The sequence below is a fragment of the Atractosteus spatula genome, chromosome 14 (assembly GCF_055471065.1).
Source record: "Atractosteus spatula isolate fAtrSpa1 chromosome 14, fAtrSpa1.hap1, whole genome shotgun sequence".
NCBI lineage: Eukaryota > Metazoa > Chordata > Actinopteri > Semionotiformes > Lepisosteidae > Atractosteus > Atractosteus spatula.
The window spans coordinates 34,397,554-34,450,566 of NC_142719.1; the positions used below are offsets into that span (position 1 = coordinate 34,397,554).

Sequence of the window (53,013 nt, forward strand, 5' to 3'; positions counted from 1 at the left end):
TGTAATCTATTACAACACAAGTGGGAACATTTTCTCCTACTTCAGGATCTCTGAATTTCAATATATCCTGCTAAACAATTATTAAACACTATGGTGGTGAATGAAGAAAATTATTATTTATTGATCATTTAGTACTGTATAATATTCTGGTGATGTAACATTTATTTACAGTTACGGATGTGAATGTACGCACCAGGCTAGGCTATTGCATCATTTCCCTGCATGTCCTGTAGCTTTGACTCCTGACTATTTCAATACGAAGAAGAGCTGGTGGAACTGCTCCTCACTATCAGCTCCCTGGCATTAAGGTTGGCACCGCTGCCTTTCAGCTAATGTGGTGCGAGTTCAGTTCTGGGTCTGATTCAGTGTTGGACTTGCATTTTCTGCTGCAGCTGCTGTTTCCTCACCTTGCCCTAAGATATCCAGGTGGAGGGCAGTTCTGCCTTGTGCCCTATTCTTCCAGAATAGACTCACTAGGCTATGCAGCTTATGGATAATGGTTGTGTATTCTGTAGGATTCTGGAATGATGTTTCTGAGGTTCCATGTTTTTCTGAAGCTGGTATTCAATAGCCTTTTGAAAAGTAGCTGCACAAAATCACTTTGGGTGATTGGGTCACTTAGATGCTACAGTAGCAACCAACTAAGCCACATGCCCCAAATGGCCTTCACTTGTTTTTGTAACATGCTTAAATTGTTGTTGCTGTTTTCTACTTTTAGAGTACATTTGCTCTCTTGTGTTCATCAAAATAAATTTGCACAGGTCATTTTAAAAATGAAGATGAGCGCATGTTGAAAAAGAATGACTTTTACTTTCCTCTTTTTAGTCAAAGTGCAATCAAAAAAAAAAGAAGAGATTTCTCAGAACAATATCACATGCACAACATATGACCTGGTAGACGAGATATGTAATTAAAGGCTCGTGAATAATACAGTTAGCACCCATTCTAAGACATGCAAAGAGAGTGACACAGCTCAAGGGAGGCTAAGATTCCTTTAAGAAGGGAAGATGTCATTAATAGAACGCGTAGATTCAAGCTTCGAGTTTTTCTAAGACAAAAATACACAAAAGCTACTGCTCTTTCTAATTTGGTCACCATGTGCAACAAATTTCTCAACTTTTTGGAGAAAAAAAGCACATGAACAATATGCCTGACATGTAAGCTACTGTCTCCCCTTCATTTGCATGATGTCAATTGAACAGAATTGAGTAAAATAAGCAGAGCCTGAGTAAAAGTGGCTGATTTTATATAGAAACCCAAACAGGTACTGAGACAAGCCTCATAAAATTAGAATACGGAAACTTCCATGTTGAAATTCTCAGCACACTGAATTCTATATTCATTCCCTCATTTTGGCATTGACAGACTGTAAATGAGAACATGACTTTCCACTGCAGTCTTCTGGTCATGCTTTTTTGCTTCAGCTTTTTGTCTGGTGAGTTCTTTTCACAAATGGTACATTTGTATTTTTGCTTTAATTTAAATTTGTTAGCATGACTTTCATATTCTGTCTTACTTTATTAATTCATTATCAGGTGAATTATTCCTGATTCCCTATAGTGAAGTAAAGTATTTTATTATCTTGTCCAGTGGTAGAAATCCAAACGGGTTTTCAAAGGGCTTACACCTACAGTGCTGGAACCCCACATTAATTTTACTTTAGTCATTGCTTTTTATATTTTAAAAAGTCAGCAGCCATATTGTGCTTTGGCGAAGAGGTGTTTTTACACTCATGACCCAATGCCAAATTAAACTGGTAAAAAAGATGATTTTTGATACAGTTAGTAAGTGGCAAAATGTATAACTTTGCAAAAATATTTAGGAATAAACTAGTTTTTCTTTCTTGTCTCTTGTCTCAATGTAGTCTTGGGAAGCCCAGGATTTCCTCATGTCCGATTCAATATGTCAGAGTTTTCCTCCATTTCCCGGAAAAACGGAAACAATTCTGTGGCTATGCTTGATGATAATACTAGGGCACAATCCTATGGTGATTATGAAAACAAAACAAACCTTTTCCCGAATGAGACATATATGTTGCATTTGTGCTTGAAGAGTGATGTTGGACACTGTAGTGTGGATATTGTTCTCAAAAATGGAACACGATTAGAATGTGAGCAATCTAGTATGGATGTCATTCTCAAAAATGGAACACACTTGGAATGTAGACCTGTCTATGAACTACCACAAGGTGAGATGTGATTTTTAGAGTACAACATGATTATGAATGAGAGATCTTAAATTTGAAAAACTATAGAACACAGATGCACTCTTTAATGCAAATGTCCAAAGCATTTTCAGCAAAATGTTTAATTGCTTTTCTAGTTCAGTGATCAGGAATATGTCTTTAAATGAGTAAGAACGATTTTCTGCATCGTTGCAATTTTCACATATTCCTTGAGCAATACAAGGACCCTTGGAAAGTCCAAAGAAAGTATTTAGAAAATAAATACTGTGAAGACAGCATAGACATCTTACTTTGACATTACCAGTAATATACTGTATATAGTAATACGTCTTTAGAGGGTAGCTCCAATAACAAATAAACAACAATACAATCACAGTAATATTTAATATTTATCTATCTTCCCAATTATAAACTACATTTTCTAGGCATTTTGTAGTTTACAGTAAATGTAAATTGTAAATTTTTAGTTACAAATCACTTGTTCTCATCATTACAAATAAAACTTACAACAGAAGTCTGGAGTTGGAGTAATCTTGAGTTGCATTTTTTCTCTTTTTTGTTTTTAGACCCAGCATTGCCTAAGCCTGTGGTGACTTACAATTTTCTGAAAAGCAAGACAGTGTTCTTTAAGTGCTCAGTGAAGACTGAAGTGGATTTAATATCTGAGTGTAGGCTCAATGGAACACTTTTAGAGGATGAAAGTGTATCTCAAAGCATTAAAAAGGATGAACTGGTATTGAAAGCTGTGGTGTCTGGAAAATTATCCTGTGAGGTGAAGAACAATGCTGAAAACCAAGAGCATGCCCATGTCTGCTTCGACTGTGGAACTCAAAGTAAGTAGAGTAATATAAAAAGCTGATACTTTACAGGCCCTAGAAAGTGTATATCTCAGTTTTTAAGGTGAAGGGGTGTGTCAAGATGACAAAAAATACCACACTTAAATAAAGTATGAATTACTTATAATTTAAATTTTATGTATTTATGTTTGTAGTATGGCTGAATTAATTAATGGTTCAATTGAAGACACATGAATTAGTACAACTGAGGTATCCCGTGTATATATTATATTTTATTTAGAATAATCAGTGATGCTTTTCTAAAGTGAGAATATTATGAATAGGGAGAAATAATACAGCATAAGGCAACGTCCTAAAATCTTTATGGCAATGGGGGATACATCAAACACCTAATTTCATTTAACTGTGGAGTAAATTGCTAACATTTGTGTGAAAGCCATGATGGAATGGAGAATTAAAATACTATCCTATGATTTTCCAGACAGAATGAGAGGATTTATTTTGTACATGGTGATAACCGTTGCAGCTGCTGGGACAGTGGTCATCATTGCTCTTGCTGTTATTTTCTTTTGTGTAAAGAAACATGGCCACAAGCAATCAGGTAGGTATCGTTGCTTTTTGGCCTTATCTTTTCAACCTACTTTAGTATCACACAGAGATTGAGGTCCTAGAAAACAAGTGTAGCTCTGAGTATAATTTGCAGGTTTTGATATGCAGTACTTTGGAACAGTCATTGATATACTGATTTCAGGTAGTTATCACTGAATCACAAACACTGTTTCATGCTTTGTGCATCAACCATGTTCTAGAAAATACCAGTGCAGAAGTTTCACTTCAAAAATGGTTTCCTGAGTTCTTTTTTGTACAGAAAACCTTTGTGACAAAATAGCTGGTTGTCTTTAAATGATCTTGTCGAATTCTTGATATCTGGTTTTTACTTGTTTTGTAGACGAGAGGGACCCATACACGAGACCATTCAAGCTGGAACAAAGCAAGACGGATACAGTAGTCTATGCTACAATACGGATCGCTAAGACAACAAAGTGACAGGACTGTAAACAACGTTTGTTGATTTCTAGGGCAATAGCTGATTGCCCACACCTGTTATCAAGTGTCACATTGCTATTTTCAGAAACACAAAAGCATTTCGTCTCTAGAACTAAGTTTGCTGACTAATCTTACCTAATACAGTATGTATGTAAAGATTCCACAGTGCAATTGCACTCATCACAATCAGTAAAGAAACATGTTTTTTATTTATTTTTTTGTTTCCAGTTATTTTTAACCCACTCGGTTTGGAATCTTCAGTCATTTTTAGTTTGCAACTCAGCAACAGCAATAACCCCGGTATTTCAAAATGAGAATGAGGATGGGCAGATACTGCACCCCCTCCACTCCTTCAGAGCGGTTCATTTATTAACACAGTTACTCTGAGTTGGGTTAGCACCTAGAGGAGGAGTGGATCAAAAAAAGTTTCCCTAATTCCCTAGCTTTATCAAACTGTTTGTGAATTTAAAAATGCTTTAAATGTTAAAGCCTGATGACTGATATAAGCTGTGCAAAATATTCAATTTGATGTTTTTTAAATATTGCTATATTTCTAAGCTCTTTAAAACAATATCATATTATCCACATTCCTTCAAAGCACATTTACTATACGTCTACTCTAAAGTTTTAGAATGGGGAGCAGAGGGGGGGTCAGCTTGCATTTTCAATTTAACTTTTGCAAACCTAATGCCACATCAGTATGTTTAACTGATCACAACTAAATATCTTCTTATAAATGAAATGTCTTATATCAGTTGTGACCTACTGTAGCTTCTTCCAAAAAGCTGTACTCCTGATTTTAAGATGCAGAAAACAAAACCAAATAAAAATAACTAAACTAAAGATTTTTCTTTTCAAATTCTCTTTTAGAATCTGTTTTAAAGAATATTTTAGCAGCTGACCTCTTACTATAGCTCATCCTTTTCTGAACAGTTCCTCCTTCTTATATACTGAAACCATATCCCATAAGGCCAATTTCACTTAAAGGTACATCTGTCATGTTTTAGAAAAAAAAACATTGCTGTAACATATTAATAAAATTAATAATCATGGTTTATTAACTCTCATACCAATTTTCAAGGGCACAAATAAAATGTATTATAATTTGGAAGAGTTTAAGTAAAGTAATGATTTCTGCATCTTTTAATTATTACCTCTCAATTAGGCCTTACCATTAGATTCAGCTGCTACCTTAAAACTGTTATCTTGCTTGTGGAAATCTTTGAAGTACCTCTGTCCCTCAGATTTATGACATTATCCTGGAAAATGAAACAGCTCTCAAAATAAAACAGAAACCTGAAGATAGGGGTACAGCAGAGTGATTTTAGGAAATAAGAAGTTTTTTTTACAGTGATAATAAAAAAGAAAGCTGCAAGAGAAAGATTCTTGGAGTAAAACAAAAAGCTGTTTAGCATCAAAATAACAAAAATAACAAAGAATTAGACACTCTAGAATGCCACACAGTAAAAACATATTGTTATAATATGTGGTGTAATTTATCATAATTCATCAATTTAATATACATTTTGAGTATTAAGTGTTAAAGCAACCCTTATAAAATTTAGAAGTTATTCATAAATGGGAAAAATATGTTGAAATCTGGGATTCAGAAGGAATGTATCTAAAGTATTTGGTGTTGCATACATGGTTTAAAATATCTATAGTAACATATAGCAAAACTGATTTACTGTTGATCTTCTGATCAATAACCAACATTAAAAACCAGGTTGGTAAATTAATATAACTTCAAAAAGGAATAAATTATATTTTGATAAGCATCAATGCCTTCTGTGCTTTCTACCTGCCCTTTTTAAAGATTTGCAATAGTTTTTAAATACTTCTAAATACTTATTGAGTAACAGGTAAGGGAAGTTAAGTGTTTTTGATGTTTTGCTTTGTATTTGGTCAGTCTAAGAAGAGAATTAACTTGGTGAGAAGAAGCCTTGTTTCTTGTCAGATTAAAAATAAAAACAGGATGTGAGATGCAGTTTCCTGTCCACAATTATGTGACTATGGGGGTGTTTTTGCACACGTTGACATGGCCTGACTTTCAAATGTTCAAGCTACTGACTCATGAAGCCATAGTCCTTATATAAAAGTGCTGCTTCCTTTGTGCTTACTGTATGTATTTCACAAAAGCTTTGGGGTTCTGAAAGCATTTCAGGTCTTTTCGGCAAAATATGAGTTGTGAAGTTATGGATGTTTGTGTTTTTCAGAGGATGTTGAATCTGTCTAGTTGTCTTCAAAACATATACAGCAGTCATATCTACATAAACATACTGCAGCTACAATAGAAATAGCTGTACATGTGTAAAGTAAGGTAAGGTGCAACCCTAGTCTCTTTAGTGAGGATAAAACCAAGAAGTATCAGTTAAGAGCAACACTGATGCACAATAATAGCTTTTCTGATGCTGTTCAAAAACATCTTCCTGCTCTCAAAGCTGTGGAGTAGAGTCATTTTCCTACAGTACATGTACTTTTGCAATAATGCTAGATTCTTCTGTTGGTTGTGTTTACATCTTTAATGTGTCATATATTTTAGAACAGAGAAAAATCCCAGCACATTCTCAACATTTTCTTTTTTCTTACATAGTTATGATAAACAGTAAAGGGGAGTGACATCAGACTCAGCTTACAAATATACACAACTCAATTGATAAAATTAAGATATACTACACAAAATACCCAGATATGTTTTATTAATGTCTGATATTTTATAAGCAACATGTCTTATTCCTTAACAATACTGATATACCTAGAATGTTAACTCTTTATATACCTACAATTTTGTTTGGACTCTGGCATTCTTTCATTTGCAAGTAACAGATAAAATATTTGAAGTTGATTTTGATACAATGGAATCTCTAAACTTTATTCATTCAGTAAATGCAAAGGTAATTGCTTAAAAAACAGATTTTCACATTAAATACAAATTTGAATTTAAGCCATACAGTATGTGGTGATTGAAAAGTAAGGTGAAGGTAATGATACTCTTCCTGTATACCATTTTAGTGCAGAGGATGGAAAAAAGCAACACATCACAAACTTTTGAAACCACAAAGCCCCTGCCCTCTTTCTGCGGCTTTGCATTATACATGTAAGAAAATGTCAGTAAAAATGAGTCTGCATAAAGTATAATTTTAAGTATATAAATTGTAGAATGAATATATCAATCCATCAATCCATCCCTTCATTCTCAATAATCTCTTTAGCCTTAGAGGGCTGCAGTAAACGGCGGTGTAACCTGAAGGCACAGGGCACAAGGCTGGACTACACCCTGAGTGGGATGTTAGTCCATCACACTTCAAGACATTATCTTGGGCTCCATTTATCTTAGAGAAATGTCATTCAACTGTAGGAGTAAACTGTAGGAGGAAACCAGTCCACCCATAGGAAACTCATGTTCTATATAATTTATTTTCCAGAGAGCTACAGTATGAGGCAGCAGTATTAACTGCTATTAACAGTATTAATTTACATTCCTATAATACAATTAAATTGTCTTAATTCTAAAGAAGTATGCAGATTAATATGTCTTATCAGAAGGGGGTTTACTGTGAGTTACAGGGTAGTAGCATGTGTGACCAGTATTGGAAGCAATACAAGCTGTGCCATGGTTTGTATTTTTATTTTTTTTGCCATGGTATGCATAAATGCCATTGTATCAGATTCATCTGAATTTATCTTGTCCAAGGGCTTGATCAATGAGGCATCATTCATTCAGGCTGCCATCAATACAACAGGCCAGTTCATTTAATATACAAAACAGCAACATGTTAAAGCAATACAATCAAGATGTGGCCACACTTAAGGGTAAGGGTGTTAAAGGTAGTTAATGCTTGTTTACATATGAGACTACTGAAAATGATAATATTATAATCTTTTGTAATTGAATTTTTCTTTTTATTAACATTGTACCTTGTAATTTAGTCTAACTCAAATATGCATGGCTTGTCTGTAATACTTCTACGGCTATACATTACCTTATATTATTAAGATGTAATTCATGCTGAAACCTGTGGAATATGATAAAAATACCTCGTCAAATTCTCTGAGGTATATTCATACCTCACCAATTATAATTCAATGTACTTCCAATATAAAATTATGGCATATATGTTGGTATATATACTAACACAATGGTGTTGCACCACAAGATATAGAGTCATTCAGCACAGCACTGAATTACACATTGAGATGTGCAGGCCAGCTGTGGCAGCACCCCCCAGTACTGATTCCACCTTTGACACTGTGGTTTAGAAATTTCCACTCATCATAAATTCTTGCATATGAGAATCTGATTAATATCCCCTCTAACCCTTCTAACAATGGACAGAGCATGGCCTCTTCTCACCTTCTCCTTTCTCTTTTTACCAGGTACATGGATTCCTTCATTTTCTTCACTATGGACGAATATTTGCTGAGTTAATTTTAATTTTGGAAGTGGCATAGGCAATACATAAAATAATTTCACTGGCATTCTCTTTGCTTCAGTTGATGGTTAAATTCAAATATTTATAATAGTAATATTTCAATGTAGCGAGGATCTTTGAATTATATTATACACATTTAAATTCAAAATATAACCGGGTCTAAGATATACAGTACAGTATATTGTGTATATATACTGTATATATATTACTTCATAATTGTGTATGACTGAAGTTATTTTTGCAGTTCCAAATTCACTTTAAAATGAACAATGTAATTTTAAATTACAGATTGATAGTGTTTAGCGTAGACATACTGTACAGTATAATCCGTATTTATAATACTATTTTGTTTTAGCCAGATAACTTGAAATTAGCCTATATCACATCACTGGCATACTAGAAGTGGTTGTATAAAGAATCTATGACATAGCTACAACCTTTACAACATTTGCCCAGATTAAATTAATTTTTGGTAATCCCAAATCCTGTGCTTTATGGCAGGTTTTTGTTGTTCAGAGGCAGTTTTCTTCCATTTAATAATAACCTCTCATCAAGCATTGGGTATTTATTTTGAATTTGTATTTAAGTTACTGTTTAATTTATGCCTGAATTATTATTATTAAAAGGGTTCTCTATAATGTTATATATTGAAGAAATCAATTAACTATTGCTTCTTTTTTCTGTGCTGCAGGCAGCAGAGCCTTCCCAAATCTGTATGTGGCGACAGGCAGTACAGTCTACCTGACTGCGGACAATGGAACACAATTAAACTTCCATGAACTTGAATGGTCTACGAAAACTTTCAGAATGGCCAAGTTGAGAAATTCTACTCAACTTCACTATTATGGGAGGCAAGGTGAAATCTTTTTGAATGGGACTCTCAGACTGGACAATGTCAGCAAAAATGATACTGGAGAGATTAAAGCTAAATTGTTTGACACAAATGGAAAAAATATTCTCCAAATTACATATAATCTGAATGTTCTGGGTAAGATATTGTCACATATTTTTATGAAGACTGGTTTTATTAATTTATAATCAATGCTTTGTGTGGAAAAAAAACACATCCAGCATCATACTGACCAACTTTAGCAAGGCATAGTTTGTTACAGTCTAAATAAAATGGTATAACCATGTGAACAGCACAAGATAGTGTCTTAATAATATTAATTGACATTTAATTATTAATAAGCACATAGTAGGACTAGTAGGTCTAGCTTTCAAACAAAATGCCTTTTAAATTCCCTTTTGTTTTTCATGAAAGATCCAGTGTCCCAGCCTGTAGTAGAATATATGAAGGCTTTTAATGGACAATCAGAGTTTCACTGCTTGGTTAAGAGTGGAGATGACCCCTTGTACTCCTGGAGTTTCGATGTTAAACCTCTGGATAGTACAGTTTTTTTTCACATTATTGAAAACCACAAACTTCGTTTAAGTTGCTATTCTGGAAGAGTAACCTGCACCGTTTCAAATAATGTCAGCCGACGTCACAGTGAACCTCTTCCATTTACCTGTGCAGGTAAGATAATTCCAATTTGCACCTGATAGATAATTACTACTAATGTAGTAGTAACCCATGTTGCGATATCATAAAAACAAAAAAAAATATTTAAAATATTTTTGTGATTGGCTGAATCACTGCTATTTGTCTTTACAAATCTAAATGATCACAACTACAAAAATAAAGTAAAATTTCAATATTTAAAAAAAGAAATCTAAATTAATCACATAATCATACAATCATATAATATAACAATTAAATCATTTATTTCCTGTAATAGAACTCAGTTAAAGGTTTCTGTAACTGTTGAACAATTATAACTATGGGAAATCAATACTGTATCTAAATTTAAAATGTCTGAAAAGTTACTTTGTGCACTTAGTAACTTTTATAATCAACTCATTGCCTTAAGTTTGGGGCAGCAAATAATGTGTTTAATGTTAACGTGTTCATGCTCATGTTAAAACACATATTTTTTATGGTGACAGATAGGTAACCTCTACTCATGATAATAATGATACAGACTTTTTAGTTATCTCCCTTTTTGGCAATGTAGAACTTTAATTATTGAGTGTTGAGGAAAAAAAATAAAATAGTTTTGTTTCTGGTTATCTTCAAGATATATTTGCTTGTAAATAGCTTATGATAAGGTCATATGTATGCATAAATTAGATGATCCTTGGACTGAAGTAATTTATGTTGCAATTAATATACAGTATAATGTATATCAATTCATTAATTAATACATCTCTTCAAAATATGAAGAATCAATGCAGGTGACTGGACTTGGATGGTGCATTGGAATTGGGATTATGTTTTTTGTTTGCTCGTCAGTATTTATGTTTCTCCTCTACTCTCGAAAACAGAAAACTCCAAGTAAGCATATTTGTTTTTTAAGGTCTTTAGTCTCTCTGAAAGGGTATCCACATGCCACAACTGCAATTCTATATAATCTTTTTAACAGAATGATTTCAGAAATGATTTTAACAAGATTGTACTTCACCTTCTACTAGTATACAGTATGTACAGTATAGTATATAATATATATTTCTGTAAACAACAGGAAAAACATATATACATTCACACTAATGTTGCTTAGTAAAATTACAGATTAATGTTACTTTATATTGAAAAATTAACTGAATAAAATCAATTATAAAAGCATAATTTGCCTGAAATTATCTGACATGTGTGCTGGATTGATTTTTTGTTCAATTCAAACCGTACCATAGGTATGTTAATTTAACCGTAACCAATTGGTAATGTACCCAGATGGTAGAAACAATGTGGAAAAATAATGTTGTGCATAAAATATCATTATTAACAATTAATTTTAATTTCATTTTGTACAAAATACATCCATGGCAAATTCTCATTAAAATTAAATCTTGATGATCTGCCCCCAAACCTAACAAATCAAAGACAAATCACTTTAAAAATTCTTCATACTAAACACATTTTCTTTTTTTTCTTTAGCTGTTAGATTCAGACAGAAAAACATCCCAAATCAGGAAAACCAGAATGAAGCAGATGTAACCTATTCTGAACTCAAGATCATTGAACAGCAAAAATGAATAGTCGCCTGGTTTATTCACTTTGTACGATTGTTTTCACATACTGTATGTATTCTGAATATTATAGCTACATGTACGTTTACTTTCAATTCATTTGAATTTTAACATTGGAAAATTAGACACATGTCCAGTTGTCTTGTTTTATAGTACTTACAATTACTTATTTTAATCAATATGACAATCATATTTTGATCAAGCATCTTTGTTACCTGAGATTATAATTTGATCAATAAAAAATATGTAAATAGAAATCAATACATGAGGTACAGTATCGTGGAACTGCCAAATGAGGTGTTAAAGAAAATGTTTAAACCACCAAATGTTCTAGCTGTCTTAGACTCTTTTGGTGCAACAGTAATGAGTGAGAGGGAGGAATATAAAACAAAGAAAAGAAGAAAAAAGAATGGGAGGCAGACACCTCATCACGCCTGTTTGCTGTTTTATTGTTGGTGCAACAATTTAGGCCTCCCATATCTTCAGTGCACAAACTGTTTATATATTTGTCTGTGCATTATTTTGATAAAAATCAAGTCTATGCTTTCTTTTTCAGTTTTTATGCTTATGTATATGATTGTATAATTGATGATGTATAATCAAAACTTCATGGGAATATGGAATTATTGCTGTCTTACTAAGCCCCCCTGTGCTTTTACCTTTGATGAAACCCAGAGTAGCAGCTACGTATGTCCCATACCTGCTTTGGACCCTCGAAGATTATCCTTCATCATAATGATGTACTGTTCACAATTTTCACCCTTTAAACCATCAGCCAGCCTCTTTCCATGGCATTTAAAACCACATGCTGCATGAATTACCCTTTTCTTTCTGTTTCTTTCTGTATGATTGTTTGTTATCCTTAATAAATGTGTTATTTTGCTTTTCTTGGTACTTGTGTATGTGTTATTTATATACAGTAATAATAATAATAATAATAATAATAATTCCTTACACTAATATAGCATTTTTCTGGAAGTTCCACTCAAAATGCTTTACAGGTAATGGGGACTCCCCACACCTGGATCATGTAACACCAGCCTGACGTCAGTACTCTCATGACACACCAGCAATCAGTGGGGAGGAGAACAGAGTAACGAAGCCAATTCACAGAGGAAGATTATTAGGAGACCAAGATCGGTAAAGGCCATGGGGAACATTAGGCGTAACACATTTAGGATTACACCCCTACTCTTTCTGATAACTGCCTTGGGATTTTTAATAATCACAGAGAGTCAGGACCTCGGTTTTACCTTTCAGCAGAAGGACTGCACCTTTTTACAGAATAGTGTCCCCGTCACTATACTGTGGCATTAAGACCCACACAGACCACAAATTGAGTGTCTCCTACTGGTCCCACTACCTCTTCCAACAGCAGTCTTAGCTTTACCAGGAAGTCCCTCAGCCAGCAGCAGGCCAGGCTCCCAACTGCTGAGCTTCAGTGGGTTGCCAGTTGTCAGCTGCAAAGTGATATAGCTGCTGGCTATGTATTTATTTTTACAAATCTGTACTGATTATAATAATTTTAGTTAGGAAAGTAATAATTCTAAATTAAAATTCCTTTCTACCCTAAATACTACTGCTCTAAATGATCTGAGCCTGAGGCAGGGCCGGCCCTAAGCACAGGCGAACTAGGTGACTGCCTAGGCCCCAGGGCTGCCAAGGGTCTCCCTCAAGGTGCAACACAGCATATTTTTAATTCACATGTTCAAATGTGAGCAAAAAATTCCCTAGAGCACCTCTTTCTGTTGCTGCTTTGGATTATCCTAATAGAAGCCCATGTCACAAGATGACCAATCATATTCGAGTACGTAATGTTTCTGAAGCGCAAAAAAGAAGAGCGGGCTAAGTTATCTCAAACTAGAGGGAAGCAAAATTGAGTCATTGTAATGTAATGCTCTCGGGTTCACGTCGGTATACGCCCCCGCCGCTCCCGCCTCAGGTCGGCCCCCCACCGTTGGGGTCTCGAACCTGGGTCTCCAGCGTCACTCAACAGGGACCCAGCCAGTTGAGCTAAAGGGAAATCTCCCCCCAGCCTGATGACTGCGGTCCTGGTAAACCGGTTTGCACAACCTGCAATGTCCGCCGTATGCGTTACATTAATAATGCATAATATGCGTAATGATGTAATAATTAATATTTCTTTTGGTTTTGAGTTTGTCGGATCCATGTAACTAGCAAATAGGTAGACATGGCATGTTTTTGAGCTAGACATGTACACTGCTGGAGGTGTTTTTTACTAGAAATTAACAGATTAACGTTTTCCGCAATTGTACCCATGCCGTGCAGCTAAATAAATGCTGTCTGGCTAAAAGTCGGTGCTTCCCAGCCAAAAATAAGTGTGAAATCTACTGTACAAAAGACTGTTCAGCGAATTATACATAATCGTCATTAAAACGTATTGCTTTCCTTGCAGTTTCTCCTGCGGTACATTAAATGGGGGTATTGAGAAAACAACCTGTAGCTCTTCGGATTGCAGTCACTCTCCCAGTAACAGCAACAGGAGAAGAGAGAAGCTTTTCAGAGCTCAGGTTGATTAAAACATACCTGAGGACATAAATATAGACAAATTGATTTTTTTTTGTCAAATGTTCCTGTCTGCTCAGCCTTGCTGATCTCACATCCTGGTTATTAAGTGCAGTTGTTTTTTTTTATTTCTTACTTAATTTCATTTAAACTCTTTTCTAGAAAGGTTTCAGTGCAGTACTTTTTTGAGTTATGATTTGCTATGAATTTGAAGTAACAGATCCTGTTTATCATTATTTTTTGTTATTGCTCCTTTTTATTACTTTCAATGTTCAATGTTGCAAAATGTGTACCTTGTGTTCTTGTTTATACGTTATTTATTAAGTGTTCTTCAAAGCTGGTTTAATAAGAAATTTCTAGTTATATAATTCATTTATTTTGTTGTGCTAAACAGTAAAATAAGGTTGTGGTGGGAGTTGATAATAGCAGTGTATGTACAGATTGTGATCTGGAGAGGCCCCTTTCCAAAGTCTTGCGTAAGGCCCTTGAATGCTGCGTTGGTGTATCCATCCACCCAGTGGAGTGTAGTCCTGCCTGTCTTGCCACAACCTCTCCCTCCAAGTGGTTTTCTTACAATAGATAGAGGATCTTTGTGCTGTGAAATACTCCATGGGTAATGTAGTCTTTTAACGATCAACACAATTTTATTTTCAGAAAGTGTGAATCAACTCTGAACTAGTTAGATTATAAATACACTTAGACTGGAGATGCATGTTTAAGTTGCTGTTCTTAAAATTATATTTAATCTCTTCATCCATGCATCCTTCCATCCATTCTGGTGGGTAGCTGCATCAGCATGCATAGTTTGCAAAGGAACAAAAGAAATAGGTCTATTCCATGCTGAAAAGAGAAGAGAGAAAACACAATGCTTCGTCTGTGAAGCCTTTTTCACCTGAAGAAGGTTTCACGGTCGAAACGTTGTTTTCTCTCTTTCTCTCTGGTTTGCCAGCTTCTTCTTTCTTCTCTTCATTTCTGTGCTCAGGTCTTTCTGAGTTGCAGGTGTAATTTATACAACCCTCATGTAATTGGATTGCAAAGGAAATTCAGATGGTTCTCAATTCACGTAGTTAGATTGTAACTATTGTATAATTTATATACTGTATAGTCAAATACTACTTAAATAGAATTCATGTCCATATTGGTATCTGTAAATTAGACATGCCATTAGGTCTTTACAGGTTCATTGAATAAAAAAGAGTTTTAAAAAGGTGTTAGGAGTTTCTACAAAACAAATCCATCAATTTGAGTTTTCTGTGTTACAGAAGGTTTAGCGTTCGTGATTGCACAGTAATGCATTGTACAACAAAGTGTAAACAAGGAAGAAAAATGGCTAAAGATGATCCCATAGCTGGATTGGCAGTTCAGAAACAAACCCTAAAATGATAACACCGTTTAACATATTGTTGATAAATTAGAGATCAAGTCAAGTACTGTTGTGTGTAGCTTCTTAATGGGTTTTACCCATTTCAAATACTGCGCAAGGCCTTTTAAGCTATTAATACGTAGGAACCGAATGAGCCTACAGTATACTGTACATTGAAGATGCCAATTCTCTTTCACTGTTTCTTCCGGTTTCAAATCCACCTTTGAAAAAGTAGCTTTCAATTTTCTACTCGGTCTAAAAAAACTTGAGTGTATTTAACTTCCCCACAAAGACTGTAGCAATGGAGAGGAATGCATGGTTATGTCTGATCTACTCTCTTGCATTGTTATTACGAGGTAATCTTTAATTTTATTTTCATTTTAATGGGAGTGGTCTTGCTGGTATGATAAAAGCAATGGCAATATCTTGCAGGCAGAATGATTAGAGTGATTTTTGTAGTATTAGTATTATTTTGCAATGTACTATATGTAAAATAATACAAAAAATAGATATTGAATAATAAAATACTGGCTATATACATAACAATATTTTAACAGGTACAGTATTTTTTATTATTTCCATTCCAGGTATTCTTGTTAAATTTAAAAGTAGTGCAGTAACACACTGTTGTAAAAATTCAGTAAATTGTAAATGTTGGCAGTAAATAGTAATTCTTGTCATAATCAAATTCAATGTGAAATCAATCACAAATAATCAACCTTTAACATTATACAAATATAACCCATTCCTGAGGTACAGTTTCAATAGAATAAAATCTGATTCCTTTATTCTTTTTGATAACTTCATCAGATCTAAAAGTTATAAAATAATAATGCTCAATTAATTAAAGAAATTCCTATTGTGCATACGAATATAAGTTGTAGGTCAGGAAAATGGATGCTTTGGTATTATTAATTTGATTAATTAATTGGAGTATTAAGTCCAGGACAATCAAATTATTAGATTATTAGATATTTAATAAAATATTACATAGCAGTCTTTGTTTTATGATTATTGAAATGGAATTAAATCAATTTACAATAAATCCATATTGCTTAAACATCATAATTTTAAAGAATCCATCACCAGGTCTTATTAATTACTTAAACTATAAACCTAGGTTTTATGTTTTTAGGAAGACATTCATGCCACTGATAAATTGAATATCTAATGTTATCTTTTAAAAAATAATGATAATAAAGCTGCTGCTGCTGATGACAATTCAGAGATGGGGATTATTAGGAGGTAATGACTGGTAAGAGCCAGAGGGAGTTTTGGTCAGGACACACGGGTAACACCCCTACTATTTTTGAAAAATGTCCTGGGATTTTTATGACCATGGAGAGCCTCAGTTTTACGTTTCGTCCAACATTTATTTTTACAGTGTAGTGTGTCCATCACTATTCTGGGCCATTAGGACCCACACAACGCAGAGTGAGCACTTCATACTGATCCTACTTGAAGTTCTGATAGGCGGGTGGGTCAATATTATTCTTTTTTTATGTTATCCACATATTTGTCTCAGTCATCATTAATTAATAATAATTTCAATGGTTAATTTTTGGACTTGTCATCCATACAGTATCCATCTTGGAAGTGGCTTTGGGTGTAGATTTAATTTTTTTATTGTATCGTCTTGTAAACTATTAAATAACCTAACAAGGAATAAGATTTAATCCTTTTGTGTGCTGCAGACAGCAGAGCCTTCCCAAATCTGTATTTGGCGACGGGCAGTACAGTCTACCTGACTGTGGACAATGGAACCCAATTAAACTTCCATGAACTCGACTGGTATATGAAAACTTTCAGAGTGGCCAAGTTGAGAAATTCTACTGTTCACTATTATGGGAGGCAAGGTGAAATCTTTTTGAATGGGACTCTCAGACTGGACAATGTTCGCAAAAATGATACTGGAGAGATTACAGCTCAATTGTTTGACAAAAATGGAAAAAATATCCTCCAAATCAAATATCATCTCATTGTTACAGGTAAGCTGTTACAACTCAGGCCTGCATTTATGGTGAATTAATCAAGCAACATTAATGAAAGTAAATTAAACGGATAGTTATTTTTCTATCAGTAACCATTTTGGCATTAAATTCTACCTTAGAATAATAGCAAGGATGTGTGAGTAAGTAACTACTGTACACCCTTTTCACACTAAAGTAGTAATTTCATATGGATTACCATGTAGAGTATATGCAGTTTCCTAAATTTAAATGTTATTAAGAATACAATTGTATGACCTTTTTAATAGCATTGGACAGTATTGTAAAATGATTTTCAACCTGAAAAGATAATATTCATTTAAATGTAAACTGTATTAACCATACAAAAAAGAGTAAAATAAATAATGATTTCCCTCTCATTTTCCAGATCCAGTGTCTCAGCCTGTCATAGAATATACCTGTTCACAAGGACAATCGGAGTTTCACTGCTCTGTAGAGAGTGGCAATCTCTTGTATTCATGGAGTTTTAATAACAAGCCATTGCTTGGTGTTGGCATTTCTCATAATGTTGAAAACCATAAACTCAGTTTAAGGAATTCTTCTGGCAGAGTTACCTGCACTGTTTCAAATAATGTCACCCAACGTAAGAGTGACACCCTTGTTTTTTCTTGTACAGGTAAGCCACTTTCCACTCATTCAGATTTTTTTTAGTGAAATAGAATAATCACATTGAACATCTCAGTATAATTTAGAAAAGAGTAAATTTGTCCTAAATAAAGAACTACTAAGATGCGTTCACAATCCATTGCCATGTCAACACTGGAGCAGATATTTTATTAACCTGGTTTTGTAAAGCCTGTGGTTTAAATAGAGTTACTTTGGATAGTATTATTTGTTCTTCTGTTCATCTGTTTTAATAAATGTGAATTAATTCTTAATCATATTTAATCTTAATCATGTTTAATTTTAAACATGTGAAGATTCAATGCAGGTGACCAGAGGTGGCTGGTGTATTGGAATTAAATTTTCAGCCATTGTGCTTATTTGCATGATAGCATCTGCATTTCACATCTATACTCGAAAACAGAGTAAGCAGAATATTTGAAGTAAGTATTATATTTTTCTGAAAAAATCGTAACTCCTTCAGTTCTGTCCTTTGTTTCCAGTATTTGCATCCAAACCAAAACTGTTCTATTTTTCTTGTTCAAAACTTTATATTTAGATTGTATTCCATTATTATAAGTCTGTGATAGATATTTAATTTGAAAATGTGAGTTGAACAAATACAATCCTTTGAAAAAGATAAAAAAGACTTAATTGAAGCGCTATTTCATTAACTTTATTCTGAGGGGAAAAGTTAACAGAGTCTACCTGTAACACATGTAGAAGGTGGTTGATTTATTACATAATTTATATCACAAGCAAGGATTAAGTGCAATTTCACCTTTTTGTAAGAAGTATATCCTCAAATACATCTTTAAAAAATAAACATGTCAAAAATAAAACCATTAAACAATTTTGAATTTCTGGTAACAGAATATATACCGTAATATATACTAATATATAATATATACTTTTCCATAAAATTCAATAAGTTGTTATATTTGTTTCTGATGTTTTAAAGTTGGAAAAAAAACAAAATTTTCACATTTTCATTGCTATATGTTTGTGCACTGACGGTTTAATTATGTTTTATTAAAAGTAGATATTTTGCATATGGCTGACCACAACATCATCAGTTTTATTTTACAATGTTAAAAATTTTGTTCTAGGTGCAAACTACAGTGACATTACCAGGATCAGAAAACTCCACTTCAGGATGATGTAATGTCCTTTAGGTTATTTAATAGTTTTATCAACCTCAGACAATTCTTTTACATATTATGGACATATCTGTGGTTATGAAATAATAAAAATCTTTAAATAATATAATGTTGCCTTATGTGAAAATGAAAACACTCTTCGATTTCTGAAACAGACTGGAGTTTTACTTAAAAGGAAAATGAAACCTTTTCTGTGTCTGGGATGTAGTAAACAACAAAGAATATGCACTTACTGTACATGCCAAAAATATATAGTGTATGTTGACAAAAAGTTACTTGAGTTAAACCTACTGTAAGTGAACTTGGTACACAATATCTCAGCCAGTGTGGGTGTTTGCTACAACTTCAACCTTAACGTTTTATCAAACATGGACAAAACCAATGTTTCCCATTGGAACATTTTGCCTTTTTTCTTGTGGATATTTGCTTTATGAGTACAGCAATGTACTGTAAATCATCACCCCTTTGATGCACAACACAAGATCTGTCTAAAGCCATCTGGGTTTGGTGGAAGGCCTTTAGCCTAAAAGAACACATCATTTTAGTTCAGTCTGTAAGACTAAAAATCATAATGTACGTATTGGTTTTATCATAAATAGTCAAGGTAAAATAGCTACAGCTGGGGAAGCTCCATATGAATGTACTCTGAAGGTACAGTATTTCTGTTTCTCACATCCTTTAAACACTTTCATTTTCGGTCCTCATCCACTCTGTCATTGATCCCAAAGCAGGGGGAGCCTTGCACTTGTATTCGATCTAGGAGAAATAGAGATTGGAAAAGATCACGTTCATTAATTATTAAGATCTTGTTATGAGATAATGAATCCAATGAAATGCATTGAAAGTGGGTAAAGAGCAAGACTGTACAGCTCTTAGAAAGAACTGGGCTACGCTGTCATGAGAGAATTACACCCTACACCTTTTCAGAAGGGTACTTTTCTGAGGGGTAAAAGCAAATTGGACTTAAAGTGCTAAGGTTATGTTAGTCATATGAAAATAACCAATTATTAAACTTTTCAGATGGAAAAGTATACAAATCACGAAGGTGTGCACATTTTTTTTTACATTACCGTTGTTGACATTTTGGTAAAAGATTGTTACTGAAGTACACCCAAAATGAGTAGCTCACGGTTATTCATTTCTACAGAATAATAAACCCATAAAACAGATGATGAACTTGATTTTCTCACCTTGCTTTCTTTTCATTCTGAACTGATGAATGATGAAAAGGATGAGAAGGACTGAGACGATTGCTTGGAAAACACTGTGTGTTACCACATAAGCAAAGACAAACACAGGTGCTTCTCCTGTTAAATAAACAGCTTTGGAAAAAATATTAAATTTGATCATTCTGAGACAAGTGCCTTGTTTGAACAATTCACAACAATTTCACAACTAATAGAACAAATATTATGAATACAAACTCATTCATGGTTATTTATTACAATGCTTGTGAGTTAATGAGGTAGTTGATTCATGGTTATGTAATGTGTATTATGTACTGTATAGTGCACAGATAAAGCTAAGAAAATTAGGAGGTTCTTAGCTCAAAAGGCCAACAGTAGAAAGTAGTGTGGAAATTAAATATTTTGAAATTCTGAATAACTGAATTTGACCGAGTGAATGTATGTCCTTCAGCTGTGGGTCCCTTAGCAGTATTGTTCAGAATCAAAACCCAAATATATATCAAACGCATCTTCCTGTTGTACAAAAAGTTCATCCAACTCCAGGATGGCCACTTAGACTGTATAACATTTACACACTAAAAAAAGTAATAACATTATCATTTTTTGAAGAAGATAAAATCTAATCATAAAGATGCCATGCACAACTGCAAAAAAAAGATTTTACTTTGTCCTGTCTAGAAATAGGTTACCTCTTAACTGGAGCCAAAAGTCTTTCTTGAAAACATTCTTCCCATTGGTGTCATAAATCTCCACTGTGTAAAGTCCTTTATCAATTTCACGAGCTTGCTCCACTTTGAGAGTCCCATTTGCAAAAACCTCTGCCCTGTTCATGAAATCAGCAAAGTTCCAGGACTGTGACTCCCTAAACCGCGCAATGCGATTTTCCTCTTTCTTCCAGATGATGTCAGATATATTTGGAAGATTTCCACTGTCCAGGATGAACCATACAGAATCTCCAAGATTTCCATAAACAGAGGAAGGTGTGCTGATCCATTCATCAGTACCTTAACAGAAGAGCATAACTCAGACTTAGGATGCTAGCAATATATTGTCTGAGGAATCTTAATGCAGTATATAGTTTTAAAGAAACATGAAGCAAAAAAATCATTATTCGGAAAATCCCTTTTATTCAAAGCAAACATCATGTGTGATGAAAAATCTATTGTACTTTTCTTTTAGATATTGTCCTGTACAGTATATTGGGAGGTAGATGTACATTGGGCATTTTTATTGGTATCATTAGGTGAAATAAATACTTCTTAGCCATGTCTTTTTAAAATTAGTTTTTAAAAACATTTTTTTGCTTTACATCTTATCCTTTTACATCTTTTTTCATTTTACTTACCTGTAATTCTTAAGAAGAAAGAAATAAAGAAGATGGAAACAACACGGCAAACCATTTTCATCAAAAGGAACAAAAATGGCAAGAAAGCTTTTTTCAGTATATGGACTGTCTTAGGAAGTTAGTGGAAAGCTGCTTTCATAAAATGACTTATCGTCCTCTTTAAAAGAAAACAAATATTTTAAACAACGTCCTCTCTGTTACGTGCTATACTCTTAAGTTAAATGGGGAACATACAGAGAAAAAACAAGCACTCTTCCAAACCACTGTAATGAGAAGCAATAGAAAAAACATATCGAAAGAAAATTGAAGATTTAGAAAAAAATACTTGTAATATGTAAAAATTATACAGTCATTGTTACAATACTGTTAATACTGTCACTGAAGAACTCTCATTTACAAAAGATCTCACTGCATGTACAGTACTGTAAGTGTAATGAGCTTACAGCGCTGAATAACTATGCATTTCTCTGGGGACATTTTTGTAAAGTATCTAATTTTAACCATGTACAAACCACAGCAGACTTAAAATATCATTTGCTGTCTAAATTTGTGTATCTAATATTCACACTAACAGACAAAGTTTAATCGTTTAATCAGCAGCACAAACTTGCAGATGTGTGCAAATGATTGTAAGTTACTGTACATCACGTTTCTTTGCAAAAAATAATAATCTGCATGGACAAAAGCATTCAATCAATTATTTAAATAATTCATGTCTGCAAACATTACTTTTAGTAATAGTGGGTAGATAACAACTGAAACAAAATACTAGTATTTTCCTAGTAACTCAATTTTTTGTCATCTGATTTTTTCAATGAATTTACTGTATTTACATTTTTGTATTTGTACTGTATTTGTATTTGTTGTGCATTGTGGTGTTGTCATGTTATTTTGAGCCCATCGCACATGCTCAGAAACCATCAATTTAATTACAGCAAAGGAACTGCGTAAGACTGACTAAAATCTGGCCACTGACCGATATACATTTGTTGTAGACTCATGTCAAAAGTGCACAATGGGGTAAATGATAGAGAGAAGAGAAGCATTAGATACAGTAACTTGGTAAAAGCTGCAAAATGTTTGCATTCTGTAAATTAATGGACACATCTATTATTACTAGAAATAGTTGTCAATACTTTGTCAGGATTAGTTTTCTTATATGTAAGCTATTACAAATTCAAAAACAGTTTAAGTCGTAAAAGATATAGACTTTTTTAAACAAAATACATTAGTTTTGAAGCCTACCATTGTAATATTTTGTTTTCGAAAATGAAAATGTGGCTTCTCTTGCTTTGTAATTTAGTCAGGAATGAGTGTAATACTTTATTATTTTGTGTGGCACTGTTGCTGTACATGGTGTGATACTGTAGAGTTCCAGAAGTTATCTTCCTATAGCTTGTTTGCTGAGTTGGTTTAAAAAACATAGTACGTGAGCTTATGGGTTTATTAAATACTTATCAAACTCTTATGAGAAGCACTATTTGTACGTTTAGGTTCCTATAGTGGTATAAATAAGAAAGTATCACTTCTTTGTAAATCAGCAGCAATGGAGCACTTATAGTCTGTGGTTTTTAAAAGAATGTTAATAACTACAGTTCTCACCACATACGTAGCAGAGCTCTGTTTCATTTCATGTTCCTTTGCTTTTATGATGGTACCGTATCGTCCTCTTTTGCTGGTCTGGAATATATTGTCCTTTTTTTATGGTAAGCAAAATTTCAATTACATTTTTCATTTATATTGAACATTAATGTACAGTAATTGCAATCTGTTTTAGAAAAAAAATATGTTATGTAAATTATATTTTATAATATTTCTTAGATACTGAATTATGTTTTGCAAAATGCAATATTTTCAGAAAAAAATATTGTATGCATTTGCCTGGACTTGTCAAGTTTAAGGAGTGTATACAGTAGTTTGAGAATCCTTTTGTAATTATGATTATTAGTTTGGGTTTTATATTATCATTTATCAAAATTAATTTAATTGTATATACTTGTATATAATTGTATTAACAAACATTAATATTAAAGTACAGTATGTAAAACGAAGACATAGTGTACTGAGACAATGTGCACAATCAGGTCATTTTCACTTTTTTGTTGTGAAAAGTCTGATCTGATGAACAACCCTTACATTAAAGAATCACTTGTGGACAAACACTAGTCACTTCCTACCGATTATGTAATCAAAACCTGTAGTTAAATTCCAGTTACCCACATTAATACATCAGCGCTGTATAACTGAGAGCTCTTTACTCAGATTAAAATTGAGTACTTTGTGTTTTTTGTAGCAAACAGCAGTGAAGAAACACTGGTTTTTGGAAAACTTGGAGAGTCAGTAGCCCTTCCCCTTGGCTCAGAGATCAGGGAGTATTCTGATGTGAGGCTGACAAAAGGCAATAATTTTGTTTTCAAACATAAAAATGAAAAGAGTTCTTTCGGTTCAAGCTACAAAAACCGAACGACATTCAATGAAAATGGGACAATCGTTCTGGAGAGAACTGTGATAGGTGATGCAGGACAGTATAAGCTGCAGGCTTACACAAAGGGGAAACTGATGTACAATGCCAGTGTCCATTTAATCATTCAGTGTAAGTATCACTCTATTCAGCTATTCCTATATTCTACACATTTCTTCTTGGCATTATACGCATCTGCTTCTTGAAAAATGAAACACTTTGTCACACAATCGGAATTGTCATTTCTGATAGGAAGAGACATGTACAGTAGTTCCCAGTTTTGCAGTTGTCTACAGCAGATGAGGATTGAGGAAGTCAGATTTCAGGGGAAAAAAAAAGATTATGCATAAGACAAGACAATGTAATATGGCAATTTTTAAAAACATTTGTGGGTCTTTGATATGAAATGTGGAAAAAATAGAACATTTCTTTAAAAGTATTTTAATGATACAGTAAATAAAACGGTCTTAGTTTAAAGACATTTTCTAAAGAAGGTCTTTGGTCATAGTATAATTCTTGATTAGAATATGAATGAACACTAATTATAAAGCACTTTAAAGAATTCAAAATAAACCGTTTTATGTATATGATAATATATACTGTATAATTATAAATTATGTATAATTTTATTAAAATTAAAACTGTAAAACTAAACCTGACTTTTAAATCATATACTGTACACTCTCACCAGTTTAATACTCTATGTTGAAAATTCTGAATCATGACAATTTCCCAGAACTGCTTCCTAACATCTACTTTCAATATTGCTCCAGAATTAAATACTGTTGTTTACTGTGAATTTATTTATTTTTATTCTTTGTTTGGATGTGTGTGTTTTGGTGCTGCAGGTGTAACAGAATTACCTTTTGTTTATGGAGATTTGGGATTTTCAGTAACTCTCTTCGATGGAAATGTGGATTTTCAAAATATTTCTAATGCAAAGTGGAAAAAAGGAGACACTCTGGTGGCTCAATTTGTGCATTCCCACCCTCATTACAATGCAGAGTTCCAAAATGGAACAGAGGTCTTCCAAAATGGGACCCTGAAAATGCAGCACGCTGAGGAAAACGATGCTGGAAATTACACTCTGGAAGTTTCTAATGGAGATATCCTTCATAAATGGACAACACAGTTATTCATAATTGGTAATCTTGAAACCACAGGCATGAACAAAATGAGATAGCCATTAATTTTAGAGAGAAATTGCGAGTATGTGATACTTGTAGATTAATTTACATGCATTTGCATGCATTAAAAGCTACAGTAATGCCTCTTAGGAGTGATTTTTTTTTCAAAAGTAGTAGATGAATTTATTCATTTTTATTAAGAAGTATTATATTATGTTACCTTGTGAGTCTTGTCTTGTGCTGTAGTTAACATTCTCACTTCTCTCAGGAAACAGAAATTAGATTACTTTGATCACCTGTCTTCTAGAAATCAAATGAGCTAGATGAGAAAAATGGCTTGGTCTCACCTCACTTATACTATCATGTGCACATTCAAAGTATAGTCTTTTTTTAAACTTATTTTGCAAATCAAATTAATTAACCTTGGTGACCAGTACGTTTGATAATGGAAATTGTATAGAATGTAACATAATGTTGTTCTAAAAGGGAAGATCACATTGGAATAACCTTTGTTTTTCCTGCAGTACACAGGCCTGTAATAGAGCACACGTGTTTACCTGGTGGTGAAGCCGAGTTCAGATGCTCTGTAAAAAGCAATGCAGACCCTTTTATTCAATGGACTCTGAATGGAAGCCCACTTGAAAATAGAAGCGGAAACCAGACTGTAGTTTTAGGTCATTTTCACGGGCAATTAGTCTGTGTTGTAAAACACTACAGTAGCATAAGTCAGAGTGATTCTGTCTCATTTCCTTGTGTAGGTAAGCACAATATTTCTTCTGAATATACCGAGAAGCTGTTATCAGAAAACTTTAGTCGATTTGTAACTTCCAACTTGTGAGAAATCTTAAATTTCATTAGAAAACAAAGCTTAGTTTCAGTAAGGTGCGGATTAAAAGAGATATACAGAACTTACTTAGAAATATAAATGGGCAGTTGTACCTGTAGTATTAATAATTTTAGAATGTTTATTGTTACTTTAAAGATGACAATGCACTACTGTTGTCTTTTTTTGTTTCCAAAGCTCAAAAATGGAGTTTGTTACTCTTTGTTCCCATCGGCATGTCGCTGCTGATAATATTCAGTTTTGCTGGATACTGCCTGGTTAAAAAATGTCCATGTCGTCAACAAGATTTATGTAAGGACACACGTAATTTTCAATTAATTTATTATGTTTCTTAAACTTCCTAAAACTTTTACTAAAAGGCTTCTATAATTGAGATATGCATTTGCAAACATTTGAATAAGGAGATAACACATTTCTGGAATATTGATCATTATTCATCAGTAACATTTTATGAATTCTAAAGCAACTCCAGTAAATTAAAGTACCAGTGGAGTAAAGCAAAGGTTTTCTTTGTGTCTTTCCCAGACATGGGGAAATTCTCTGTCAGAAAGAAACTCAAAACCAACGGCCAGCTTTAAGGATTTTTAAACCACACTTAGCAAGTTCTAGATTTCTCTTCTCCTTTCTTATGCTGTATTCTACCTGAGCTGCAAAATAACTTTTTTTGCTCAATGTAAAAATCACACTGCATTAAACATTTACTAATTATTATGCTTATCTGTTTATGTACATCTTCTAGTCTTTCCGAACAATGCACAGACAGGGTTATATGAAGAACAAAAAATAGAAGATTGCACACAGAATTGTCAAGAAGCTGAAATGGAAGATTGCACACAGAATTGCCAGGAAAGTGAAATGGAAGATTGCACACAGAATTGCCAGGAAAGTGAAATGGAAGATTGCACACAGAATTGCCAAGAAGGTGAAATGGAAGATTTTCCAAGCCCACCACCAGAGGTTGAATGTGAAGTACTCAGTACCACCCAATTCCTCTCCACGTTTACAAAGTGAAGTTTAATACAACTTGCGTATTCAATATTGTTAAATGCAAATATAATTACAGTGTGTACAGTGTAATAATTCTCCCTCATTTGATTGCAAATAAAGAGATCTTGATGGAATAAATAATGGAAAGGAATGACATCTTAAACGTTTGGTTACTACATTATTGCACGTAATTGCTAACAGCCTTATGTGCATATAATCTCTTATTCATTTAACAGTACCTTGTATATCAATTTATTAATAATTGAATCAAGCAAGAAAAAAAGAGAAAAAAACTAATTTATTCAGATATAACATTGAAACATGGTCTAACCGTGGATTTTAAGAGCATTGAACAGTAAGAGCAACATTTCCAATCTGCACATTAAAAGTACTGTATTTGTTCATGCTTATAATGGTTAAACAATATGCTGTTGCTGACTGTGTCCAAAAGTAGAATTATATAATATTAACAAGAACATGAATGAAGAAGATTTTGGTTATTTCATAAGAAAAGGTGGCATTGCAATAAAATAAATTAAGGAGTTCAATTGATTCACAACATTATATTTTCATACATATATATCTTCTGCTTCTGTTGTTGAATCATATCTTGCCTCATGGAAGAAAGATGAGTGAAATTCAGGAAGACCTAGAAGAGTTAAAAAAAACCATCAATGTAAACTCAAACATTATTCCTTTGATTTAATTTTTCAGTGTAATACAGAACATTTTGATTCATGCTTTACGATGATTAAAATAAGAAGCAGGATCTATACAATGGAATTAGTTACAATTAGAAGTTACGATGTTTTACTCAACTTTGACAATAAATCTATTTTGTACAGATACCAGGGTAAGAAATCCCAGTGGTACTATAACATAAAAATCACACCTCTGTTTAACTAAGACTATTTAGATTAATTTGATTAATTTGTCACTTCATGGGATTTACCACAATTTGATGTAAACCTCTTCAGGCATTCACCTTTTAATGCAGAGTTAACATCTTTCTCTTTGTCTTCTTTAATCACATTTTTCGACACATGCATTTCAACATAGATGTTCTTTTCTGCATCTACAAAGAATCCAATAGCTGAATGAGTTATTGAGCTGGACAGTCCCATAGTAAAACATTAAAACAAAGTTCAGATACTGTAGTTTTTATTTTCTGCTTTATCCACCCAAGTTCATCCAACCACAAACTCTCCCATTTCTTTACTGTTTTTTTTTACTTCACATGATCAAAAATATATTTTTTTTTAGATGTGATCCTGAAATGTATTACTTAATACTTCAGGGGATTTATTCTCCAATAAAAAAAATAGATCAAGACCCTCAGAGCTCTTTTAAGGGAGAACCTGTAGAGCAGATAAAGCTGATTACTGTTATTTAATTGATGTGCACATATTGCATCAAGACTAATAAGGATACAGATTTTAAGCTGTAGGAAGCCATGAGATTGTACACATAGCTAAATACCAGATAAAGCACAGAAAACACAGAGTACTGATAAAGGGTGTGAGCTCAGAATGCAGTAGGGCTACCACAAAGATCGGTTCTAAGACTGCTGCTCTTTCTATTTACATCAGTGACCTACAACCTGTCACATTTTCGCATGATAGGCAGACACAAAGAAAAGCTGTGAATATGGTAACAGAAGCACAAACCACACATGATAGGTTCAGGGCAAGGCTAAAATTAGTAGATGGAATTCAATTATATTATTGAGTATTTTAAGATTCTAGAAACATATAAACAAGATGGGCTTTTGACTTTTCTTATTATAGCAGGTAGTTAGTAAAGTTGAGTCTGTTTTGTGTCATTTCCTATTCCGGTAAAGCTGAAGGACAAGAAGACATAAAGGCAGCTGGTTAGACCGGCTTCGCTTTGCTGCTGTGTTGTATGAATGCCCTGTCTTTGGCAATAATAAGCACTAATTTGCTGTATGTATTTTGCTTGTATGTGGATTTACTGTCTTCATTAATGCTCAGTTTGTCCATTTCCATGTAATTATTTGTTTGCATAGGGTGTACTCGTATCACTCACTTGTTTACATCTTTTCTAAAACAAGACAGAGGGTTAAGTAGAGAGGTTAAATGATCAAGAGGTTAAACGAGGTTAAACAGAGAAATTGACTGGTTGTTTCTGTGTTGTTTGCCTCAGTTAATCTATTGTATCTGCTTGTCGCTTCTATCTGCAGGCTTTTCCATCCACTTGGCTGACCATAGCCAGGCTCAATAGAGAATCATTGCAAAACCTTTCCCTTTCAAACCTGATCACGGGAATTAGAGTACCATAGCTGTTCTGTGAGTAACTGTACTGTATATGAGGCCATGTTGCATTTCTTTTGACTGCTTCAGAAGCATACTTTGTTTGCCATTCCTAGTTTAGGATCTTGAGCTCTGTAGTAAAAACTTGAAGCTTCAAAAATTTTTAGAGAGTGACCACTGGGTGTGTGATTGTGATGCAGCAATAAACAGCTCTTGAGATAAGATGGATTCAATGACTTCTATTCCTACTGCCTTTTATTATGTTCTATTCATGGTGTGTGTAGTTGCTTGCTTACACTCGAATGTTTCATTTTATTATGCAACTAGAAGGTTAATATAACTCTGAAAAAAAACTTATTTAAAGAAAAGTGTGCACACTTAAAGCACTATTACTACCTACCTTTTAAAAATGAAAACAGCATAATAACTTGATTCTGAAGAGCAATAAACTTTTTAAATGGAGTATTTCGTACCTTCCAGCCTATATGCATGACTCTCAGCCTCTCTTGGTTGGTTCAAATGAAAATGGAGTTCCCTGTTTCCTAAAAGAAGAACCATGTACTGTATATTGCAATGAGGTTTTTGAGGTGCAATGAGGATTTTTGTTGAAAGTGATCAGCAACTCTTGTGGGGATACTTCAACATGACAGATTTATTTCATTCCCCAGTCATGCACAGATTAATGACTGAAATTCAATTAATTTCAAAATACTTTATTCATCTCCAGGGGGGCAAAAAAGAAAAAAAATCAAAGTCCTTTCAGAAAAACATTTGACAAAAGGTTTTAGAATGAGATACTTCTGCAACAAAAACAAGTACAGCACAAGTGGAATGCCGGACTCTGAGTTGGTTCATAGTTAAAAAACAAAGCAGAGATATCTGATTTTACAGTTTATCTAATACAGAATTAATTTATTAAATTTAAATGCTGTTTCTTACGCCTGTTCTCAATGAGGAAGTTCGGGGTACTATAAAAATAATTTGTAATAGTTGAAGGTGTTGTAACCCTCTTCTGAAAGTGAAATTGAGCTGCCATATTCAATGCTGTGGTTTTGGCAGTGACTAAGCCACAGACTTCCTTTTAAATAAAAATGCAATCAAGCTGAAGAACCCTTTGGGGGACAAGTGATTATCATCAGAAATAAACTGAATCTGTATTAGACAATCTGTGAAATCATCTACATGTACTGTACTTGTTTTGTCGCTTGTTTGTTTTTTTATTCCAAAACTCGTCAACTGATTACATTCATAAAGGACTTTGATATTTTCTTTCTACTATTTGATAATGTGTTGAGGGAAAACAGGACATTCAAAGTGTCAATATGGGTAATCTCACCTTCTTTTCTCTTTTCTTCCAGTTTCTTCCGTAGGTTTAAAATAATGTATGATAATATGACAACAGTAACGTCGATTCCCACCCAGATGAAAAGTAAACTGCGAGCTGTTTCAAAACAAGACAAATAGCAAGCAAAATGACAGTAGTGATTATTTTATCCTGGAAGGGCACAGCAGTTTTCGGAAAGTACATCAATGATAATGTGAAAATCTGGAAAGACAAATTCAGTAATGGATAGATCATAAATAATGTGCTAGACAACTGAAAGTAACAATAAACATTGGTGACTTAAGTGATGAAATAATGCATGCCATTGATTTATAGAAATACATTGAAAATCAAGGCAGAAACAATCTAAAAGTAAACATAAACTGCTCTACATTTTGGTTTTGGCTGCATTTTAGCTAGAAATCTTGTTTGTTGTATTACATTCAAAAATAATTATGTGTACTGCGAGGCACAGTTAAAATGTGGACCTCAAAGTGCTACACAAAAGCAAGTTTCCAACAGTATTCAACAGTGTTCAGTTCTTACCTCTCTTTATGGTATTTTCATCATCATTCCCACTGATTGGACAGGATATGTTTAAAAAACTCTGAAGGCCTGAATATCCATGAACAACAATCATAAAAGAAACACCGAATTAAGTAAAACTGTATTTTTCTTAATGATCAGAATTAATTCTTATGTTTGCATTGAAAAACATTTTGAGATGATGAGAGCAACGGTTTTTCTTCCAGTGTATTCTTTAACTGTCTGACTAAATTGCTCAATATTAATCTGCAAAAAACTACTACTCTGACAACTACAAAACTACTAAGACTAAGTTTAAAGCTATGATTTGAAAAAGATAGAAAATGAAGCATTTTTAAAAGGCTTTGTGCGTTAAGTTTATTCAACTGTAGTTTGATTTAAAAATAAAAGATTAAAAGATTTTGAAATAACATCCTTCAGAAAACAAGGGGAAATAAAAAGTTAATTTAGTAAAGCCTAATAGTTAAAGTATATCAGGCGTGGTACTTTTTTGGTACCTTTTTTAGTCTCTGCTCATTTCAGTTTGTGGTAGCTAAAGTGAGAAACAAATTTCAGCCTTATTTCTTCTTGTTTGTTTTATACAGCCATTTTATTTTCTTATAGTTTTAATTACATGATATTTGGTCTGATCCACATGGATTAAAAAGGATCTGATCTCAGGTGGTATATCTGCTTAAATGTAATTTTTTGTGTTGTTATTGTTTTGTAACAACAATAATAATAAGGGAAAGGATGGTGATGCAATACTTAGCATTACTGCCTTGCAACACTGGGGCCCTGAGTTCAATTCTGGACCTGGACTGCTATCTGCATGAAGTATGTATGCTCTCCATGTGTTTGTGTGGGTTTGCTCTGGGTGCTTTGGTTTTCTCTGTTTGAAACCATCTGGGAAAAGTAGCCCTAGGTGTGGGTACTGTATGTGCGTATTTGTGTTTTGTTTTCTGGAAAAGACAAGTCAATAAATTGTCCCTTAGAATTTCTATGTGTATGTTTTCCCTTTGATCCAGTCCAGCCTGTATTCAAGTCTTGCATTCTGAACCTTACCTGCAATATACAAACTTACAATAAATGATTAATGAATAAATAACATGAAACAACATCAAAATCACTTTTTTTCTTGAAGATTCCTAATATTTTTGACCCGTGAGTGTCAGCATTTCTAAAACCTGTGAAATAGATTTTGCGGGTTTGGTATAGAATGTGTTTTTATTTGTGAGAAAGATGTAAAATAACAGTGACAGTACATCATCTCTGCGTACAGAAATTTTATTAATTAACAGCTGTCAATCAAGCAAAATATATATTAGTAGATACTGATTTGAGGACTGAGTCATACAGAGAGAATAAGCTTACCCATTATGTTTTGCTTGAATTATGTCCTGTAACAAAATTCCACTTTTAATACACGGGATATCATTATACTGTATATTATTATTACATATTCAATTTCTTAATTCTTACAATTTTGCTCATGTATAAGCATGTGTGTTATTTTTAAAGTGCACGAATAATAAATTTTAATACTAATGCTTTGATTATTCCTGTCACCAAATACAGTACATTATGAAAATAAATCTTACCTATTTTCAGTGTGATATTATCCTTGAAAATATTCTTTCCAGTTTTGTCATATAGGTCCAAGGAATAAATTCCAAAATCTTCCTTTACGATGCAGTTGAGTTTGAGGGTTCCATTTCTGAAAATCTCAGCCCTGTTTTTATATTTATATGTAGGGCGAGAGATGCCATTTTTAAATTTCCCCACCAGTATGTTTTCTTTTTTCCATGTTGCCTCTGACATATTTTTGGGTGTTGATGGATGTAGAAAAACCACGGATCTCAGTTGACCATGTGCAATTTTATTCTCTTCAGTACCGACTGAATTCATTATGAAAAGAAAAATCACATTAATCCACTTATGCTTTATCCACTTTATAGTATGCACTATAAATTAAAATGAAGCTATGAAGCAGCATCACAAAAAAGAACTTACCATATTCTGTGACAGAAAATAGAAGCACCATCCAAAAACTAAAGCCTTTAATATAAAGCATTGCATTAATATTTTGTAACTGGAGAGCAAACATGATATACTAATGTTTTGCATTTAAGTTGCTATTCCTCTAAATTTCCCAAGAGTATTTAAATGCATTATTTACATCTAATAATGATACACATATTGCATGCTGCCAAGGGTTTCAATTTGTAAAGCAGATAGGAAATGATACATTTTTTACTTCTCAGCCTGTGGTCAGCTTTGTCTGCCTGTTTAAACACCAGCTCATGTTCTCACACTCTTGAAGAGATAGTTCCTTGTATATTTCCGTAACTAAAGAAGTTTTAGGTAACATGAAAACATGCCTTTCAATTCAAAAGAGGCTGGTGGGGGTGTGACACTATAAACAAGAAAAAATAAAAGTTTAAGATTTTCTATAGTTTGCAAGAACTTCTTGATTTACTTTCTTTAAATAAGAGAATAATAGGAATTAATATTTTATGGCTTTCATGTGAAAATCACCACGATGTGCTTCAAGAGAAAAAAAGTTTTTAATAAAAAATATAAAATACAGTGGAGATCCAATGAACTCAAACTCCACTGGTCACAACTAGAGGGCCTCAAAAGATAAGGAATTTGGCTTGGTTCTTACTCAAAAGAGTAGGAATATAAGGTGCATATGCAGATGTTCTGGCATTTGTCCTAGACCCACATCTAGATCTCCTAGATCCACATGGCTCTCCGGCCAAGGCAATTTTCCATCCTCTCTTACAGAAAGCAAAACAGATTTTATCAAGCTACACAAGTTTGTTTTAAAAAGGAATTCATTTTTCCTCACAGTTTCTTCTCACCAGTCTTCTATCTCAAGACACATTGACTCAAACTGGCAACACCAGCAACTCCACCAAAACCCCGCACTGCAACATTTTGGTACCCATTGTGGGGCTAACTAGAACAAGTGGTCAATGACAGACTGTCTCTCCATTATTGAGGAAGTGGTCCAGACCCTTGCAAAGTCTGTCACCATTCAACAGGATGCCAACAGCTTACAACAGAGGGCTCAGAGTATTCTTCAAGCACAGCTTCCAGGTCTTCCAGGAGGCATTGATGGCACAGACTAGCTACCAGCAGGAATATATTGAGGAAGATGATGATATCAGATGATAGAGAGGATAATTTCAACACCGTGGATCCTGACACCCTCAACCCAACTGCAGATGCAACCTGCTCACATTCTCCAGAAGATGACCCCCCAGGATGCAGTGGGGTATTTAGTGGTCCTCTAGAAGGCTCAACCTAGGGATAGAAATCACTGGGCTAATATCATAACCTCTTTCGTGATAAGTGTATTATGATCTTGATGGCGCTACCGCCTCATATTATAAACTACTGAAAGCCTAAATCCTAGCAAGGTAGGGAGCTATAAGATTCCACAAATGATGTTATAACCCCAATATCTCCACTTGATCTCAAAGGTTTGAAATAATTTATTTGGCTAAAAAGTGGCTGGAACCTGAAGCCCTTAGTCAAACCCAAACAGTCAAATATTTAGTACTGGACATGTACTTCCATCAGTTACCCCATAAAATCCATCAGACCATTAGAAAGACAGACCCTCAAACTGCCTACGATTTCATGGTATCCCTGGAATGTCATCTTTCAGCCACCAAAATTGCCAGAAACAGAGGGGGTTACGTTTATAGTCCAAGTACTACACATGAAAGGGAACGTAGTAGAGATTAAATGAAGAATGAAGAGGGGTCTCTCCATATGCCAAGTCCCTAGAGTTGTCATCTCATTCCTTGAATGGTCTGGAGCAGAACCTATGCCACCCAGCCTCTCACTGTAGGAAAGAAAACTAGGAGGCTAGCTCCTGCTCTGGCAAAGGAAGCGAGAAAATGGATGGTAATGTGTTCCATCAGTTGGAAAATCTAATAAAGTAACACCTATCTACGGAAAGCTCATTTACAGAGAGGGTCCTCTTAAATGACCACTTAATATGGGCCTTGGTTGACTCAGGGAGTGCGACGTGTCTTGTACCCCCTCCATAGCTAGCATGCATGGTGATCAAAAAGTCATCCCTTCACTAAGCAGCTGTGGTTCCGGGTTTACACTATTTTCTCTTTCTCAGTTCTCCCTGATATTGCATTTAACAGGCACTTTGATTTAGGATGCCCTACCAAACAAGGGAGGAAACGTGGACGTACCGAAATGACAATCGAGGACCACCATAGCGGATAACCCCAAGTACAACAAAACAATCATCTCAACCTAGAAGGGGAATCTGTGCTGTTCAAGAGTGGATAAGAAAAGGGGTAACCACACAGAATCTAACTCTGAATCTACTTTATGATTCTTTTGTTTTGGCAGATCTGGGACTTCTCAATCCACTGAACCAGCCTTGACACCCGGGTGATGGAACTGATAACCAAACAGTTTTAACGAGATACACTGTAAGATCCCACCTTCTGTGTAGGGGTGTAGGGGTAAAAAGAACACCTGTCATGGGACACAAAAGATTACCTTCCTGTACCAACTGAATGTCCCAAATAAGGAGAGGCACTTAGTGCCGCAGAAAAATTGTTATTTTTTTATAACTTACACACTTGCACTTATTAGGTAGTTATTTAGGGGTTGATAAAGCACAAGACAGAATTTTAAAAAGGTTCTTCTGGCTGGAGATTTATGCTGACATATTCTGTCAGAATTGCCCTGACTCTCAGCTAAGCTGCCCAAGCCCAGTTTTGTGCCTCGTTCCAACCTTTATCTATTATAGAAGAACCCCTTTTGCATATAGCCATGAATCTCATGGGACCATGACTTGACTAAGGGCTATTGGGAGATCCCTCTGTGAAAGAGGCTAAACCCAAACTTCCTTTTCCACACCCACCAGTCTTTTCCATTACAAAGTCCTGCCCTTTGATCTCAGCCACATTTCAACGGATAATGGATTGCCTACTTCGACCTCCTGTATGCCTCTGCCTACTTGGACAACCTGGTAATCTTCAGTGAGGCCTGGGAATCTATTACACTACCTAGCCATGTTTTCATTACTTGCTGATGCCAGCTTACACGTCAACCCGCCAAAAAGTATTTGGGTTATATTGTGGGAGGTGGACAGGTGAGACCCCGATCAATTAGGTCAAGGAGATAGAGTAGGACAAGCCTTGTTATCTGTTCTATGTTCTACATCTTCTTCTCTCTAATCCTTCATCAACATTAGGTCCTTGGCTCATATTATTGTGTGTGGTGAATCCATATGTACTGTATTTTCAAGCAATAGCTACATTTCCAGAGAGAAATCAGGTGCACCTATTCTCTACAATTATATTGAACTATGTGTAGATATTTAATAACAAAGTAATGCCATTTCTAATTAAGAATAAAGTTAAATAAAACGAAACTGAAACACTACAGAAGTATCTAATTTCATTTTCCTTTGAACAGCATAGCAGGCAGGAAGACTTTTCAGATGCAGACCAATTTTGTGCTAACTGAGTTGATCAGCTTTAACACTTGGGAACTATTCAAGGTGTGTTCTTTTACACAGGTGGTGTAAAGCCTCTTAATAAAGTTTTTCAGCCTTAGGACAAAGCTTTGATGTATAAATGACTTTTCTTCTACTACTGTGTTCCCAATCCTGGAGGATGGAAAACTCTTTGAAGTTCTTCCTTGGTGCTTGATAGTGTGTGTGATAAGTTGCAACTGCTCCAAGATTTTTGAAATATGTATATTTCTACCATTTAAATGTATAGAGTAGTAAGAGAAAACTGTCCAATGCTTGAGATGGAATAAAGCAGCAGATTGTAGTTAAAAATATAAACCCTAGTGCAGGCTGGCAACAGGCTTACATGGTCAGATTGAGCAGGATAGCATGAGCACAGTGTGCACAGTTCAGGGTCGAAATCCAAAGTGGGCAGGTTCAAGGCCATGTAGACACAGAAGTGCAGCAACATGGGAAATCCACAATCAGAATTGAGAACACAAGCAGAGTTCATAAACTAAAAACACAGCATAAAGCAGAAATTGAGAATCCAATAAACGCAGTCAGGTCAAAGTGAGGATCAGGAATCCCATAAGAAACCCAGTGAGACTCAGGACTCAGCAAAAAAATTACCAAAGCTAGGATCTTCACAAACTATACTAGAATCCATGGCACTCCCAGATCAGAGATTAAATAACCTGATATCATGATTCTCATCCTTCCTCCAGAGGGCACTCCGACCCTTTTGTGTTAGTTTCATTATCACATTCACCTGCCCCTTGTTCCATCCTTTATTTTAGCCCGGTGGTCTGGAAGCTCAGGGCTCTGCATTGGAATACGGATGCCTGGAGGCCCGCCTAGCATCAGGTCATCCTACGTCCGCGGCATGAGGGCTTAGGGTTCCAAACGGCGTCCAGACCAGCTGACTCCGGGACTTGGAGCGTGTGGCCTTGTCATTCGGTTTTTAATTTTCATGTTCCTGTCCCTGATCCCGTTCCTGCTTTTAATCATGTGTCTTGGATGGATCTCCCAGCACTTGGACCCTGGACTGCACCCTAGTTTCCCGTTTTGGACTTCCCTTGTTTGGACTTGTTCGCCTGCGCTCCCCCATGCACCTGGATCACTGTCGGCACCGCCCCCTGTTCGCCATCTCTTCCATTCCTATCCATGTTTTCCCCATAGCCCTTTTCTAGTCACTTCCGGATTTTACCATCTAAACTACGCACTACACGGGAGTCGGGACCGGCTCCCGTGACACCTGAACCACATGAGTTGGACATGGTCATAATTTAGCAGGCGTACCAGGTGGTACAGGTTTCCCATCAGATAGGCATCCATGGCAATCAGCACTGAGAGACAGGTGAGTGGATATGTGGCTGGCTGGCTCCCATGTCGATGCTAGTTCACTCCAGTGAGCTCCAGCAGGAGCAAACACGACAAAAAATCTTACAAATTATTATTTGGGACCAAACAATTATGTATGAGTCGAACTAATTTCATATTTCCATTTTATTTTCAGATTGCAGTAATAACAGAATATTTTCTTTACAGTTACATTTTTGAAAAGTCTGGAATAATATATTAAATGCTACATGACATTTTATTCTGATCACCACTGTTAACTGCAATACATTTAGTATTTTTGAACACTGGAACAACAGAAGGCAAGAAGAGAGTGGATTCTATCTGTATTCCTGTAGACTGTATTGGCTTACAGAGGATGAACTCCCCAATAAACAGAAGGCCTTGAATTCCACTCCCCTATAAAGGTAAGCCAAATAAGCCAAATCTTTAGGTCTTTGGGGAAAATCAGAGATTCTAGTAACTAGTCATGGAGACACAATGAAGACACAAAAGCTGTTATCAAATGCAGTATGCTGGAGCAGTGAGGCAGCAGTGCTACTTTTACATGGTACCATTATTTTTCAATTTTCTGTGCTGAAACTAAAATAAAATTTAAACATTTTTTGAATTAATTAAAAACTGTTGGCCAGTACCTACATTTGTACCTCAACATTGAAATAGATTTTTAGCTTGTAGTGTCATTTATTATCCATTTGTCTGGATTTGATCTATTTTATTACAACTGTGGATCAGAGGTACAAGATATTCTGAAATGCAAAAGTGTACATGAAAAATCTACAGATCTGGTAGCATAAATACAAAACCAACATCATGTAGGAGTTTGATTTTAAATAATTTTAACATCAACAGTAACTTGATTTTAGGCCTAAGCAAACAGAACAAAAGTTACATTCCACAGAACAATCCATTAGGTTAGTTTATTGAACATTAAAACTCATGTTAAATATTAGCCAGGAAAGCGCCAGATTTTGTTAATTAGAATATATCACGTTATGAGACAGAACTGGTGATGAATTTGTTTGTCTGGCAATGCCAGTCTTCTGAATGTGAATCTGAGCATAAATTACATCAGAGCTGTCTTGGGTCTTCACTTCTGTATCAGTATGTTTTTCTTCCCCTAAAAAGCATTAGAAATGATTAAGATTATTCCATGACTGTGGGAAACTTTCCACACTAAATTGTACGTACTACATAATATTGTTACATATTTGATATACAGCTCAGAAGCTGAAAATGCTCTTTGATTAATATACTTTGCTTTGTAACGATATGATACAATTAGCCCATGCTGTGGCTTTCAGTACTGTATACTGAATTTGATGCTTTGAAGGTCCACACTTGCCTTGGTCAGACAGATCCTTGTTGAGCTGCAGCGATTTGAATCCGGAACTGTTCTCTCCAAGGAACCGTTTCTTTCGATTCAAGGTATTACTCATTTCAACATATTCTTCCTCTATTGGTAAAAACAAAACCAGATAAAATGGTTCCTATTTGTGGACTACAGGAAGTAAGACAAAAGGGGTATTATTAGCACTGAATCACTTTCTTTTTTCTTTTTTTCTTTTCAGATGTTTCTGGATAGCTTAAATTGCTTTCACCTCTTATTCTCACAGCAAACTAAATGTCATCCCTTAACATCTCAGGAGATCATGATCACATCATAATCCTTAGCCGTTCCTGTGTCTGTGATGGCTTGTAAGGACATGTAATAGTAGCCATAACATGAATAACATGTAAGATCACCTGGAAATGTCATAAGATTCAGCAGGTCCAATCCAATCCATGAGTAAACATTCTCTCGAGGCAACAATATGTGTGCCGTATACATTGCAGTGTATTAGTGACTTTAAAGGAATTGTAAAGGAAACAATAACATTCCACGAAGGCAACTCACGCTTAATAATAAAGTAATATTAAGTCAATATATACAGTAATACTGTGTTTTTTACCTTATATTATTGATGTTAATTTGCCAGATGGACAAATGGCAATTTATTTGTCTGCCATTCTTGGAGTTGTTGTTTAATATTGAGAACAAAAATAAAAACATACTGTTCCATTGGTATTACTTCACAACTCCATGGTGATAATGATTCATCAGAAGTGTATCCTCACTTCTGTGTATCCTTGGAACAGTATTGCATTGTACAGTACAATGTTATATCTCAGTTTATTAAGCAAGTGAGACTTTAATCATTGGTACTTTTAGTATGTCTCAGTAGGTTTTGTCGAGGATGCAGCAAAACACTGCATAAAGACTTTGATACAGTACGTGTGGTGGTCTGGGTGGTTGAATGCTATTAAACATTTTTTTAGCATTTCCGAGGCCAGTTTACGGCTCTTAGGTTGAACTTTTGCTTTGTTCAATTTGTTGAGTAGAAGTGCATATTCTTATAATAGCTTGTGCTGTAAGTGTAATAGCACAGGGGCGGTGCTTGCCTTGGTGTGGTGTCTTTCCCTCAGGTGCTACTTCAGCAGATGAAAAGCTGTGCTGCTCTGATATTCTACTTCTTTCTGCCATATTCTGTAAGCCCATGTCAACATATACATCTTCTAAAAAAGAAAAAAGGCATGCTTTTCTGTACATATATTTCTCATATTATCTCTACTGATAGAGACTGATATTTGGTAAATGACCTTCACAATAGAAAGAGAAAAGATTATTAGTCCATGGTTATGCTGCATTGCTGGTGTGGCTGATTTTTAGCATTCAATGCTGACCAGAGCTAATCTCTGACCAAAACAGATCTCTGTCATGCATCTGAGTAGTTTTGTCCAACTTTATTATTGTTAGATACACACAACTATACAGTAACTGCCCATGGAATGAGCTGCATATTTCTGAGGACTTTAAAAGCTCAAATGTTCTTGCAAAAAGGAAATAAGGATGATAAGAATAATTTATATTTACAGTATACCCACTAAGGAAACAATTGGATGGGGCTAATTGGTGGTTTAAACGGTAAAAAAGCTCTTGTAACCCTATGATGTTGAAATTGTATTGTACTGAACTGATATTAGCTGAGAATTCACTGAGCTCCAGTAATGTCATTCATACCTGCAGACTTTGTCAGACTGAACTATATTAAACTTCATATACAACGTATGGTATATACTGTACATTAAACATAGTTCTGTTCATTTCATTTAAGGATCACTATTAAAAGAAAAGAGTCAATTTTTTGAGACCAGAAAAAAGTTGATATGAGAAGCAATTGCATTTATGAAAAGGGTAAAGAATAAAAAACAGTGATATATAAATGCAATAGTCTTGATATTTATAATAGCATCAAGAGATTAAAGTATTAATTCCTAATTATTTAGTCATGTCAATAGACAGAAGGTGGTGACCTCTTTGATTCTTTCAAGCAATTTTCCACTAAAACTTTGGATTTCTGTGAACTATAGACAGATGAAGTAATATTCACCCATATTAATAAGCACAGATAAAAACTTACAAGAAATCTGCATTTATCATAAAATATTGTTTGGATAAACTTGCCTTTTATGGGTGTTTCTATTGATGCCAATGATGGGAAAGACGTACATTTTCCATTCCCCTTACTTTCTTTGTCAGCTACATTGTATTGCCCTTTTTTAATATAAGAAAAGAACATGAACAATAAAACATTTAAACAATTATAATAATACAATTCTAAAATGTATCATAAATAATGCTGAATGAATACATTTTTTTAAATTTCACATTGATTAAAAGGTGCAATTACAGGAAAAATGATGTTTTGTGCTTTGAAAGATTTAATTAAAAATACTCCTTTTAATGTGTTTCTATTTACAATGAACTTGTAACACTTTAGAATACTTGTAAACCATGTGTTTTGCATGAATGATATATTAGGATTTACGAAGGATAATGAGCAACAATGACAAATGAATTTATTAACTTTCCTTAGTGAAAACTAACACAAACCCATCATATAACACTAATAAGTAATTTATTAAACATTCACCAGCGCTCAACAAACCCTATTCTCAGTAAAAAAGTAGTCATTCTTTCTCCTATTCTGAAGTGTTACCATTAATTTTTACTTTCTTTTTCCTACCTTTTTTTGGTCTTTTTTTTACTTTACTGGTTATAAGGAGGATCCCCAAAAACACCAAAGCTGTGATGAGAGTTCCACTTAGGCAGAATAAGATTGTGAGAAGACCTGGTTTATTCAAGAAAGAGATAATCAATGTTAACATTAATAGTGCACAAACACAAGTAACAGAAACAAAATACAAGGGTTATTTGAACCTCGGCAAACAACATTTTTGTAGTTTTGTAATTCTTTTCAAGCTGTAGTGATAAGCATTCTCTTCTTCTTGTTGCATACAATGTTTGCATACAGTATGTGTGCATATTTATTTATTATATGGTGCACATTTTGTTCTTTAATTTTATGAGCATACACCAACATTAACACAATAGGTTCCTGGACCTGCACATTTTACAGTCTAAATCTCCAGGAATTGTATGCTTTTTTAATGTCTTATTGACTTGACCATGTTATGTTTCACAGCAGTGTAATATGAGTATTGATATTTCATGTCTATTGCTTCATCTAATGGAAAAATAGTTTCATTTAACATTTCATTTTAATGTTAAAGTTTACTTGAAACAAAAAATCAATGATAGAATTCTAGGAAGATTCAAATGTCATAAATAACATAAGGCAATGGCTTTTTCATTAGGACAATTTACAGTAGGATTCAGAACCTGTTGATGTTGAAAAGCAAGAAGGCTTCAGGGGAGCACTTGTCTGTCTGCTGATGTTGTTCTCCGCAGTGCAGGAAAGCTCCTCAGAGACATTTTTGATTGCAATAAGAACACTATGTCCATCATCAGTGGTTCCAAGGCTGCTATTGAGTGGGGCCCCATTTGAACTCCACTGAAAAGAAATATTATCTCCTTTCTGCACTGTGCACGCCAGTCTTACTGTTCCTTCATCTTGACAGGACGCTTGTATAACTGGCTGCGAGACAGGATCTGCAATTGAATTCAGTAATTGGAAGATATTACACAAGTAGTTGATATTAAACTCAAAGGTGCATATTTTATAAAATATGCAAAATAGTTTCAATGTCATGCTGTGTTAAGAGGCAAACGTAGTTGATATTAAACCCCAAACTGCATATTTTCATAAAATATCAAAAAGCATCAGTACAATACACTATACAATTATATTTACCTATGTAAAAAAATTCAGATTGTTTTATTTTCCTTATCTTCAGTCTAGTGTATAATAGTGTATAATATTGTTGTTTATTTTAATTTTCCAGAGGAATTAAATAAATTAAGGAATCTCATGTATTAATTTTAATGCAGTGCAAACCCTGTTAACATTAAAACGGGTTCAGAGACTTTTCATTTCCAATGAACTACATTAAAAAAAGACTCACCTTGTACCTCTAGCCTGACACTGCCCTTGAAAATATTTTTTCCTTCTTTATTAAATACCTCTAGGATGTAAGATCCACTGTCCTCTTTCAGAGGTTTGTCCAGTCTCAGGGTGCTGTTGGGAAATACTGTTGTTCTATGTTTGTACAGATCATGTAAGATAATATTACCAGGTTGTAATTTTGCCACTCTAATGTCTTTAAATTTCCATACCAAATCGTTTATGTTGGATGATGGTGTTTCTGGTATGAAAAGAGACACAAACTCTCCGTGGTTTCTGGTTACTATCACATACTCTTCTTTTGCTCCACTGGTGACTGAAAACAAAAATAGTATACCATTAAATAATCATATGAGCCATATTTTACAGTCAACATTTATAGAAGGCATAAAAATAGGACACTACTTCATGCACAGTTAAAAAAACAAAATAAGAAGAAGCGTCTTGAGGAGAAGAGCAACAGTAAACCAATAGTAAAATAAGAATACAAGCATACATCAGTCATGTTTATCACCTTATGCAAGGATTTATGTGAGAAGTGAATCATTAGAAGTTGATAATGGCTTTCAACAATATGTGGTGTTTCACTTTTGATTAAGAGAAGCACAGCATAAGCATTCTTCCATTTAAAAATATGCTACTATTAAGTTGCATAACCAAATGTTCCTTAAAATGGTACATGGTACATGGTACCATTTTATTAGAAAGTAAATGATTCTGTGCACTTAAAACACTATGCTGTACATCCCAGTTCACCTTTTTCATTTATTTTTCCAAACATTACAGAAGTTCAATGTTAAATACATACTTTTCTGATGATACTGCTTCCTGTTTTTGCCTCTAAGTACTAGCTTATTAGGTCCAAGGTAATAATTTATGAAACTGTCTAATTTCATGACATTGTGTATATATTTATTTGCATTCTTCATTTTTAAATGTCATACTGTGTTAAGAGGTAATAGTTGATATTAAACTCAAGGTTATTTTCATAAAATAGGCAAAATATTTTTCAATGCCATGGTGTGTTAATAGGCAAAAGTAGTTGAGAGTAAATCCAAAACTGCATATTGTCATCAAATATCAAAAAGCATCAGTACAAAGCACTGTACAATTATATTTACTTATTTCAAAATGTCAGATTGATTTAATTTTGAAACACAGAAGAAAAACTTACAGTATGCAGTCTGAAGAAATCTCAAATATAGGAGCAAATTAAGCAGACTTGCATTAAGGAGATACATTCCAAAGTCAATTGTGTGCAAATAACCACACGCTGACCACGAGATACTCAAAGTAACAAAAAAGACATTGCTAGGGGCTTTTATTCTGGGACTGACAACAGGAGTAGGAAAAAGGTCAGTTATTACTCATCACACATCATTACTTAAAAGTTCTGGATCTAAAACAGGAATAAGGTGTTTCTCTGTAGTGTTTTTAGTAAACTTGTGCAACTGCACATCAGAGCCCTTCAAATTAATGCAGTATCTTTTTATTTCTGTTTTTTAATGTTCTGTATTAACCAATTTCCAGCCTCCTGGTGTTAACTGCCTGAAAAAATTCAACACAGAAATGCTCTCAAAACAAATGATAAAGCATACTGTAGTATATTGTGGTAAACCACCATCCCTATTTACAATCTGTTAATAGCAAGGACTCTTTTGCAAAAACCCCACACAAAAAAGACAGGGAGAAATGGGAAGTTAAACTGCAGTTATTAATACCATTGGGTTTCCATGCATTACACTGTAATACAGAAGCATCATTATTTTATGAATAATTGATTTGCTGGTGAAGTTAATTTAAGTATTTCCCATTTAAAAATTCAAAATGACAAACAGATTGCTTGTGATAATACCCTGAAATAACTATGTAGCTACAGTACAGTATGTACTATGTGTTGTAAATAAGTGAAAGATTGGAAAAAAGAAGAAAGTATCAAAAAATCATTTGAATGAGATTTTCACTAAAAAAAATGAAAGATTATAAAACCTGTTTCTTTCCAAGCACATGAAGGTTTGAAGGGATCACTTGTCTCGCTGCTGACATTGTTCTCTGCAGTACAGGTAAATTCGTCAGAGTTATTTTTTATCACTGCTAGAATTCCACCTCCATCATTCCTGGGAGTGAGCACGTTTTCAAGTGGGGTTCCATTTACACTCCACTTGTAAGAAACATTATCTCCCTTCTCCACCACACACATCAGTTTGACCAGCTCTTCATCTTGACAGGATGAGTTCACAATAGGTTGAGAGACTGACTCTGAAAATAAATCAAAAACTTTAAAACACAACTCCTGAACTGGTTATATAATGTAGAATACTCTGAGCAATATGTATATTTTTCATTTTACTCATTTAAAAAATGTTTCCAAATTATTTAAATCATATAACTGGAAAATTAGAAATTTTGTTATGAAAACTACAACTGTTGTTGCAGCAGCAACCAAGTCTAAAATCTGATCAAATATAGGCATATTGATATAAATTTTATCCGTTGATATATACGGTATGAGACTTAAATCATGCACTATAAGTTATCTTAAAGGCCAATGTAACATTCTTTCCTGTAATAATTTTTTTTTAATTATCTATATACATTCTAATCATTGACACATTCTCTGAGGATTTTCATTAAAAATTAATCAATAGCATACTTTAATAAAAGGACTTACCTTGTACATCAAGCCAGATGTAACCCTTGAACACATTTTCCCCTTCATCATAAACATCCAGGGTATAAGTTCCACTGTCATTTTTGATAGGCTTATCTAACCTCAGGGTTCCATTAGAGAACAGAGTTGTTCTGTTTTTGTATAAATCATGTAAAGATGAGATGCCATTTTGGAACTCTGCCACTTTAAAGTCTTTAGTTTTCCATTCTAAATCCTTAATGTTGGTCAGTGGCATGTCTGGTAGGAAAAGATACACAAATTCTCCAATATTTCTGGTTGCCATTATATGTTCCTTCTTAGCTCCACTAGTGCCTAAAAAACATATATTCCATAAAATGAATAAAAGCATGGTATCGTCATTTTATTTTGAACGTGGGCAATGCAAAATGTTCTGTGTGACAGAAATATGCATCTGGTCAAAGAAAGACAAACAGGAAAGTGAAAGTTAAGACAACACCAAGATAATTAAACACAGGCACATATTCTTTGTAAGTTACGTACAGTAATCTCTGTCTTTGTTGATGTTAAACAGAAATGCATTGAGGTTGACCAGGCTGATGTAAAGAAAGAGATATTTATATTTGAGACAAAAATACTAAAAATACTAAAAAAGGTAACACTCCCTTCAAAGGTACTCATTTCACTCATACAGTTTTCCAAGAGTTGAAATGCACAGTTCAATATGTGTTCAGAGTTGATGGTTTAGGTCTCCATGCATTATTTAGAATATTTTCATTTAAAATTGAAAAAGAGATTTTTATTTCTTGTTTTGAAATTGAATTTAGAAATTAATTAATTTATGGATTTGGTGTATGACTTTTTGTCACCAAGAGCAATTCATTTCTAATATTGTGGTATCAAATTTCAATATAATATTATCAAATCTCAGCAAACTTCATAATGCTTTAATACACTGCAGTCCTTAGAGCTAATGTAAAAACTAAGTTTTCCTATAGAATCAAAAAGCCAGTGTTTGTTGTTATGCAGGTCTAGAAAATATTTTTAATTTAGCAAGCTACTTCTCTTTGTTTATTATATACAAGAAACAGAAAACTTACAGTTGGCGAGGTGAAGAAATGTCACACAGAGCCACACATTCAACAGACATGCATTAAGGAGAATCATGTCAATGCTCAGTGCAAGCTAATGAACTCGGGCTGAGCATGGATTTACTCTCTGAAACAATTAAGGTCATATTGGCCTGTTTTTTTTTCTTTTGACCAACCACAGAAGATGAAAACAGTTCGGTTAGGAGGCATCACTTCTCCAAATTCTGTTGCTCTAAAATAGGAATACGGTATTTCCTACTCAATTCTTTAGCTAACATGTACAGCAGGTTTCTGGTAAAACTGTTACAATCTGTTCACGTTCGTCTTGTCACCTTTTATAAAGACCATTGTCTACCTTCTTGACATTATCTGCCTGTTATAGTACAGACAGAAAACTTTACTTACAGAAGAACAGATACACTGCTGGAAAATGGCTTTGTTGTTTTATTTCTTGAACTGTCTTATTTTGTGGGTTAATGCACAAGAAAAGGGTTTGTAGAAGAGTGAAGGACAAACTTGTTTATCTTATTTCTTCTAGATCCGAAGAGCTTTTATAATACACACAAAAGTGCGCCACTTCTAACATCTCTGACAGAGACTTCAGAATAAAAATTTACCCATTCCTGCAGTTTTACTCTTGTCATTTCAACTAATGACAATTAGTTTACTAATAACAACTAATTTACTTAGTTATAAAGATAATTCAACACATAAACTGTATGCTTAAAAAGGTGCACATTCATTGACTTTTATTAGCATCTTGAGGCCAAAAATGAACATTACTGTGCACTGTATATTAAAGCAGGGATAACTGTGGAAGATGCACGTGCCATAAACTCACATGGACAAACTTTCATTGGAAAAGGAAAAAAAAAGAAATACCATGATTAAAAACCTCTGCATGTCCAGGAACAAGTAGGTTTGAGGGCAGTGGTTGTCTTTCTGCTGATCCAAAATGTGACTATATTGCATTATGTGGGTAGCTGCGTCAGCATGCGTAGGCTGCAAAGGAACAAGTAATAGGTTTATTCCATGCTGAAAAAAAGAAGAAAGAGAACACAACGTTTCGGCCGTGGAGCCTTCTTCAGGTGACTATATTGCATTATTATGACCTATTTAGTTTGTCTTCTGTTGTCTTCTACAATTGCATGCTTGAGTACTTAGTCTTCTTTAACTTCACCTCTTTATAAAAAACAAAGCAACACCTTCATCTTACCTTCTATTTAGGTTGTTGCTAATCATGTGCTCAAGTATTCATCTTTTGTGTGGAAAGCTATTTTTAGGCTTACTGAACATTTCAGTGAAATAATCTCTAAAAAAGCCCATCTTATCTTAAATGTACAGTAGCTGCATAGCAGTTAGATATTTGTGCTATTTCACTTACTAAAATACCCACTTCTGAGAATTGAAATTCGTAGCTGCTGTAGCATTTAGTAAGCTTCTCAACCATTACAAGGGAGGTCTTATAAGTTTCATTTTCAGTTGTTAGTGCTTTATTTAAGTGGTATAAAATAAAATGTATAAATAAGATACATTTACTAAATTTCAGGAGCCTTTTACTCAGGCCTGTAGACCTCACAATGAGACAGGCAGTAATGTGAACCCCAAAGCAACAAGCGAACATGGAGTAGATGCCAAACTAGATGTCAGGGGTGTAATTAATTTTAGACATGGCACCACAGGGTTCTGCATGCCACAGCTCACTTCTGTCCATTGGTAAAACAAGCACCAACAGTGGCACTGGTGTGTTACCTCTTAAAATTATATTATTTTATCCACAAGGGGGAGCCAGAACAGAGCTAAAGATATTGGAATACTCATTTTTTTAACTATAAGAACTGCATAGGAATATTTACAATGCTCGTGAAATTGACTACGTTAAAGTATTTACCATATTCCTGAAAACAGAAATGACATCTGAATTTTATTTTATCTGAATTTGTAAAAACATGCAAATAAATTATGAATGTGTTTCAGAACAACAACATTAAACATGCATTTTGGGAGTTTTTCGCAATATTAAATTTGTTTGCTGAAAAACACGTCTATAATTACTTCTTTAACAAGAAAAGCATCTGAAGTAATTTATTTAGCAAAGATGAGAGTTCACATGAACATCAACCTGATATTACACACTTAACCAACACTTCATTGAAAACACAGTTAATGAGTTCAAACTGTTTGAAAATGAATACTCTGAATCTTTAAAAAAAAATGAAACTTAAAATAAGTGTTAGATCAAACAACACTGTCCAGCTGGAGTGGTCTTATTTCCATTCTGTGTCTCCAGTTCTTTACCAGGATTTATATCTTCTGAGAAACATTAAATTACATAAAAATTCTTTTTCTCTCTGTAAAAGAATATGCATTAAAACTCCTGCATAAAAAAGACTAGTGTGCATTGTGTACACTATATACTGTAGTCTACACAATGCACTTCAGGCAGTAGGTGTATAGTATATAGTAAAGATACATTTTTAAGAAAACAGTAATGTCTTTAAAAAAACTTTGTGTGGATGTGTGGAATTTTAAGTGCGTTACTGCTAGTCAAGGCTTAGATTTTTTTCTCTCATTGTTAGGGTGGAGGGACTTCTATACTGTACATCAGTTAAAATTGGTCAGACAAAGATGAGTTGAGTTATTTCAACTGAATCCTGAATGTTTGTGCTCAATGAACAGCTTGATCTGTCTGAGACTATTTGTTTTTTTCTGCATTTTCCTGGTAAAATACTAATAAGAGTGAAACGTGATAGAATTGCCTCTTTAAGTGGTAAGAACAATAAAATTAGTTCAGAAGCTTATCTAATTTGAAATAATTAAATAAATACTATATCTGTGTGGTTCTCAGATCCAATTATTTGGTACAAGTTTTCCAAACATTATCTTAAATATTATTAGTAATTCTAATTGTTTTCCAATATTTCGTTTCATTTTCATTATACATTCAAACTGTGGATTTCATTGTGTTCTCTTTTGCTAGTCATTTAAACACTTGCATAATAGTAGAGATTTATTTTATCTTAGGGGCAATCCAAAAAGAGGAAAACAAGTTTATGTATCTTCCAAGCTGTTAAAGAAAAAGCAAAATACTGAAATTAATCACACCTCCCCTCTTATGCACATAAGAAGTATTGAGAACACCAATACTCAGCTGTAACTTTCTCTACCTATTTTCTAAAACAATAGTGAGGTTTTATAGCCTCATTATAAAGCAGAAGAACAACAGCTTGAACCAATAGCTTAACCAAAGCTGCAGTTGCAGATCACATATTTTACTCAAGTTTTCTAACCTAATGTCTCATCTCAGAAATCCAGGTCTCATATAAATCATCAGATATCTTACACCTCTTACACAGGATATGCAGAAATATTTTGAAAACGAATGGCATACTGTATATACACAGCTGGCTGAATCATATGATTTAGCAAAACTGCTGTTACTCCTGTATAAATTTAAAATATTCAGTTCTGCAAGTACTGTCCCTCATAGTAAATAAACATGTCGGGAATAAAAGACATTAAAAATAAACATGCTCAAATGATCACTGATACTGTCACGATCGTTACTCCTCCTCTTAAGGGCGCTCCAGCCCTTCCTCGTTCTGTCCCATTCCCCACACCTGTTTCTTATTCCAGCCCCTCTTTAGTTCCACCTTTAAAGCCAGACGCAGGCGATTGCTCGGGGCTTCTCATTGAATCCCGTTTCGTGAGAGCCCGGGGTCCTGTCGCGTCTGGCTCCGTTATGGTTTTAGTTTCCTGATTCCTGATTCCTGATTCCTGATTCCTGATTCCTGATTCCTGATTCCTGATTCCTGATTCCTTGTTCCGCCGGTCCCGGTTTTTAGTTATTTTGGATGGATACCCTGGTCTTGGACTTTGCTTCCCGTTTTGGATTTCCCTTTTTGGATTTATGCTTGGATTGTTTGCCCCGGACTCACTTCCCCTGGACACCTGCTCACCTCGGACACGCAACCCTGTCTCCTGACCGTCTCCTGCATGATATTTTTCCCTATTGTTTCTTCACCTTTCGGATCGTGTCGTCCGCATAGGGCCCGGAAAGAACTGTTTCCTGACAGATACCTCTTAGACAGCAACAAGGTTGACATTAGTATACATATCAATACAGAAGAATTCATTTGACTTCTAAAATAAAGAGAAATATACTGTATATTGGATATCATTTCCTTAATCATTATCATTAACAATGTAAATTATGAATGAATGGAGAAAAAGCAAAACTCTTTCTTACTGTACATCCATTTTACAATATCTTTTTTTTATTAATTCACTTTGATTGTTCAGAAATGTATTTTTTCATTAAAAGGTGTAGTAAGTGATTTTCCTTATCTGACTTTATTCTCACTTTTATTTGGCTTTCCTTTGGCTTTATAGATCAGGAGGAAAAGCACAGAAGTCAAGAGAACCAATGCAATGAGTGTTCCAATCATACGTAACAATGCTTAGAGAAGAGGAGAAGACCTGTTTTATTCAGGAACAGGGAAGATGAGGAATGTCACTGCTCATAATCCATGACAACTGAATACATTTTAAACTTGATCAGTGTTATTAATTTGCAATTACTTCTACTATTCCACTTTGTAATAATCTTGATTAATAGAGATAAGAGATAAGTTTACCCATTACATTGTTGCAGATTTTGTGTTCAATTGAGTTCTATTGTTTGTTTACTTGTTAAGTTTGGCCTGTTAAATTAAATTGGTAAGCTTCTTTTCATTAATACTTTAGTAGAAATTTAATCTCAACCTCGGTAGACCTCTTATAATATTCTCACTACTGCGAACATAATGATTTGTACGTCACGACCAACAGAGTGACATCTTGGAAACTCTTCATTCAACCTTTCCAAAATGAGAACAAAATACAAATCTTTTGCATTGGTTGGTCTCTTCTCTCCTGAGATGTTGCTGAAAAACATTCAGAGAAGTAGGGAATACCTGAAGCACAATCACATCCTCAGCACTGCTATCTATCGGGTTAGAGTTAGGGTTGTTGAATCACTGATACCAGATGAAGAAAATTCTTCATTGAGCCTCAACACGAATGGAACAAAATGGAAGTCTTTCACCTTTAATACTCTCTTCTCTCATGATTCTTGCTGAAAAACACTGAGAATAGTTGGTTATGTTTGAAGAAAAAACACATCTATAGCACTGCTATCTATCGGGTTAGGGTTAGGGTTAGTTAATCACTGGTCCCAGATGTCTATAAAAGTCGTTAATGCATTTAAAGTACAAGGAGAATTAAGAATTTCATGGAAATTTTGAGTTTCATTCACATTTTTGTTTTTTTACTTTTTCCTGATAGTGAGGTTAAGTACTATGTCATGCATTGCTACAGAAACATCATACCAACATTTTCCTTTTGAGTGCATAAAAATTTGAAATTCGATTAATTTGGCCCATTGAAAGAGATTATTCAGATTTTTTTCATTCAGACATTGCTAGAAATTTAACCTCAACCTAGGTAAACTCTATCTCTAATACTACTATCACTACTGCGAACACAATGATTTGCACGCCAGGACCTGCAGAGAGTGAAATCTTGAAAATTCTTCCTTGAACCTCAACACGAACAGAACAAAACAGCAATCTTTCACCTTCAATACTCTTTTCTTTCATGATTCTTGCTGAAAAACATTGAGAATAGGATGTAATGTCTGAAGCAAAACCATATCCTCAGCACTGCTATCTCTCTGGTTAGGGTTAGGGTTAGTGAATCACTGGTCCCAGATGTCTATAAAAGT

General features: G+C 34.3%; 5 protein-coding genes across 6 annotated transcripts; 3 read left to right on the plus strand and 2 right to left on the minus strand.

The window, feature by feature from the left end:
• Nucleotides 1-8,357: 8,357 nt before the first annotated feature.
• On the plus strand, nucleotides 8,358-11,537 carry LOC148821168 (T-cell surface antigen CD2-like). The gene is made up of 5 exons (XM_088931557.1): nucleotides 8,358-8,406; nucleotides 9,154-9,450; nucleotides 9,727-9,981; nucleotides 10,723-10,839; nucleotides 11,440-11,537. The coding sequence occupies exons 1-5, from the start codon at nucleotides 8,358-8,360 to the stop codon at nucleotides 11,535-11,537; spliced, it is 816 nt and encodes a 271-aa protein (XP_088787683.1).
• A 4,187-nt stretch (nucleotides 11,538-15,724) lies between these two features.
• LOC148821169 (T-cell surface antigen CD2-like) lies at nucleotides 15,725-18,474 on the plus strand. The gene is made up of 4 exons (XM_088931515.1): nucleotides 15,725-15,776; nucleotides 17,115-17,408; nucleotides 17,797-18,045; nucleotides 18,344-18,474. The coding sequence occupies exons 2-4, from the start codon at nucleotides 17,216-17,218 to the stop codon at nucleotides 18,472-18,474; spliced, it is 573 nt and encodes a 190-aa protein (XP_088787641.1). The 5' UTR covers nucleotides 15,725-15,776; nucleotides 17,115-17,215.
• A 4,258-nt stretch (nucleotides 18,475-22,732) lies between these two features.
• Nucleotides 22,733-27,294, plus strand: LOC148821170 (uncharacterized). Its single transcript, XM_088932328.1, has 6 exons — nucleotides 22,733-23,430; nucleotides 24,018-24,317; nucleotides 25,034-25,330; nucleotides 25,837-26,070; nucleotides 26,334-26,447; nucleotides 26,896-27,294. The coding sequence occupies exons 1-6, from the start codon at nucleotides 23,304-23,306 to the stop codon at nucleotides 27,165-27,167; spliced, it is 1,344 nt and encodes a 447-aa protein (XP_088788454.1). The 5' UTR covers nucleotides 22,733-23,303; the 3' UTR covers nucleotides 27,168-27,294.
• A 289-nt stretch (nucleotides 27,295-27,583) lies between these two features.
• LOC148821171 (uncharacterized) lies at nucleotides 27,584-33,503 on the minus strand. 2 transcript variants are annotated; one of them, XM_088932487.1, is made up of 7 exons: nucleotides 33,276-33,503; nucleotides 32,864-33,160; nucleotides 31,284-31,352; nucleotides 30,750-30,854; nucleotides 29,887-29,955; nucleotides 28,129-28,218; nucleotides 27,584-27,792 (listed from the first exon to the last, which is right to left on the minus strand). In XM_088932487.1, the coding sequence occupies exons 1-7, from the start codon at nucleotides 33,367-33,369 to the stop codon at nucleotides 27,713-27,715; spliced, it is 804 nt and encodes a 267-aa protein (XP_088788613.1). In that variant the 5' UTR covers nucleotides 33,370-33,503; the 3' UTR covers nucleotides 27,584-27,712. The 2 variants fall into 2 exon arrangements, with proteins under 2 accessions (XP_088788613.1, XP_088788612.1); XM_088932486.1 differs by having other exon boundaries at nucleotides 28,096-28,218.
• Nucleotides 33,504-38,255: 4,752 nt separating this feature from the next.
• On the minus strand, nucleotides 38,256-47,329 carry LOC148821172 (cell adhesion molecule CEACAM1-like). The gene is made up of 10 exons (XM_088932689.1): nucleotides 47,259-47,329; nucleotides 46,201-46,512; nucleotides 45,519-45,788; nucleotides 43,531-43,845; nucleotides 42,848-43,117; nucleotides 42,192-42,296; nucleotides 41,630-41,719; nucleotides 40,567-40,680; nucleotides 39,470-39,580; nucleotides 38,256-39,244 (listed from the first exon to the last, which is right to left on the minus strand). Exons 1-10 carry the CDS (start codon nucleotides 47,323-47,325, stop codon nucleotides 39,099-39,101), a joined length of 1,800 nt encoding a protein of 599 aa, XP_088788815.1. The 5' UTR covers nucleotides 47,326-47,329; the 3' UTR covers nucleotides 38,256-39,098.
• Nucleotides 47,330-53,013: the final 5,684 nt, after the last annotated feature.

Coding starts and splice junctions, on each gene's coding strand:
- LOC148821168 (XM_088931557.1), top strand. CDS start 8,358: ATGGACAGAGCATGGCCTCTTCTCACCTTCTCCTTTCTCTTTTTACCA. Junction 9,451..9,726: donor ATATAATCTGAATGTTCTGG/GTAAGATATTGT, acceptor TTTTCATGAAAG/ATCCAGTGTCCCAGCCTGTA. Junction 10,840..11,439: donor TCGAAAACAGAAAACTCCAA/GTAAGCATATTT, acceptor TTTTTTCTTTAG/CTGTTAGATTCAGACAGAAA.
- LOC148821169 (XM_088931515.1), top strand. CDS start 17,216: ATGAAAACTTTCAGAGTGGCCAAGTTGAGAAATTCTACTGTTCACTAT. Junction 17,409..17,796: donor ATATCATCTCATTGTTACAG/GTAAGCTGTTAC, acceptor CTCATTTTCCAG/ATCCAGTGTCTCAGCCTGTC. Junction 18,046..18,343: donor CCTTGTTTTTTCTTGTACAG/GTAAGCCACTTT, acceptor AATTTTAAACAT/GTGAAGATTCAATGCAGGTG.
- LOC148821170 (XM_088932328.1), top strand. CDS start 23,304: ATGTTAATAACTACAGTTCTCACCACATACGTAGCAGAGCTCTGTTTC. Junction 23,431..24,017: donor TATATTGTCCTTTTTTTATG/GTAAGCAAAATT, acceptor TGTTTTTTGTAG/CAAACAGCAGTGAAGAAACA. Junction 25,331..25,836: donor AACACAGTTATTCATAATTG/GTAATCTTGAAA, acceptor TTTTTCCTGCAG/TACACAGGCCTGTAATAGAG.
- LOC148821171 (XM_088932486.1), bottom strand. CDS start 33,369: ATGTTTGCTCTCCAGTTACAAAATATTAATGCAATGCTTTATATTAAA. Junction 33,161..33,275: donor ATTTTCTGTCACAGAATATG/GTAAGTTCTTTT, acceptor TAATGAATTCAG/TCGGTACTGAAGAGAATAAA. Junction 30,855..31,283: donor TGAAAATACCATAAAGAGAG/GTAAGAACTGAA, acceptor GTTTTGAAACAG/CTCGCAGTTTACTTTTCATC.
- LOC148821172 (XM_088932689.1), bottom strand. CDS start 47,325: ATGATTCTCCTTAATGCATGTCTGTTGAATGTGTGGCTCTGTGTGACA. Junction 40,681..41,629: donor AATAGAAACACCCATAAAAG/GCAAGTTTATCC, acceptor TTTCTTTTTTAG/AAGATGTATATGTTGACATG. Junction 39,245..39,469: donor CAAGGATCTGTCTGACCAAG/GCAAGTGTGGAC, acceptor AATGCTTTTTAG/GGGAAGAAAAACATACTGAT.